This window comes from Vicia villosa, linkage group LG2, assembly GCF_029867415.1.
Source record: "Vicia villosa cultivar HV-30 ecotype Madison, WI linkage group LG2, Vvil1.0, whole genome shotgun sequence".
NCBI classification, from domain to species: Eukaryota; Viridiplantae; Streptophyta; class Magnoliopsida; order Fabales; family Fabaceae; genus Vicia; species Vicia villosa.
In genome coordinates, this window is record NC_081181.1 from 173477220 (window position 1) to 173549308 (window position 72089).

The following is a 72089-nucleotide window of genomic DNA, read 5'->3' on the forward strand; positions in this document are numbered from 1 at the left end:
AGACCCTTTCATCCTGAAAGGCTAAAAGAAACCTCATTTTCAAAACTTCAAGGTAATTGCCCCTAATTGCTTTTCCTTGCTCTAAAACCTTTGTTATATTCTTTCTCATAATTCTTCAAAAGGGCTACGCTCATTTACGAGCTAAAGTCCCTATCTTTTTCATCTACTTTTCTAAAAAAAACAAAGAGCAAAGCAATTAAGAGCCCATGGAAAACCATGGATGCGAAGGATGCCTTACACCTTCCCTTTGCATAATTACCCCCCGAACCCTATTTTATTTCAAAGGTCTTTCCTGTTCTTTTTGCCTTTCCAATTGGATAAAATAAAAGTCGGCGGAGACTCTTGCTTACCGCGACATTTCAAATATAGTCAGTTCACCGTGTTACAGAACTGGCGACTCTGCTGGGGATAAAATTCGATAGAAGAGGGGTTACCTTAAAAGTTTAGGAATCACTTAAATGTTTTCTATTGTTTGCTTTGTTTGCTTTATTTTTGCAGGGATGTTTTGGGTATTCTGCTGTGTGAAAGATTCTAACCTGGATCTGAGCACCTTAGGTAAATGGCATGAGATCAATGAGACTGCACAGCGTATACTGATGTGGTTGATCTGATGGCCATCGTTAGTGTGACACATTGGTTTGTCCTGGTGTTCCTTGGGATCCGACCTGAGGAAATGCTTGGCTGCCGCGTGGTGTCATTAAGCACTAATTCGCCCTTAGAACCTTAGTCGAACTTGACTTTGGCCTTTTAGAAAGTAGCGAGATGGTTGGCTTTAGTTCCGACCGAAGTTGGTTGATACTCGAAGCTACACTCATATGGACTAGACTTTCAGGACCTTTTCGGTTGGCGATTCGATTGCCGAACTGAGATAAGCACCTTCGAGAAAGGTCAATGATATGAGCTCCCTAGAACCCGATCTTTATATAGGACAGGTTTGAACCGACTAAACTTCAGGGGGAGGGTACGCACCTCTGGACTACATACAAGCCTAACCTTAAGGCAAAATTGTGTGACTTGTTTGTGTTTGTTATCTACTTGATATCATGACATCATAAACATCATAAGCATCATAAAATCATGACTAACCGTTCGAGGACCAAAGAATTCATCTTTGTTCTGTTTTGTAGGTCATGGAGACTAGAAACACCATTCGAGTTAGCTTTGTGAAGATACCTTCCGAACTGAAAGAGTTGGTATTAGAAATTCCTGGAGGTTCCCGATTCGCTGAAAGACATGGTCTCTTGCCCAGTTTGGTTACTTCAGGGTTTGACGAAGAAATCATGAGTGTACTATTTCAATTCTTCGATCCCGAGCATATTTCTTTACTTTCCCGGATTATCAATTGGTACCTACTATGGAGGAGTTTGCTGACATACTTGGACTTTCCATCCGAGATCAGATTCCGTTCACTGGTTTGGAAGAAGTTCCAAAATTGGAAGTTATTGCATCCGCATTACATCATAAGAAGTCTGATATTGATGGTCATTGGGAAACCAGAAGCGGAGTTAAGGGATTCCTCGCTAAGTTCTTATTCGGAAAAGCTCGCATGTTTTTGAAGTCCATGAGTTATCAAGCCTTCGAAGACATATTAGCTTTACTCATTTATGGTCTGGTACTATTCCCTAATCCTGATCAATTCATTGATGTGCACGCCATAAAGATATTTCTGACACGCAATCCAGTTCCTACTTTGCTTGGAGATATCCTACACTCTCTTCACACTCGTACTATGAAGAAACGAGGGACTCTCATGTGTTGCATACCTTTGCTATCTAAGTGGTTTATTTTGCACTTTCCTCGCTCAGTAATGAGGAACGACCAAAGGATGAAATGGCATAAGAGAATAATGTCACTTTCACATTCTGATATCCGCCGGCTTTCTTTATCCAAGGAGAGTTTTACCATCATCGACCGCTGTGGACAATATCCTAATGTGCCTTTACTTGGCATACGAGGGGGTATCACTTATAATCCTTGTTTGGCCTTACGTCAGTTTGGTTACGCTCGAAGAGATGGTCCTCATCAGATGCTTATACAAGGGGTTGTGTTTGATTATGAAGACGATACTCAAAGTCACCGCCGAAAGTTTATACGAGCATGGGATATGGTGAACAGAATTGATAGCAAGAGCTTGGGGCAAAGAAACTCCATTCCTTTGGGGCCTTATCTTAGATGGGTTCGCACTCGTGCTCAACGCCTCATCATGCCTTATCCATATGTCCTACCTGTGATAGTGGAACCTGATTGCGAGGAAAAAGTTCCTCAAGTTATTACTCAGCCAGACATGCCAACTGACATCGAAGAATTAAAGAGATCTTGGATTCAATTAAAAGAAGAAAGAGACACCTTTGAAGCTCAGTTTCGCGCTAAAGAAAAGAAAGTATTAGAGCTCACAAAACTACTTTAAGCGGAGCAAGATATCAACAACTTCATTGGTTCAAAAAGGAAGCGTCCATGGGAGACTTGAAGATTTTGTTTTATCATTTTTAGTTTTAGTTTCGTACTTTCATTATTGTAAAAGATATTAATAAAACAATTTGCAATTTCTTTTTCTTAAGTATTATTAATAAAGTTTCTTTTTGCTTGGTTTTAAACGAATTTGAATTCCAAGGTCCTCGAAAACATTGCATATGCATAATCATATCATTCATAAACATCGCATTACAGGTTTCATAAAAACAAATGCCTCATCTCTACGATGTTTATTTCAGTAAGAAAGATGGATCTCGAACAATCTATCAAACATCTTCAGGCTCAGAATAACCAGTTCCGAAAAATAATCTTTCACTTGGCCAAGGGGCAAGAAGAACTAAAGGAACTTCTGATCGAGAAGGAGAAGGATCAACATAAGCATCAAGGTGGTCAAGATAATCAGAAATACAAGCCTAAGCAATCATTTTCTCTGTTACCCATGCCGTTGTCTCAAGTACTGCAACAACTGCTCAATCAGAACTTGATAACTTTATTACCTCCATATTCATTTCCTGCTAATCCTACTCCTGGGTACAAATACCATGCGAGATGTGCTTATCATTCGAATAGTCCTGGTCATGATACAAAGGATTGTTGGCAACTGAAGCACAAGATTCAAGACTTAATGGATGAAAAGATCATTGGTTTCAGTTCACCTGAGAAACCTCCTATGGCTAAAATTGTGCACAACCCGAAAGGTCGTAATGAACACAACCTATCCGCTGGGCCATTTCCACAACAACAAAGACGCAAGCCAGATGCACCTAAGTGTCAGCTCACAAAGATCAACATGTCACTGGCTCAGGCATTACAACAGTTGTTGAAAGCAAACTTGATTACTGTGAGGGATCCTCCTGTAAAGCCCAACACTTCCGCTCCTAGCTATAAGCCCAATGCGAGGTGCGCATATCATTCCAATAGCCCTGGACATGATACAAATGATTGTTGGCCATTGAAGAACAAGATTCAAGACATGATCGATACTGGTGAAATTGAATTCAATCATCCTAAGACTCCTGTAGTGATCACTGCTCCCATTCCTAGTCACGACAAGATTGATTAATGTTTAGAAGGATGAACTTTTTAGATCATTAGTTTTACTTCCATTTGCGATTTCTTTTCCTGTTTGTTTAAACATTGGAATTATGATAGACATTATCTGTTTTAATAATCATCATCAGTGCATTGCATATGTTTGTCTTGAATAAATTATTTCGCTGTCACTCATTTTAAATTATGTCTTTACTTTGCATGTGTTTTGTGATATTCAACTCCTGCTAAGCTGTAAGCCTTTTAAGGGAGGATGACGAAAACGATTCCGCAACCTCATACAGTATGCTTTTGAGCGGACTATGCTGACGATGTACAGGCATTGTTTCAATTCATAAATAGTGGAGATATAAGGATGTTAATCCCTCGTCAACCCCTTTGAGCCTAAGACGTAGAAGTTTCTTTCTTGTACTAATTAAAACCCTTGATCATATCCTGGGGAAGGGTAGTTCTCATTTAATTTGGTTGTGCATTCTATTTTAAGAGAATCATTTAGTACACCTTTCAGCAAAGGTTTCAATCATAAACGTTCAACCAAAGAAGTGTTGGAAATGTCAATCAAAAGACAATGACGGTTCATCAATCATCAAACAAGGCAGTCAACATCTTTCAAAAAGAAAAAAAAATGAAAAAACATATATACAAAGAAAAGCCTGCTAAGTCAAAAAATCAAAAGATGACTTAGGAAAAAATCAAGGCATCCCGCTGACTGTAAGCTCAAAATAGACAGTTCAGGCAAAAGTTAGGGATATCAAAAAGATGGGAAAAAAGGAAGTCAATAAATTCTTGAACAACACAAAGTTGTGACTACCAAAAGGAAGAAGTGACTGCCATCTCAAAAGTTCTCTCTGCTTGTGAACCATCATCATTCTCAAAGGTGCAAATCCAAAAGTCTCTTGGAACCTGAATGCATAAGTCGAATCAACTGAGCTTAGGATTGAAGATCATCACGAAGAGGGGTGGGTACAATCAAATTTTGAGCCTTTATCTTTTGTTTCTTAAACCGTGAACCAAGCCACTTTACAACCCTTGAAAGTCCTAATTGAAGCATGGTTAGTTCGAAAGCATACCGTCACCGAAAGGTATCCCGACTCCTTAAGGTTTACTACAAATGTTAAGTTGATATCCTGTTTTTTACAAACATCATGTTTTTATAAATATCATGATTTTGCATCTCCGGTTTTAATGTTTTCCAAAAAAAAAAAAACTCAAGACAGACGTATGCATTGCATCTCATGAATCCATTATTAAACACATTCTGCTACATAATTTCAAATGTTAGCATCAGAATGAATTTACACAGGGTAAAACTAATGACTGAAAGTTATCCCGACAGACAATATTACTCCAAGAAGCAATGTCTCCTACGTATACAAGGGGCATGGCACGTTTTCCCCAATCAATATGGGGCAATCAAGTCGAGGTTCCAAGAATCTCTCAAATGACCAACAGTCAAAGGCATATATCCCAAGCGGATTTCAAACTATTCCCCCGAGCAATCTGGGGCAATCAAGACAAGATTTCAAGAAGATCTCAAGGATGCCAAAACAATCAGGGGCATGCATCCAAGTAGATATGGAGCTACTTCTCAACCAACATAGGATATTGTCTTGGGCCTATGATTACTAGGGGCATGTCTCCCATAGTGCACATCTCATAAAGTCCTCGCGAGGCGAATCTTTCAAAGTCTCTACTAGCGGGGGCCAATCTATGCAAGTCCAGTTTGACATCTTTATCAATACTCAGTGGCGTGTCCTAATCGAATGGTAGTTACTATAATACTGGGGGCAACGTTCAAGACATCCACGTCTTCCCACAAATCTGATTTCACTAAGATCATATCCCCACAGAGTAATCACTAAGAAGATACCCTCAAATACTCTCGTCCCGACAAAGACATGGCTCCCCAACAGAGTTTACATCTTCAACATTACTGTTTCTCTAACACTTTGCTCTTCTCCAACATGGTTTACTAATATCTTTTATTCTCAATCAGGGTACATCAAGTTACTGATCATCCCCAAGCAAGAATCATAAATTCCCAGCTGAGCATCTTCAAGACAAGATCAAAACATCAAACCCACAATGACATAGCGATTTATCTTCTCAATCAAGAGATTTATCTTCTCAATCAAGAAGCCTCGAGTAATATAAATCATAGCCATACATCATATACATCACATGCATATTCATACATTGCATGCGGTTATAATTCATGCCTAACATACAAAGCGTCCCATTTATTTTTTAACTCCATCTCATTCATCACATACATTGCATAAAACTGACATTGTTACCAAGTGAAAATGTGACAGGTACATTACAAAGATTCGAATCCTATTCAAAGCAAAGCCTAACGCACGGTTTTCCAGACAGCTGAGGATGCAAATTGAGAATAGTCTAACGCATGATTTATTCTTCTACCTAACGCACGGTTTTCCAGACATCTGAGGATGCAAATTGAGAATAGTCTAACGCACGATTTATTCTTCAACCTAACGCACGGTTTTCCAGACATTCGAGGATGCAAATTGAGAATAGTCTAACGCACGATTTATTCTTCGACCTAACGCACGGTTTTCCAGACATCTGAGGATGCAAATTGAGAATAGTCTAACGCACGATTTATTCTTCGACCTAACGCACGGTTTTCCAGACATCTGAGGATTCAAATTGAGAATAGTCTAACACACGATTTATTCTTCGACCTAACGCACAGTTTTCCAGACATCTGAGGATGCAATTGAGAATAGTCTAACGCACGATTTATTCTTCGACCTAACGCACGGTTTCTCCAGACATCTGAGGATGCAATTGAGAATAGTCTAACGCACCATTTGTTCTTCGACCTAACGCACGGTTTCTCCAGACATCTACGGACGCAAATTGGATCTGATCTGACATACGACATATCCTTCAGCCTAACGCACGGTTTTCCAGACATCTGTTGATGCAAACTAGACACAGTCTAACATACGACTCAACCTAAATCTATTCCTCAGAAACAGTCTAACGTACGACACATTCTGACTCTCAAGTATATCAAGTCGGATGGCATCTTCAAGCCCATCTCCATTATACATCTTCTCCAAACACCTGGATGGCATCTCCAAGCCCATCTCCGACAAAAGTCCCTACTGCAGCTAGGGCAAATTTCTTGGTATTCTAGTGTTCAATCACCTTCCACCTTCAGATACCGACTGGCGTACAAACCATTCTACATATTCAGGCTTAAGATAATTGAACAGGGGCAGCTGTCATACCCAAAAATTTGCCCATACATTTTCTCCTATTCCAATTCAAATCAAGATGCAAAGCTCCAAGACACACTCTCCTATACAAGGCTCAAAAACTAGGGTTTGGCTCATTCAAAGGAAAATCAACGAATCGATGGCTCCGAGACATCTCATATGGCTCAATATATATCACATTACCTCTATGACAAGTATCAAGGCCTATCTCAAAGTTCTGGTCACTCAAATGTTTAGAAAGTCAATAGTCGACTACCTTGACCCAAAAGTCAACTGTGGTCAGAATACAGTCAAAACTCCTGATTCTTTTGTCAACATCCTCGTTTGGAAGTATCATTCACCATTTGATCATGGATTGATCATGGTTCATCAAGGAAAGATCAAAAATCAATAAAACCAAAATTCCCAAATCAGGGTTTTCATAGGAGAAAGTCAACTGAACTTTGACCAGCCATAACTCCTACATGGAACATCATAAATTTTCCATCCAAAGCTCATTTAGAAGGAAATTGAATTCTCTATAATTTTGTCTATCACATGCCAAGTCTAAAAATTCTTCATTTGAGAGATGTGGACCAAAACATTTTAGGTCCTTTTCAAAAGTTAACCAAAAGTCATTTTTTTCAAAAGAGCACACAAGGAGAATGGAAAATTATTTTGACATGAGACCAAAAACACTAGTTAGAGGACTCTTCAAGGTTTTTAAAAAGTCTTATAGCTCTTCCATACCTTAAAAATTAAGGGAGTTATGTTTTGTCAAAGTTGGTTAATTTGTGGTGAAGCGCACGAAAGAAATAATGACCAAAACTTGGAAATTTTTTAAATGGGCCCATATTCCTTTAATTCAAACTGGCTCCTAACATGACCAAGAGTCTCTAAGGCCCAAGATCACGCCTTTACTTTGTTTATTTTATTTATTTTGATTTTTAATTCGTTTTAAATTCAATTTAAACAAAAATAAATAATGGAAATAGTCAAAGATTTGATGAGTTTATATTTTCAGCAAGTTTTACACAATATACTCAAATCAAATCAAGTGGTAGTCGTTGGAATTGGATTAGGAAAAATTTGATGCAAAAATATAAGTTTTCAAGGCAATTTGAATCAAATCTTTAATCAAAGATTTAATCTTCCAAAGAGTGATTTTTATGCAAATTGATAACCTAAATTCAACACACGTGTGTGTGTGTGTATATATATATATATATATATATATATATATATATATATATATATATATATATATATATATATATATATATATATATATATATATATATATATATATATATATATATATATATATATATATATATATATATATATATATATATATATATATATATATATATATATATATATATATATATATATATATATATATATATATATATATATATAGGGAGCGTATCCGGTGAGAACTGATATCTTTTATGAGAAACGATAACTATCAATATCAACCATCTGATTTCATTAACGCTTAAGATTTAATAATTCCATATAAAGAGGATTGTATTGAATCTTTTCTATGATATAAAATATCTGAAATTTTCATAAAAATAAAATCTTTCCAAAAATCTTTTTCAATATATATTTAATTTTACCATTAACATATAAATTTTAATTTTTTCATGATATCTATTACAATTTTTTTTATAAACTATCGTCATCCTTTATAATTATTATTATTGCAAAATAAAATCATATTTTTTATTGTTATGAAACTCTGTTATTATTTATTTTACGTAAATATACATGTCTAAAACATATATATTTTTTTCCTATTATTATTTATTGAATTGTTAGGGAGTTCCAAACATTATTATTTATTAAAATATTTTTGCTGTATTGTTAAGAATTTATTTTGATATTTTAATTTGGATTATTTATTTCTTAAAATATTATATTATATTTTTACAATTTTTACCATGCTGACTATTTTAAATAAATTTTATTATTATTATAATATTTAAATAATTGTGGTCTCATTTGGATATTGGCAAACTAGAAATTTTATTTATTTAATTTATTTTATATGAAATTATTATACATATTGAAAAATATTTTCATTCTTGCAAGACTAATAATTTTATACTAAAAAAATTGAATAAATAATAAGATTAAAAATTAAAATTTACTAATAGTTAAGAGGGGTCACAATTGTTAAATTATTATAATAATAGTATAAATTGTGATCCTCTTAGGTTTGTAAAATATTGATAATTATTAAAATATTAACAAATAGTATATATTAGATGAATTATTAATTTAATATATATATATTAACAATGTATGATAATTTCATATAAAAAAATTAAATAAATATTAAGACAAAAATTTCTAGTTTGCCAATATCTAAAAGAGGCCACAATTATTTAAAAATAATAATAATAATAATAATAATAATAATAATAATAATAATAATAATAATAATAATAATAATAAAATTTGTTTAAAATAGTCACCATGGTAAAAATTGTAAAAAGAAAATATAATTTTGCAAGAAATAAATAATCCAAATTAAAATATCAAAATAAATTCTTAACAATACAACAAAAATATTTTAGTAAATAATAATATTTGGAACTCCCTAACAATTCAATAAATAATATTAGCAAAAAAAATTATATATTTTATACATGTATATTTAAGTAAAATAAATAATAATAGAATTTCTTAACAATAAAAAATATAATTTTATTTTGCAATAATAATAATTATAAAGGATGACAATAACTTATAAAAAAATTGTAATAGATATCTTGAAAAAAATTAAAATTTATTTGTTAATGGTAAAATTAAATATATATTGAAAAATATTTTTGGAAAGATTTTATTTTTATGAAAATTTTAAATATTATATATTATAGAAAAGATTCAATACAATCCTCTTTATATGGAATTATTAAATCTTAAGCGTTAATTAAATCAGATGGTTGATATTGATAGTTCTCGTTTCTCATAAAAGATATCAGTTCTCACCGGATACGCTCCCATATATATATATATATATATATATATATATATATATATATATATATATATATATATATATATATATATATATATATATATATATATATATATATATATATATATATATATAACTGGTCAATTTCACCAAAATATGAAATAATATAATATGGATACACACAGGTACTTATATGGTACGCGTATATGGTATTGGTATTAACACATTTAATTAAATATTAAATAATAACAATATTAAATTTACTATTGATTTAAATATTTTTATAGATAATTCCAAAACAAAAATATTTATATATAGGAATAATTATATGATTGATTCAAATATTTTATATATGAAATAATATATTTAATCAATTAATATTAACGGGGACATGAAGTTAGTGATCAAAATATTGAATATTAACGGGAATATTAAATTATTGATCAAAATATTAAATATTAACGGGAACATGAAGTTACGGGTCAAAATATTGAATAATAACGGAAACATGAATTTACTAATAACGGGAACTTGAAGTTACTGATAAAATATTGAATATTAACAGGAACATGACATTAGTGATCAAAATATTAGTTTTAGCGGAAATATGAAGATACTAATCAAAATATTGAATATTAACGGGAACATGAAGTTACTGATAAAAATATTGAATATTAACTGGACCATGAAGTTACTCATCAAAATATTAATATTAACAGAAACATGAAATTACTGATCAAAATATTCAATAATAACAGGAACATGGAGTTACAGATTAAAATATTGAATATTAACGAAAACATCAAGTTATTGATCAAAATATTGAATATTAACAAAAACATTAAGTTACTGATCATGCGTGTTAACACTTAATTACTGATAATGCATATTAACTCTTAGTTACTCTTTTATTTAAAAAACAATAATTTCTTAACCCAATGAGCTTACCCGACCGATACCCGTGTTTGTAAAGAAAGAAACATTGTGATTTCACATAACCATTTTTTTTAATATTGATCAAAATATTAAATGTTAACGAGAACATTAAGTTACTGGACAAAATATTGAATATTAACGAGAACATAAATTACTGGTTAAAATATTGAATATTAACGGGAACATGAAGTTACTGATCAAAATATTGAATATATTAACGAGAACAAATTTTGAATATTAACGGGAATACGAAGTCACTGATCAAGATAATAAATATTAACGGGAACACGGAGTTATTGACAAAATATTGAATATTAAAGAGAACACGGAGTTACTGATAATTTTTTTAAATATTAACACAAACATTAAGTTACGGAATTTTTTTTTCTATTTCAAACATCTTTTCTTATTATATTAACCTCTCCCATAAAAATTAATCTTTCTCTATCCTCTTTCAAACATCTTTTCTTATTATATGTTTAAAAATTAAAATATTGAATATTAACGAGAATATGAAGTTATTGATCAAACTATTGAATATTAACGGAAACATAAAGTTACTAATCAAAATATTGAATATTAACGGGAACATGAAGTTACTGATCAAAATATTTAATGTTAACGGAAATATTAAATTACTGATCAAAATAAACTCAAAGTAAATAACTCAGTCCTATTCACTATTACTTCACGATACCTTTGTCTGTCACTATCCGACGAAATAGTTATGTATGACTGCATATCAACGCTTTCATCAACACCATCAGAAGAAGATCCCACATACTTACTCTTCCCTTTGTCACACCTTCCACCTTCACTATTGTCCTTCGATATATGTGCAACTTCACTAATACCCTCGAACGAATCTTGCCCAACAACAGTTTTTTCATTCCCTTATATTTTACACACACTATTTTTCTTTATGATAACATTTAACTTAACTTATAATCTTTTTCAAATATTTCTGATTTTCCTAAACCCAAATGCGCGGAAACGACGGGTACCCGTGCGTTCGCACGGGTAAGACACTAGTTTTTGACAAAAAATCCATTTTTTTTGAAAAAATTGACTTTTTATATTTTCGATAAAAATTTAGTTTTTTTCAAAAAAATCAACTTTTTATATTTTTGTTAAAAAAATCGGGATTTTGCCGAGAAAGTCAACTTTTGTATTTTTGACGAAAAATATATTTTTGTTTAGAAAAAGTCGATTTTTTATATTTTCAAAAAAATCAGTTTTTTCGAAAAAAACATCTTTTTGTATTTTCGAAAAAAATCGATTTTTTTCCGGAAAAAATCGAGTTTTTTAATTTTGAAAATAAAACGGATATTTTTTCCGAAAAAGTCAATTTTTATGTTTTCGACAAAAAATCCATTTTTTCCCAAAAATATCTATTTCAAACTATTTAGTTTCAAACAAATTATAATTTGGGGCCCTTACTTAGGCCCCATAAAAAATAAAAATATAAAGGGGCTTTGAAATATAGGACCAAAAAATCATTTATATTGTAAAGGGCCTAAAAAGAATGGCCTTATAGGGGCCTATTTGTTAGGGCTTTACAATTTTAGGCTTTTTTGACCCTCTATGAGAATAAAAAATTTATTTTCAACGATGTGGACTAAATAATTTATTAATTAATTTTAAAAAATATATATAAATCAGTAACTTTAATTAAGTTTTTTAAAAAAATTATTTAATACAAATTTAAAAAATATATATATATATTTTGGACTTAAGTCCACATTATTCCAAAATCTCTCGAGTCCACAACTTTGCACAAACCAAATTTGTGTATGCTATATAATCACAAAACTAAGTGTATCCAACACTATGTGGGATTTGATTTTTTTTAAAATGTATCTACTCATTCTTCTTTTGTTTAGAGACACATGGTATACTTGGTGCAAGTGGAATTAGCATCTCAGAAAAATCAGAATGGATATTTGGTATTCTTCTTCTGACATGAAACTATGAAACTGAATAATAATTTAAACATATTATTTTTCTTCTTGCTAAAACTAAGGATCACAAAGCATGAGCTAGTTTGGTGTTACATTAACTCTAGAATCCCACAACAAGTCACCTTTTTCACACTCCAGTTTAAGGATGAGAACTGGTGGTGATTGTGAATCTTTCTCCACCTTTTCTAAAGCAGTAATTATGAGTTTCTTTGAAGAATTAGATTTACCACTTTTTGTTCAAGACATGAAAACTAAGTTACAGTTAAGGCTTTATGCAATAGCAGCTTCGGTATTACAGAGGAGGAAATTGATCATTGAAAAGCATAGCATCATGGATGAGATCATTAGGGAATGCAATAGCATGTCAGGACAACTTCGTGTTTTGAAATTGTTATGATAAGGATCTCAATGCTTACACTTCGTTAAACAATGTGACAAATGATAAATACAAAGTGATTGTTGAATTATGATGTTAATAACTTCACATCTTCATGATTTATGACAATGTGTAACAATCCAGGCACAAATTAATCAAATTTTACACAAACACAGACACCCCGAACACAAAACTGACACGTAAACACTAATGATAATTTGAGAAAATAGAATTATTGAATGTTATCACACACGTCAGTCCTAGGCAGTCTAGACACCAGACACATCTTCAATCTGAAGATGTTAAAGTCGCAATTGCTTATATTTCCACCTTAGGTGGATCGGAGTGCCTTCTTGAACCAGCCGGAGAAGCAGGGAAAGAAAGTCTCTTCCTTGCAGAAACCGAAGATGCTGATGGCGATGTTTTCCGCATTAGTTTGGACTTTGCCTTTGCAGAACTAGTGAGTGCCATGTAACTTGGAAACACCGGCGAGCTTTCAACGCTCGCGTCATCTCTAACCGACGATCCTGCAATGCTACTATATCTTCGATACCTTTCGGATTGAACACTGAACAAGCTTCTTGAGTCATCAATAGTTTCACCCTTTGAACTTGATGGCTTTGTCTTTGAAGTTGAAGGAGAATTCTGAGTGCTTTGTCTTATTAATTTCTTTCCAACCGGAGAAGGTTTGTGATTCATAATAATGCTTTCGACTTCCCATGGTCGAGTCGCCATCCATCGCTCTAACCAACTCCATCCCCAGTGGGGATTGTTTGGATCCATAAATGTTTGGTTTATAGATTTTGAAGAGTTCTTCCAAGTTTGCTGTTAGAGTAACACATTAGTTATTTATTTACACATTCAAAACCACTTATATTGAACCAAAAATCACTTTTTTGGTACCTGATGTGAAAATGAATAGGCCAAAGCCCTCTCTCTTTTGAAAGCAGCTTCTTGTCTTTGCAATAATTTTGCATCAATTTGTTCCTTTGACTTCAAGCTATCATTCCATTCTTCTCCAACCTGCTGTTGATCAAATCAAACATAATCCTTAGTGTTCACAGATCTAATCGAATCCTAATTCCGTATGCACGCTAGTATATATAAAATTGCTTACAGAAGTTTGCAACTTCACAAGTTCTTTTTCGCGCTTCTGTTGTAGTTGGCACTGACGAGCCTGATTCTCCTCGGACATTCGAACACGCCTTTCGCGAACCTGTGACTGCAATCTTGCTAGAGTTTGCATGCATCTTAAGGTGCTGTCTGCTTGCCGTTTAACAGACTGTCCTTGTATCATTGTCTTCAACCTCACCAAACCTCTCAAGGCGCGCAAAGCTCTTCTCGCCTAAAAACCATTACATGTATTTCTTTATCAGCAAGATTCAAACCCGGTATCTAATAGTTTATAACCGACACATGATGAACAAACTTTATTTTAGACTATAAAACCTTGACATAGACACAAACACGACATATCATGAACAAACTTCATTTAGGTTATAAAACCGTGACGCAGACACATACACGGTATATAGGCTATGAAACACTGACATAGACACAAACACAACACTGACAAGAAACACTTTCAACAGTATCAATATTACGAAAACAAGATCATACTAAATATCCGCGAAACACTGTCTGAATCTTGATAGCAGCCAATTCCTCCATAGTCTTGGAAGGGTAATGAGGCATACCCGTGAGACGAACAACCTCGGCAGCAGCCTGAGCAGCAGCAACAGCCGCCCCCGCCGCGGCAGCAGTAGCAAAAGCAAGAGAAATAGCCTGTTTATTTTGTTCATTCTCTAACTCACTTAATTTCACATCTTCTATCTCTGGAACAGAAACTTTTACAACTTCTTCTGATTTCACTTCTGTGTCCTGGGTACTTTTTTTCTTTGATTTCTGACTTTTCTGGTTTTTTTTTCAAATAAACAAACAAAAATTATTTAAATATTTAAATATAGCAATAATCAACTAAAAAAATTATAGTAATTATTATGAAACCTTGTCTTTTCTGGAATCATGACTGAAAACTTTCTTCACTGCAGAAAACCAACTTCCTTTTTTCCCCATTTGTAATTCCTGTTACTTTGAAGGTAAATAAAAAATAAAAAACAAATACAATAAGAACAAATTTAGGTTAAAAGTAATTAAAATTAACCTAAGCAGAATTGAAAACATAAAAAATTTCAATTAATGCACATTCTAATAATTAAAAGAAAACCGTTAAAAAAACATAACGAATGCATGTAAAAGAGAAACTGCAACAAAAACGAGAAATGATAGAAACAGATCTATGAGAAAATTGTTCAGTGAAAAATGAGTAACAGTTATATTAATGAAAAGAATTAGAAACTGACACTAAAAAACAAAAACCTCCACCAAAAAGTAAAAAGTTTAAAGAGAAAAAAGAGATGTAAAAGGTTGGAAAATGGATATACCTTTGCATGAGAATGGTAAGATTTAGATCTCTGAAAATGAGAAGTGTAATGCAAAATGAGAGAGAAAAGAGATCTTGGAATGGTGGAAAGTTGAAGTAAGGAAGAAGAAAAAGGAACAATGTGAGTAAGTGGGGCCCACTGTTAGTTAAATAACAGTCAAACCAAACATGACGGAGACCCGAACGGTTTTGGATAATGTAATGTTTACCAGTACAACACTACACATCAATCAATAACGGTTTTTTTTTGTATAAATAAATTCAAAATGTACTTTTTTTAAAAAAGTTTAGTTATTTAGTTTAAAATTTAAAACAGGAAATCAATTTTTAAAAAAATATTAAACATTCTAGAATAATTATAAAATTTAATTGAAATATACCGACACTGTAAACAAATTTTACAGTGTAAGTTAACCGTGGCCGTTAAATCCTCATTAATATTTGACTTATATTCTTGTAATCTATAAAATAATAATATTGAATGGTTGTGATGCAATGATTCTGTAAAAAAATTTACTCATAATGCATACTATCAATTAATCTCATAATTTAACTATGTGATCTAACAAGAGTTAGTCATACCATATTGAGTCAATTGGTTTTAGTTAGTGGGATACTCGTGTGTTCTCACAAATACCGATATATATATATATATATATATATATATATATATATATATATATATATATATATATATATATATATAGGGGACGACTCAAGTGAGAACACTTGGTTATTATGAGAAATGAAAACAATGAATCACGACCATTAGATTTGATTTTAATGGACTGGATTAGTTTCTCTTTCTGTGTTGATTTAAAATAAATATTAAGGATCATGGAAAGAGAAACTAATCCAGTCCATTAAAATCAAATCTAATGGTCGTGATTCAATGTTCTCATTTCTCATAATAACCAAGTGTTCTCACTTGAGTCGTCCCCTATATATATATATATATATATATATATATATATATATATATATATATATATATATATATATATATATATATATATATATATATATATATATATATATATATATATATATAGCATATCTTATGAGAATGTGAGAATGAATATGAACCATTAGATTTCAAAATAAATGGTGGAGATTATGTGTTATTATTTTTTTCTCTCTCCTCCATCATTTATTTTAATAATGGAAGAGAGAAAAAAAAAATTGACACATAATCTCTACCATTTATTTTAAAATCTAATGGTTCAGATTTATTCTCATGTTCTCATATAAAAATGTCATTCTCATATGATACGGTTACCAATAAATATATAAATATTATTTTATTTTGGAATTATTATCAAAATATTTAAATCAATAGTAAAATTGGTCTATTATTATTCAATATTTTGATCAATAATTTTATGTTTCCGTTAATATTCAATAGTTTGATCAATGACTTCAAGTTCGTTTGGCCCAACATTTTTAAGTCTTAAAAGTTACTTTAAAGTTAAAGTTAAAAATAAGAGCTTTTAAAATAAAGTTAAAGCTGTTTGGTTATGATTATTTTTTTAAACTTTAAAATTATTTTTAATTTAAAATTATTTGTAAAAATTATTTATATATATATATATATATATATATATATATATATATATATATAATGCGTATTTATTAATTGTTGTATTAACATATATAATTTAGTGTATGGTATAAGAAATTAATAATATTATTATTGAAAATCATTATAAAATAAAATATAATATACAAAACAAATAAAAAGTTGGACAATTCTAGTATCTACAAAAATGATGATGTAAACAGAAGAAGAAAAAAAAAAGAATAAATAAAACATAACTCTAGATGTTATGAACCATAAAAAAATTGAAAAATTTACTCCTACTGCACTAGTGCCAGTTTTTAAAGGAACGTGTTTTTATTGGAATTTGAACCGTGACCACATGTTTTAAGCTCCGAAAAAGTTAATTTCAACGGTTTTTTTACAAACTCCTTTTATTCAATTTTTTCTTAAAAAAACTACTTTTTTTCATAAAAGCTTTATAAATATGTGTTTGGCCCTCCATCTTCTTATAAGGAGAAGAAAAGTAGATAAAAAGTTAGGTCAAACTTGTCCTATATACTAAACCATAAATTGTTTGGAGTTTTAATAATGTATGAACAAATTCATTTTGTGGACCGGTATATGGGATGATAATACAAACTCATTAAAGAAATAAGAGAATAATTCAAATCAAGAACACTAGAAGAAAGAAGACGAGAAAAAATTAGCATTAAGTATTCGGGTACGTTTTGTAACTCTTCTGTAAAAAAAATTTATAGAATTGTGCATTATATTTTTCTTATATTAATTGGTATGCATCATAATTATCAGGAAACCATTTAAATATTTATATTAATATCGTGCTGATATTTGTCAAACATGTGTATCAATTAATGATTCTTCATTAGTAATTAATTAGTTAAGACATTTTATGATATTCAGATGATTTTCAATTTAAATGAAAACTGAATTTTTATCATACAAATGTTATGGTAATGAATACCATCATTCGACTGTGTGAAAGTATATATACACGTTAGTAACGTTATTAACAAGAGATTATATAGATAGTTGAAAATGGATATATCTATATGTATTTTATAGTACTTTAAACAGAAATATATATATATATATATATATATATATATATATATATATATATATATATATATATATATATATATATATATATATATATGCTGTATAGTATGGTCATTTAATTTATGATATATGTTGTATATGTTTTCCAATTTCTGCATTATTACGAAAGTTACAGTAAATGTTAACAAGTGGTACTAAGCCGCCATTGTATTGATAATAATATAGAAATTTCAAATTAATAGTAATGTTAAGAAGTAACGATAATTAGACGCATTGGCTGAACAATGCCATTGGACTAATATCCTGTTTTGTTTAAATTCTTTACGGAAAGGTATATGTCATATGTGCCTTTGAATCATTAAACAAAAAATTAAAATCACAGGTTGCACCTGGTCGGGATGGAACCAGGCTTCTGTTGGCTAAAAGGGGCGCCAAGTGAGAAAAATCGTTCCTAAATCAATATAACATTCATATTCAATTTTGAACGAAAAATTAATATTGTTGCTGCGATACCTGCACTTCTATATAGAATGTTAATTTTTATAATTTCACATTTTAAAATTGAATTTTCATTCAGATTTTATGTGAATAACATATTTATGTTTGATAAAACTTATTATTGTAAGGTATATAAAGATCATATAAAGATGGATTATGATTTCTATAGACTTTTGAAAATGGAAGTCTAATGTAATTATTGAATCCAGATATGTGAAATTTGAGAACCTTTCAGGGAGGATAAGGAATTCGGGATTTCAACAAATTAAGAACCTCGTGAGGAAGGTTCTCCGCGGATTGTTGAAACACAAACTGAAAGTTCGTCAATGATTGTTGAAAAACAAATCGAACATAGAATAAGCAGAAAGTCTGAAAGACTGAGGATCTAGAACCGAACAAAATTGATTGTCAACATATTTCTTGTATCTAGTAGAAGAAAATAGTGAGAATTTTGTTTTTAAGATTCCTATAATTCTTCGAGTGGAAGATGATCCTAAGATTTACAATGAAGATGTAATTTCAAAGGACTCCTCTTGGAATGATGTTATCCAAGATGAAATGGATTCAACAATGTCAAACCATACTTGGTTGGATGTGAAGGAGTGAAAAACACTTAGAAAGGGGGGGGATTGAATAAGGGTTGTTTCTAAAAATGGTAGATAAAAAATAATCACACAGTTATTTTTATTCTGGTTCGTTGTTAACCAAACTACTTCAGTCCATCCCTGACAAGGTGATTTACCTCAACTGAGGATTTAATCCAATAATCAATCTTGATTACAATGGTTCTCCACTTAGACAACTTCTAAGTCTTCTAGAGTATACAGATCACAACTTGATCACTCTAGGAAATTTCTTTTACAAAGATGTAAACAAATATTACAAGAGTTTGATTTGCTTCTTAATAAGCTATAATCACCAAGTGATTTTTCTCTCAAGTTTAAGTTCTAAACACTCACTAAGATATTACAAAGTTGTGAGGTTGAAGATGAAGTTCTTCTTTGTTTTCGTGTGATAGCGTTTTGGTACTTAGAGCGAGAGTTGTTAGTTGCTTCAGCATCAGAACTTCTTTATATAGGCACTGAGAAAATGTGATCATTGAGTGCATTTAATACTTTGCGTGAATAGTACACTACTGCATTTAATGTTTCACTCTTTTGTCAACTACCTCGAGCCATGCTTCAACTGCTTTTGCTGACTTTGCCTTTTGTAGCTTCTAACGTTCCTTTTGTCAGTCAGACAGATTTGACGTTGTAGCCTTTTCATCTTGCACTTGCTTCTAGACTCAGACTATTAGAATAACGTTTGAATATCAGAGTCTTCAGCGTTGGTGCATATGCAACTTCAGTCATCAGACTTTGGAAGTACTTTGGAGCGTGATACCATCAGATCTTCAGAGTCTTGCTTCTGACTGCCATCTTCTGATGCTTTCCAGATTATGTTTTGATTTCTTCTAGAACATCTTCTGATGTCTGCCAGACCATGTTCTGATGAAGCCATCCAGATCTTCTGGGTCAGAGCTTCTGAATGCTGATTTTGTGCATACTTTTTTAGACTTTTCCTGAAATGGAAAACATAAAGAATTAGAGTACCACATTGTTTTATACAAAATTCATATATAATATTATCATCAAAACTATAAATATTGATCAGAACTTTCTATGTTCTAACAATCTCCCCCTTTTTTATGATGACAAAAACATACAGAATTGATATGAATTTGTATCCAGAATATCAGATGAAAAAGACAATACACAGATATAGCATAAAAGCATATTAATCAGAGTGTGTGAATATGTCTCCCCCTGAGATTAACAATCTCCCCCTGAAATTAATACTAGAAGAATTTATAAATAAAATACTTCTCTGAGTATTTTCCATTTCAGATGAGACTTTCACGTTGAACTTTAAACTTCAGATGATTCAGAGCATTACTTCAGAACTTCCATTTGACAACTTCAAAGCTTTGAATTTCTCTTTAAGAGCACTTGGCCTTATCAGAGCATCAAAAAGACTTGCTTGTATCAGAGCTTTAACTTCTTGTATCAGAACATTAAGCTTTGATTGCTTCAACTCTTTAAGAGATTTTCTCCAGATACGTTTCTCCCCTTTTTGAGCTTGTTCAGAGTATCACATTCCTGCAAAACTATCAGAGACAAAAAAACTTGCAATTTTTGTTAGGAATGTTGAGACTTAAGCCCAGCAACTGATATTATAAATCAATTCAAATAGCACGTTTCTCCCCCTTTTTGTCATAACATCAAAAAGCATAAAAGATTCAGATGAAAGACACACAGTGAAGAAAGAAATTTTTCACTGATAACAAAGGGAAGAGTACAATCAGATGCAGGAAACAAGAAAATAACTAAGACACAAGACACAGACTAAGACTGGTTAAGCTTAGAGGCTAAGGCTGCCAGAAGATTCTTAATCTCAGTGGTGTCTTCTGCTTGCTTCTTTGAAGATTCTTCAGTTCTCTGCATCCAAGTTCTGAATTCAGCATTGGTGTCATCTTGCTTGTCCAGACGACTGAACACTGAAGCTTGATTCTGTTGAAGTTCCTTCAGAGTTTCCAACAGAATAGATGTTGAAGGACCAGCAGAAGAAGCAATAGGATATTCCTCAGAAGCAGTAAGAACACTAGAAGCTGGAATCATTATATTATCAGCAACAGGTTCCTCTTCAGCAGGAATGGCTTCAGCAGGTTGCTCTTCAACAGGATACTCAATAACAGGATACTCCATATTAGGATACTCCTCAAGAGGATTCTCCCGGAACCAGTTAAATAAAGTCTGAAAATATCTTGGTAGAACTGAAAACGGATAAGGAGTCCAGACAACCAGAGGCAGAGGATTATCCACTTCCATATCATCAATAAAAGGAGCTTCTTCCAGAGGCTTTCAGTCTGAAATTGGGTGATAGTACCAACCACTACCATACTCCAGAGCCAGTCCAGCAGGACCAAGAGCAGCAGCAAGACAATCCTTCTGGAGATCCAGAAACTCTGCTTGTACTTCATCAAGGAAAGCCTTCTAGAGCTTTCCAGCAGCTACATGATCCAGCTTGGAGTCATGAGCAACCTTCAGATACTTTAACCATGTTCGTACCTTATATTTTAACAATTCAAAACGTATATCAACAGGAAGAGGAGGTGGGTTGAGAACGGTTATTGGATCTTCTGGGTTAAGGATGAAATATGGTTCAGGAGTTCTTTCAAACAATAAAGAAGTGTTTTATGAGGACGGTTGAAGGGAGGGTTCAGCTTCATTGTTAGAGTCTAAGACTACGACATCAGGTGGAGATGAAGGATTCTGGGGGGTAGGTTTAAAAGGTCGATAGTTGCGAAATAAAGAATCAGATGATAGTGATGAGGGTGATGAATCAAGATTGAAGTTGCAAAACACAGGAGTGTCAACAACTGGTTTGGGGTCAGAAGGTTGAGGTTGAGTTTCAGAAGGTGGGGGTTGAGGTTGAGCAGAAGTGAAAATGTTTTCATTTGGAAAGATTGTGTTTAGAGGTTTTGGGTCAAGAAAGGGTTCAGAGTCAAGAATAGGTTGTTTGCCTTTTGATTTGGAGGAGGCAGAAGATGGAGATTGAGAGGTTTGATTGGTGGTTTGAGGATGATTTTCTAGTGATTTTTCTGGTGGAGATTCTGTTGATATATGTTCAGAGTTTAAAACAGGAATAGGAACAGACTCAGTTATAGAAATACCTGAAGATTTTTGCTTCTTCTGACTGAGGCTTTGAAGGTCCATCTCCAACAGACTTCCTCTTCTTGTCCTTCTTTTCTTCCTTTTCCTTCTTCTCTTCTTCCTTTTCTTGAATTTCTTCTTTCTGCTCTTCTATCTTTTCCTTCTTGTCTTTCGTCTCCTTCTTCTTCTTTTTCTTCTTCTCTTTCGCTTCCTTCTGCTCTGATGGATCCTGATCAGCTAAAGTGGGAAGCACTCTGTTGCTTACCCATACAGGATCAAACTCAGAGCCTTCCTTTCTACACTTTTCAAGATAAGCGAGGACAATATTAGGATGCTCATTCTTGAAGAACATCTCAAAATCAACCAAGGCAGGAACCCTTCTGGTTAAGACCTCTTTTACTACTCTGGGAGGAGCAACAATATTCTCTATTAAATTCATCTTCTTCAGAGTGTGAGCATTCATTGTGCTCCCACATGTTGCGACCAGATCTTTAACCTTTCCAGCATCCAGCAAATCTTGCACCAAACTTGTCTCAATCAGAATATCAAAAATTAACCTTCCAAAGGGAATGATGTTCCTTCTGATCTTAGGAGTCTTCACTCTGGCTTGTTCTCTAAAGTCCCTCACAAGATTCCACATGTGGTTAAACAGAATAAAAGGGAGATCCACCTTCTCACGGTTACCAATACAATACAGAATATACTGTTGGTCTTGATTGATGTAGTTGGGAGATACAGTTGCCTTTTTGTGGTAGATGCAACCCAGAAGGATCTTGGCCCATATTCTGTAGGGATCCTTCAAATCCTTGATACTAGAAGAGCCTTTTCCAGATTTGAGGATTTCAGCATAGACAGTGTCCCAGTCTGTTCTAACTATTATGACTCTAGAAGCACCTTCACAACCTTCCAGACCTATCAATCTAATGGAGATCTCTTCGCCACAAACGAAAGAGATGATTGCTTTTGGCAAGAGTGTTGCATGAACCCAAAATTCTTTAACCAATTCTGGGTAAACTGGTCCAATCAAACGGTTGAAGAACGGTTCACAACCTTGAAATAACATGTTGTTCTTAAAATGAAGGTTGTGTTCCTGTAGATTATCAAAATCAACCATCATTTCACTAAGAACTTCTAATTCATCCATCGGAATCAGACAAGTCTTCAAAGGAGTGAGAACATCTTGTTGTTGCTGCTGTTGTTGATCTTGTTGTTGAGAAAGACGAAGCATTTTGATGAGTAGATGAAGAAGCCATTGAAGAACACTTGAGATTTTTGGGTTTCTTAGATTTAGGGTTTTTATGAAGGCAAAAGAGGAGACAGAAACGCATAAACTGAATGATGATGAATGAATGAAAAGAGATAAAATGAATATGAAATGTGTCTATATAGACGCGGACTTGAAAAAGAAATGCAATGAGATTCGGAATGCAAGCGCTTACAGAAAATGAATCAATCACATTTAACGTTGAGAGACGTTAATGGAGATAGCGTGAGATTTGAAAGGATTTGCACAGTTACCTAGGGCGGCGTCTCATCAACTGCACACATGCTTGTCCCTTCAGAATGAACACGTGGTCATCATCTGGAATAACTAGTGACAATTGTTTTGCTTTAACAAAAGTTATGTATCATACTTAGACACATGAAACGTTAGTAATAACAGTTTCAGAATATACATATGAACATACATAAACAGAACATCTGATAAGAAAAATAAATGAATTAACATTTTCAAACTAATCCATAATCAGATCATCTCAACACCTTCATTCTGGGCATAAGTCCATACTGATGTTCTTCAGAATGAACTTAAACCTATCTCCAGCAAGGGGTTTTGTAAAGATATCAGCCCATTGATGGTCTGTATCAACAAAGTTTAAAGAAAGAACACCCTTCTGAACATAGTCCCTAATAAAGTGATGTTTAATCTCTATATGTTTAGCCTTAGAATGTAAAATAGGATTCTTAGATAAACAAATAGCAGAAGTATTATCACAGAATATAGGAATGTTACTCTCATATATCTGATAGTCTTCTAGCTGACTTTTCATCCAGAGCATCTGTGTACTACATCCAGCAGCAGCTACATATTCTGCTTCTGTAGTAGAGAGTGCAATTGTTGCTTGCTTCTTGTTGTACCAGGAGATCAGGTTATTACCTAGAAATTGGCAGCTTCCAGAAGTACTTTTCCTTTCAACTCTATCTCCAGCGTAATCAGCATCACAATATCCTACTAAGTTGTATTCTTCAGATCTTCTGTAGACTAAACCAACATTAGCAGTACCTTTTAGATACCTAAGAATTCTCTTAACAGTCGTCAAGTGATATTCTCTAGGATCTGATTGGAATCTAGCACACAAGCATACACTAAATAAAATATTAGGTCTAGAAGCAGTCAGATAAAGAAGAGATCATATCATACCTCTGTAGATCTTCTTATCTACCTTCTTGCTTACCTCATCCTTACCTAATACGCACGTTGGATGCATTGGAGTTTTTGTTTCTTTGCTTTCAGATAGATTAAACTTCTTCAAAAGTTCTTTGACATACTTAGTCTGATGAACATAGGTTCCTTCAGAAGTTTAATTGATCTGAGTGCCTAGGAAATATTTGAGTTCTCCCATCATGCTCATCTCAAATTCTGCCTGCAAAGACTTAGCAAACTCCTTTCCAAGTGTAGCATTAGATGGTCCAAAAATAATATCATCTACATAAATTTGACAAATTAAAATATCCTTTTTATAGGTTTTACAGAAGAGAGTTGTGTCTACTTTTCCTCTTGTGAAACCATTATCCAGAAGGAAAGAACTTAATCTTTCATACCAAGTTCTAGGAGCTTGTTTCAAACCGTATAATGATTTCTTTAGTTTGAAAACATATTCTGGAGACTTAGAGTCTTCAAAACCAGGAGGTTGGTGAACATACACTTCTTCATCTATATAAGCATTTAAAAAGGCACTCTTAACATCCATCTGATACAGAGTGATGTTATTCTGAGTGGCAAAAGAAATTAATAATCTAATAGATTCTAACCTGGCCACTGGTGCAAAGGTTTCAGTATAGTCAATACCTTCTTGCTGACTATAGCCCTGAGCAACCAGTCTGGCTTTGTTTCTGATGACTTCACCTTTCTCACTCAGCTTGTTTCTGAAGACCTATTTTGTTCCAATGATATTGAATACTTTAGGTTTTGGAACCAAATCTCAAACATCATTTCTTGTAAACTGATTTAACTCTTCTTGCATAACAATTATCCAAATTGGCTCAATCAAAGACACGAAATCAAATTGACTCAATCAAAGACACTAAACCAAATTGACATTCTGCATTGTTCTTTAGGAATGCTCTTGTTCTGATGGGATCATCTTTCTTTCCAAGATGAAATGGATTCAACAATGTCAAACCATACTTGGTTGGATGTGAAGGAGTGAAAAACACTTAGAAATGGGGGATTTAATAAGGGTTGTTTCTAAAAATGGTAGATAAAAAATAATCACACAGTTATTTTTATCCTGGTTCGTTGTTAACCAAACTACTCCAGTCCACCCCTGACAAGGTGATTTACCTCAACTGAGGATTTAATCCAATAATCAATCTTGATTACAATGGTTCTCCACTTAGACAACTTTTAAGTCTTCTAGCGTATACAGATCACAACTTGATCACTCTAGGAAATTTCTTTTACAAAGATGTAAACAAATATTACAAGAGTTTGATTTGCTTCTTAATAAGCTATAATCACCAAGTGATTTTTCTCTCAACTTTAAGTTTTAAACACTCACTAAGATATTACAAAGTTGTGAGGTTGAAGATGAAGTTCTTCTTTGTTTTCGTGTGACAGCGTTTTGGAAGCGTTTTGGTACTTAGAGCGAGAGGTGTTAGCTGCTTCAGCATCAGAACTTCTTTATATAGGCACTGATCAGTGCATTTTGATGCACATTCCTCTACGTTTGTACTTATACATTTCCATGGTTTGGTTTGTTTATTTCTCTATTTTATTATGTTTTTATATTTTAATTTATTTTTATAGTTATTTGATTTTCGTATTTAATTTTCAGCATTAACAGCCTGCACGAATAAATTCATAACTGGAGCTTGGAGTATCGGATTAAAGCGTTCTACCAGTCGTTGGAAAGCTAAGAAAAAGATCTACGACTTTTGTTCAGAAGTCAGAAGCAAATTCGGACTCCAACAAGGCCAGAAAACTCGTACAAGCTGCTGCATTATTTTTAGTTAAGTTTCGGGTCAATTGGTTTTGGGCCTGGGTCGTATGTTTGACCCAGTTGGATTGTAAAACGGGTCATTCTCTTTCCTCTTAGGTTAGGCAGCCGCGGACTGTAGCATAGACATTCCATTCACGAATACACTGTTCACGATTTGGATTGAGGGCTTTTACGAACTCATGGAGAACTAATCGCATTTGAGTCGATCTACTGTAATTCAGGTTCCAATACTTGAGATTATTATAATGTTAATTCTAGTTTAATTCCTTTCGATGATGTTTTGTGTTCTTGTTTGCTTAATTCAATTACATGAAATATATTGATTAAATTTGGTTGATTGTATGATCCTAACCTAGGCACGATACGTTTGCTTAATCCGTTTTTGTGCCTGATCAATCATGTTTGCTTAATCCATGAAAATCTATCCCGTTTGCTTAATTCGGACAATAGGATCATACCTCTCACAAACTTAACCGCTTGTCACTGAGTTTGTATCCAAATAGGAATAGACAATCCGCTTAGGGAATTAAAATTATGATAATCGATGATAGTAGGAACTGAGTCAGTAGATTGGCTTATTTCAATAATCATTTTTTCAAAACAGCTTATTTCAGAATCACTTATTTTAAGCGCTTCTTTTTCTGTAATTCGATCACCAAACCACCCCCCCCCCCCAAATTCGACTTTGCTTTTAGTTAATAGAATCAAGAATCCTTGCGATACGACTCGAGCCATTGTCGCTATACTACGTTTTTGAAAACTACTCGTTTTGACCCGCGAGCGACAGCGGATCAAATTGGCGCCGTTGCCGGGGATCGAACCCGGGTCACCCGCGTGACAGGCGGGAATACTTACCACTGAAAAAGAACTGCTTGCTATTGTTTTTGCTCTTGACAAATTCAGATCTTATTTGCTAGGTTCCAAGGTTGTTGTTTTTACTGACCATGCAGCTTTAAAGTACTTGCTGAAGAAGCCGGATGCAAAACCGAGATTGATTCGGTGGATGTTGCTGCTCCAAGAATTTAATGTTGAGATTAAAGACAAAAGTGGAGCTGAGAACTTAGTGGCTGACCACTTGAGCAGGATAGAGAGAGATGAAGATCCTTTTCCTATTAAGGATGACTTTCCTGATGAGCAGCTGTTTCTTTTGCATGAGATTACACCTTGGTTTGTTGACATTGTTAATTTTCTTGCTGCTGGTGTTTTTCCTATAGGTGCATCTAGATCACAGGTTCACAAGCTCAAGAGTGATGCCAAATATTATGTTTGGGATGATCCATATCTATGGAAGTTTGGTAGTGATCAGGTAATCAGGAGATGTGTCCCCGACAATGAGATTGAATCTATTTTGAAATTTTCTCATGCATCTCAAGTCGGCGGACATTTCGGTCCTCAAAGGACTGCGAGAAAAGTCCTTGATTCAGGCTTCTATTGGCCAACTATTTTTAAGGATGCTTTTGAGATCTATCGCACTTGTAAAGAGTGCCAGATAGCAGGTACAAACATCACTCGCAAGAGTGAAATGCCTCAGCAGCCTATGCTTTTCTGTGAGGTATTTGATGTATGGGGAATTGATTTCATGGGTCCCTTTCCTGTATCATTTGGTTTCCTTTACATTTTGCTTGCTGTTGACTATGTTTCAAAGTGGGTGGAAGCTATCCCCACTAGGACTAATGATTCTAAAGTTGTTGCAGAGTTTGTCAGGTCTAATATCTTTTGCAGGTTTGGAATACCGCGAGCTATCATAAGTGACCAAGGCACTCATTTCTGTAACCGCACCATGGAAGCCTTACTCCGAAAGTATGGAGTTGTGCACAGAGTCTCTACTGCATATCACCCACAGACTAATGGGCAAGCTGAGATCTCCAACAGGGAGATCAAACAGGTTTTAGAGAAAATGGTGCAGCCAAACAGGAAAGACTGGAGCCGTCGTCTAGAAGACGCACTTTGGGCTCAAAGGACAGCTTTCAAGACACCCATTGGGATGTCTCCTTATCGACTTGTTTTTGGTAAGGCGTGTCATCTTCCTGTTGAGATAGAACACCGTGCTTTTTGGGCGGTGAAGAGTTGTAATTTGGAGATGCAACAAGCAGGTATTGAAAGAAAACTCCAATTGCAACAGTTGGAAGAGCTTAGATTAGAGGCTTATGAGAGCTCTAGGATTTATAAAGAAAAAACTAAGCACTTCCATGATAAAATGATTTCTAGGAAGGAATTTTCTGTGGGCCAACAGGTTTTACTGTTTAACTCCCGCCTTAAGCTTATGGCTGGGAAACTTCGATCCAAATGGATTGGCCCCTTTGTTGTTACTAATGTTTTCCCTCATGGTGCAGTAGAAATAAAAAGTGTAGGTACTGACAAGGTCTTCAAGGTTAACGGGCAGCGGCTGAAATTATTCCATGAAAGTCCGGTGCCTGAAGATGTCAGCATAGAGGAGCTTTCTTTGGAAGCACCTGACTACACTGCAACTTGATCAGGGAGTCTTTCTTTCCTTCTCTCTACTTTATTAGTAACGTCCTTTCATTGAGGGCAATGCTTAGTTTAAGTGTGGGGGAGGGAATCGTGTGTTTTATTTGTTTTTGTGTGTGTTTTTTTTGTTTTTTTTGTTTGTCAGTATTTTGTTTAAATTCAATAAAAAAATGCATCTTCTTGAAAGTTTTGGGCTACAGACTGATTTGAGTCGAGTTTGCGGAGACTTGGGAAAAATTCACAAGATCGGTATTGTTCTAACACCGTAAGTCTCCTGCATACGGAAATTGATTTGAATTTGTTATTATGTATTAGCCTTAATTTCTCATTCTTTGACAGCTCTTGAGTAGTTTATTTCAGCAGTCAGCACCATCTCTCACACACTTTACGCAGGAGGCCGATGAATATAAGTGAATGTTCCGAAAAGAAAAGAAAAAAAAAAAGAGAAAAGAAAAAGGTAATACACCTTCTAAGTTTGGTGATCCTCACCCGGTCACTTAACCCAACGGTTGTGTAATCTTCAAAAAAAAAAGTTTTCAAAACTCTTTGTTAGTTGGTTCAGCGGTTTCTGGTGCTGAACTTGGTAGGGAGGATTACGGTCCGATCCCCCGCAACTACATCTGAGTAAGCAAAGGGTTATGCCACGCAAGTACCGGAACCCCGTGCAAAAGGATCAGAGTCACTAACCGGTCGTCCTGCTATAAGTGTGTGGAGATAACGGGCTTAATGTGATTGCGCCTGAATGAAAAAGAGCAAAAAGGATGAGTAAGTTAGGCTATGGTATAATAATATGATTTGAATTGGTTTGTGTATTTAGGAGCCTTATGTCTGCATATATGTGGTTAGTGTTCTTACGATGTCCTTAGTGTGCAAGATTAGTACCTGTCAATGCAAACTTACCCGAAGAAGATTTGTAGCCTAGGATGAGTAACTGTTGATGTATTTCTGCTTTCTTTGTTTTGTTTTTCATTTTGCTCGGAGTGCAAAAGTTCAAGTGTGGGGGAATTTGATCAGTGCATTTTGATGCACATTCCTCTACGTTTGTACTTATACATTTCCATGGTTTGGTTTGTTTATTTCTCTATTTTATTATGTTTTTATATTTTAATTTATTTTTATAGTTATTTGATTTTCGTATTTAATTTTCAGCATTAACAGCCTGCACGAATAAATTCATAACTGGAGCTTGGAGTATCGGATTAAAGCGTTCTACCAGTCGTTGGAAAGCTAAGAAAAAGATCTACGACTTTTGTTCAGAAGTCAGAAGCAAATTCGGACTCCAACAAGGCCAGAAAACTCGTACAAGCTGCTGCATTATTTTTAGTTAAGTTTCGGGTCAATTGGTTTTGGGCCTGGGTCGTATGTTTGACCCAGTTGGATTGTAAAACGGGTCATTCTCTTTCCTCTTAGGTTAGGCAGCCGCGGACTGTAGCATAGACATTCCATTCACGAATACACTGTTCACGATTTGGATTGAGGGCTTTTACGAACTCATGGAGAACTAATCGCATTTGAGTCGATCTACTGTAATTCAGGTTCCAATACTTGAGATTATTATAATGTTAATTCTAGTTTAATTCCTTTCGATGATGTTTTGTGTTCTTGTTTGCTTAATTCAATTACATGAAATATATTGATTAAATTTGGTTGATTGTATGATCCTAACCTAGGCACGATACGTTTGCTTAATCCGTTTTTGTGCCTGATCAATCATGTTTGCTTAATCCATGAAAATCTATCCCGTTTGCTTAATTCGGACAATAGGATCATACCTCTCACAAACTTAACCGCTTGTCACTGAGTTTGTATCCAAATAGGAATAGACAATCCGCTTAGGGAATTAAAATTATGATAATCGATGATAGTAGGAACTGAGTCAGTAGATTGGCTTATTTCAATAATCATTTTTTCAAAACAGCTTATTTCAGAATCACTTATTTTAAGCGCTTCTTTTTCTGTAATTCGATCACCAAACCACCCCCCCCCCAATTCGACTTTGCTTTTAGTTAATAGAATCAAGAATCCTTGCGATACGACTCGAGCCATTGTCGCTATACTACGTTTTTGAAAACTACTCGTTTTGACCCGCGAGCGACAGCGGATCAAATTGGCGCTGTTGCCGGGGATCGAACCCGGGTCACCCGCGTGACAGGCGGGAATACTTACCACTGAAAAAGAACTGCTTGCTATTGTTTTTGCTCTTGACAAATTCAGATCTTATTTGCTAGGTTCCAAGGTTGTTGTTTTTACTGACCATGCAGCTTTAAAGTACTTGCTGAAGAAGCCGGATGCAAAACCGAGATTGATTCGGTGGATGTTGCTGCTCCAAGAATTTAATGTTGAGATTAAAGACAAAAGTGGAGCTGAGAACTTAGTGGCTGACCACTTGAGCAGGATAGAGAGAGATGAAGATCCTTTTCCTATTAAGGATGACTTTCCTGATGAGCAGCTGTTTCTTTTGCATGGGATTACACCTTGGTTTGCTGACATTGTTAATTTTCTTGCTGCTGGTGTTTTTCCTACAGGTGCATCTAGATCACAGGTTCACAAGCTCAAGAGTGATGCCAAATATTATGTTTGGGATGATCCATATCTATGGAAGTTTGGTAGTGATCAGGTAATCAGGAGATGTGTCCCCGACAATGAGATTGAATCTATTTTGAAATTTTCTCATGCATCTCAAGTCGGCGGACATTTCGGTCCTCAAAGGACTGCGAGAAAAGTCCTTGATTCAGGCTTCTATTGGCCAACTATTTTTAAGGATGCTTTTGAGATCTATCGCACTTGTAAAGAGTGCCAGATAGCAGGTACAAACATCACTCGCAAGAGTGAAATGCCTCAGCAGCCTATGCTTTTCTGTGAGGTATTTGATGTATGGGGAATTGATTTCATGGGTCCCTTTCCTGTATCATTTGGTTTCCTTTACATTTTGCTTGTTGTTGACTATGTTTCAAAGTGGGTGGAAGCTATCCCCACTAGGACTAATGATTCTAAAGTTGTTGCAGAGTTTGTCAGGTCTAATATCTTTTGCAGGTTTGGAATACCGCGAGCTATCATAAGTGACCAAGGCACTCATTTCTGTAACCGCACCATGGAAGCCTTACTCCGAAAGTATGGAGTTGTGCACAGAGTCTCTACTGCATATCACCCACAGACTAATGGGCAAGCTGAGATCTCCAACAGGGAGATCAAACAGGTTTTAGAGAAAATGGTGCAGCCAAACAGGAAAGACTGGAGCCGTCGTCTAGAAGACGCACTTTGGGCTCAAAGGACAGCTTTCAAGACACCCATTGGGATGTCTCCTTATCGACTTGTTTTTGGTAAGGCATGTCATCTTCCTGTTGAGATAGAACACCGTGCTTTTTGGGCGGTGAAAAGTTGTAATTTGGAGATGCAACAAGCAGGTATTCAAAGAAAACTCCAATTGCAACAGTTGGAAGAGCTTAGATTAGAGGCTTATGAGAGCTCTAGGATTTATAAAGAAAAAACTAAGCACTTCCATGATAAAATGATTTCTAGGAAGGAATTTTCTGTGGGCCAACAGGTTTTACTGTTTAACTCCCGCCTTAAGCTTATGGCTGGGAAACTTCGATCCAAATGGATTGGCCCCTTTGTTGTTACTAATGTTTTCCCTCATGGTGCAGTAGAAATAAAAAGTGTAGGTACTGACAAGGTCTTCAAGGTTAACGGGCAGCGGCTGAAATTATTCCATGAAAGTCCGGTGCCTGAAGATGTCAGCATAGAGGAGCTTTCTTTGGAAGCACCTGACTACACTGCAACTTGATCAGGGAGTCTTTCTTTCCTTCTCTCTACTTTATTAGTAACGTCCTTTCATTGAGGGCAATGCTTAGTTTAAGTGTGGGGGAGGGAATCGTGTGTTTTATTTGTTTTTGTGTGTGTTTTTTTTGTTTTTTTTGTTTGTCAGTATTTTGTTTAAATTCAATAAAAAAATGCATCTTCTTGAAAGTTTTGGGCTACAGACTGATTTGAGTCGAGTTTGCGGAGACTTGGGAAAAATTCACAAGATCGGTATCGTTCTAACACCGTAAGTCTCCTGCATACGGAAATTGATTTGAATTTGTTATTATGTTTTAGCCTTAATTTCTCATTCTTTGACAGCTCTTGAGTAGTTTATTTCAGCAGTCAGCACCATCTCTCACACACTTTACGCAGGAAGCCGATGAATATAAGTGAATGTTCCGAAAAGAAAAAAAAAAAAAGAGAAAAGAAAAAGGTAATACACCTTCTAAGTTTGGTGATCCTCACCCGGTCACTTAACCCAACGGTTGTGTAATCTTCAAAAAAAAAAGTTTTCAAAACTCTTTGTTAGTTGGTTCAGCGGTTTCTGGTGCTGAACTTGGTAGGGAGGATTACGGTCCGATCCCCCGCAACTACATCTGAGTAAGCAAAGGGTTATGCCACGCAAGTACCGGAACCCCGTGCAAAAGGATCAGAGTCACTAACCGGTCGTCCTGCTATAAGTGTGTGGAGATAACGGGCTTAATGTGATTGCGCCTGAATGAAAAAGAGCAAAAAGGATGAGTAAGTTAGGCTATGGTATAATAATATGATTTGAATTGGTTTGTGTATTTAGGAGCCTTATGTCTGCATATATGTGGTTAGTGTTCTTACGATGTCCTTAGTGTGCAAGATTAGTACCTGTCAATGCAAACTTACCCGAAGAAGATTTGTAGCCTAGGATGAGTAACTGTTGATGTATTTCTGCTTTCTTTGTTTTGTTTTTCATTTTGCTCGGAGTGCAAAAGTTCAAGTGTGGGGGAATTTGATCAGTGCATTTTGATGCACATTCCTCTACGTTTGTACTTATACATTTCCATGGTTTGGTTTGTTTATTTCTCTATTTTATTATGTTTTTATATTTTAATTTATTTTTATAGTTATTTGATTTTCGTATTTAATTTTCAGCATTAACAGCCTGCACGAATAAATTCATAACTGGAGCTTGGAGTATCGGATTAAAGCGTTCTACCAGTCGTTGGAAAGCTAAGAAAAAGATCTACGACTTTTGTTCAGAAGTCAGAAGCAAATTCGGACTCCAACAAGGCCAGAAAACTCGTACAAGCTGCTGCATTATTTTTAGTTAAGTTTCGGGTCAATTGGTTTTGGGCCTGGGTCGTATGTTTGACCCAGTTGGATTGTAAAACGGGTCATTCTCTTTCCTCTTAGGTTAGGCAGCCGCGGACTGTAGCATAGACATTCCATTCACGAATACACTGTTCACGATTTGGATTGAGGGCTTTTACGAACTCATGGAGAACTAATCGCATTTGAGTCGATCTACTGTAATTCAGGTTCCAATACTTGAGATTATTATAATGTTAATTCTAGTTTAATTCCTTTCGATGATGTTTTGTGTTCTTGTTTGCTTAATTCAATTACATGAAATATATTGATTAAATTTGGTTGATTGTATGATCCTAACCTAGGCACGATACGTTTGCTTAATCCGTTTTTGTGCCTGATCAATCATGTTTGCTTAATCCATGAAAATCTATCCCGTTTGCTTAATTCGGACAATAGGATCATACCTCTCACAAACTTAACCGCTTGTCACTGAGTTTGTATCCAAATAGGAATAGACAATCCGCTTAGGGAATTAAAATTATGATAATCGATGATAGTAGGAACTGAGTCAGTAGATTGGCTTATTTCAATAATCATTTTTTCAAAACAGCTTATTTCAGAATCACTTATTTTAAGCGCTTCTTTTTCTGTAATTCGATCACCAAACCACCCCCCCCCCCCCCCAATTCGACTTTGCTTTTAGTTAATAGAATCAAGAATCCTTGCGATACGACTCGAGCCATTGTCGCTATACTACGTTTTTGAAAACTACTCGTTTTGACCCGCGAGCGACAGCGGATCAAATTGGCGCCGTTGCCGGGGATCGAACCCGGGTCACCCGCGTGACAGGTGGGAATACTTACCACTGAAAAAGAACTGCTTGCTATTGTTTTTGCTCTTGACAAATTCAGATCTTATTTGCTAGGTTCCAAGGTTGTTGTTTTTACTGACCATGCAGCTTTAAAGTACTTGCTGAAGAAGCCGGATGCAAAACCGAGATTGATTCGGTGGATGTTGCTGCTCCAAGAATTTAATGTTGAGATTAAAGACAAAAGTGGAGCTGAGAACTTAGTGGCTGACCACTTGAGCAGGATAGAGAGAGATGAAGATCCTTTTCCTATTAAGGATGACTTTCCTGATGAGCAGCTGTTTCTTTTGCATGGGATTACACCTTGGTTTGCTGACATTGTTAATTTTCTTGCTGCTGGTGTTTTTCCTACAGGTGCATCTAGATCACAGGTTCACAAGCTCAAGAGTGATGCCAAATATTATGTTTGGGATGATCCATATCTATGGAAGTTTGGTAGTGATCAGGTAATCAGGAGATGTGTCCCCGACAATGAGATTGAATCTATTTTGAAATTTTCTCATGCATCTCAAGTCGGCGGACATTTCGGTCCTCAAAGGACTGCGAGAAAAGTCCTTGATTCAGGCTTCTATTGGCCAACTATTTTTAAGGATGCTTTTGAGATCTATCGCACTTGTAAAGAGTGCCAGATAGCAGGTACAAACATCACTCGCAAGAGTGAAATGCCTCAGCAGCCTATGCTTTTCTGTGAGGTATTTGATGTATGGGGAATTGATTTCATGGGTCCCTTTCCTGTATCATTTGGTTTCCTTTACATTTTGCTTGCTGTTGACTATGTTTCAAAGTGGGTGGAAGCTATCCCCACTAGGACTAATGATTCTAAAGTTGTTGCAGAGTTTGTCAGGTCTAATATCTTTTGCAGGTTTGGAATACCGCGAGCTATCATAAGTGACCAAGGCACTCTGTAACACGGTGAACTGACTTTTTATCGATCGAAATGTCGCGGTTAAGCATGAGTCGCCACCGACTTTTATTTTATCCAAACAATATTCGGAAAGGCAAAAAGAAACAGAAAAAAACCTTTTAAAGAAAATCTGAGTTCGGGGGGGTAATTTATGCAAAGGGAAGGTGTAAGGCACCCTTTGCATCCATGGTTTTCCATGGGCTCTTAATTGCTTTGCTTGCTCGTTTGTTTGGAAAATGTAGATGAAAGAGATAGGGACTTTAGCTTGTGAATAAGCGTAGCCCTTTTGAAAAATTATGAGAAAGAATATAATGAAAGTTTGAGCATTGCAAGGCAATTAGGGGCAATTACCTTAAACTCAGATGATAGGTCTCTTTTTAGCCTTTCAGAATGAAAGGGTCTATCCTTGCCATAAGAGGGCAGGAAGCCTTTCGTTTGGAGGTTGAAGGGTCATCGAAGCATCCTTTGCCATAAGACTGTCCCATGCCATAGAAGGGCAGGTAGTCTAAGGCAAGGATCAGAATAAGCCATTTAGTAGGCAGCCAGAAGATACCTCAGCCTTTCTTCGTAGGCAACTTCCGAGGGTCGAGGTCATATTTGTGTATCGAAGGCAGCATCATTTAGGGTCATATGACCTTTAATGTTCGAGGCAGCATGGCTGAGGTATCTTCGAATTCGAGGGACTGGCTATTCTGCACAAAATACAAGGCAACAAGGCAACAGGCAACAAGGCAACAGGCAACAAGGCAACAGGCAACAAGGCAACAGAGAGGTTACCCAAAGGGTGCGTGTGTGCAACAATCACGTGATTATATTCAGATATTTATCTTTTTAATTAGTTATTCTAATTCAGTTTAAGGCTTGCACTCCCTAAGATTACTAACCACGCAGTATATAATAATATAAAGCAATAAAGGGGGCGGGAAATTGTAACCAGCGGATCCCTTATCAGGGTTTGACACAAGTAATAATAATAAAAGGCACAAAATAAAATGAGGTTTAGGGTTACCAACAACGTAGCTTTGGCAATTGATAAACCCTGAAAAAAAAAAGAGAAAGACAATACAGAAAACATATAGTGAGTGCATTATCAAATTCGAGGGCAAACCTCATTAACTACAAAAGAAAATAGGGTAATAAATTAAAAATAGAATAGGGAGAAGGTACTTAGCTTGGCATTCGCCTGACAGGGTTGAGGGCAAGGGTTTGCCAGAAGCATCGACTCTGACCATTAGGAATGAGCAAAGAAACAAATAAGGCGTGAGTGTATTATCAGATTCGAGGGTAAAGGGATGAACCCTAAAAATAAAGAATAAATAAATATAAAAATAATAGTTAAAAAAGTGAGGGTACTTAGCTTTGTATTTGATCTGATATGCTTAGCGGTCGGGAGGCGTCTGAAAAAGTAACCCTGAAAAGGCGAGGCACGAAAAGAAAATATTTCAGTGTATTGGAATGTTCGTCGTAAACCCTGATTAGGGTATGATATAAATAAGAAGATATAAATGATTTAATTAATTATTGGTCTCGCGACCTAATTAATTAAATCGGGATAACAAAATTAAATCGGGTGTAAATATAAATTTTTTAGAATTTTTTGGAATTAAAATAAAGCATATACGAAATTTCAAAGCATTTAAGTAATTAAATATAAATTAAAAATAATATAATTTAAATAAAATAAACATTATTAAATAGATTAAATAATAATAAAAAAAAGGATAAATATAAAAAAAAAAAAAAATTATTATTATTATATAAAAAATGGTTTTGAAAAATAATATATGAAGAAGTTTTTTTTATTAAAATAAAGAAAAAGAAACAATAAAAACATATATATTATTAATATATAAAATAAAATAGATTTATGTAATTAAATATAAAAAAAATTTGAGAAACTTAGCTTGTAATCGTGTGTGGCTCGCATGCGCTAGTGTATGGTGCACCTGCGAGCAGAGGCCATGGATTTGAGTTTAGTGATGATCCTACGGAAGAGCTCTGAAGGCGTACGATAGGGCATCTTCAAGTCGTACGCGTAGGATCTACAAGTGAATTTTAACAAAGAAAATAGGAAAAATATGTGCAAGAGGTGTGGATCGATCCCACCACCTCCAGCACCAAGACCTTATAGCGATTCCTTTTGCCATCACATCAAGCTCCATTCGCTGATGACAACGCAAACAAAAACCAATATATCAAAACAGTTAATTTCAAAACGAAATTTCGCGCGCCAGCCAGCCTTCATCTTCCTCGCGAAGACGTGAAGTTTCGCCCACGATTTTTTCTGTTTCCATAGGCCTGCAACACTTATAAATCCACCATACATAATATAAATCTAAAATAAAACCATAGACCGAACCAAGATTGCCTCCTGAGCACGGATATAGCCTTGGTTTCATCTAATTTTTCACGGTTTGTAAAGCCCCAATTTAGAACTCAAAAAACCTAACAATGGCGACATTCAAACCTTACACAGAAACTTCAATTAAACAGCCCAGAAACATCATATGCATCATTACCAACATAAATACATGATTAAAACATGTTAAGGATGCGTAAATTGTTGAAATCGAATCAAAAAGAGTTTGGTCAAACCGTGACTTTGGAGGACGCGGCTCTTGAGGTTTCTGCACTGGGAAAGGATTGGAATAGCTTCTGAGAACGCCAAGGGATCGATTGAAGTCTTCAAATCACCTTGAACACGGCTGCAATCTTAATTTCGATTTTGACTTCTTCCTTGAATTTTAAGGATTCGGTTGGGGTTCTCGGTTGCCAATTTCGTCCAATCCTTATGCCTGAAGTGATTGTCCATATATATAGATAGTATTAGGGTGATAATCTTGAGAGAAATCAGATTAAATCTCTTATTTTCATGATGAATCTTTGATTGGACAAAATTGTATGGAAACTTCTAATTTTGCATCAAATCTTAATTTTTTCCAAACAACCACATGAGCCCGAATTTGAATCAAATATATAACTTAAATGATGATTTAATTTGATTGGAACCAAATTAAAATCAATCTTTCTCTATTTTCTTTCAAATATTTGATTAATATTGACTTTTTAATGAATAAAAATTCATATAAAATCAATTAATTATCAATAATTCGTGGTATTGGATATGGACCTCATTGGTGACTTGTGGAACAAGATTGGGCCAAAAGAAATTGGGTTCCTTTACAAAAAAATCCATTTTGAGGCATTTTCTTCACATTTTCCTTCCCAAATTTGTCCAACTTTAACAAGGTCTATCTCCCTCAATTTTTGAGGTATGTAAGTGTTCTAAAACTTTTTGGAAACCTTAGAGAGTCCTCTAACCAATGTCTTTGGTCTCATATCAAAAATGATTTTCCATGCTCATTTTATGTCCTTTTGAAAAAAGTGTCTTTTTGTTGACCTTTGAAAAGGACCTATAATGTTTGAGGCCATAATTCTTAAACCATTGACTTGTGAGCTTTGATTCTTGGACCATTGGATAGAGGAATGAATTCCCTTCAAAATGAGCTTTGGTGGGAATTTTTCTGATGAAGTATGAATATTTGGTGAATTTTCGAAGTTTGGTTGACTTTTTCAGTTCATGCCCAAAATAGTAACTTTTGACTTCTGACTTTTCTGATCTTTCCTTGCATCATCATGATCAACCCTTGATCAAATGATGATTTTAGGGTTATGAGGATGTTGTTGACCCTATGGAACCACCTTGAGTCATTGATTCAATGATTTTCCATTGAATTAGTCAAACCCTAATTTAGAGTTTTTGTATAGGAGAGTGTGTTTTGGAGCTTTTGTATATGGATTTGAAACTTGAATAGGAGAAATAGTGTGGGCAAATTTTGGGGTATGACAGCTGCCCCTGTTCAATTATCTTAGACCTGAAGATGTAGAGTGGTTTGTATGCCAGTCGGTATCTGAAGGTAGAAGGTGATTGGACACTAGAATACCAAGAAATTTGCCCTATTTGCAGTATTTCTTTTGTCGGAGATGGGCTTGTAGATGCCATCTGGATAGTGTGAAGTGAATTAATTGTAGTGACTCTATTGTCATGATTGTTTCTGTGACTTAATCGTTATGACTCCATTGTCGTGACTTCGTTGTGGTGATTCCATCATCGTGACTCAGTTGTCGCGATTCCATCATCGTGACTCGGTTGTCGTGATTCCATCATCGTGACTCAGTTGTCGTGATTCCTTTATCGTGACTCAGTTGTCGTGATTCCTTTGTCGTGACTCAGTTGTCGTGATTCCTTTATCGTGACTCAGTTGTCGTGATTCCTTTATCGTGACTTCGTTGTCGTGGTCTTTTCTGATTTGCGTGTTGTGATTAAGTCTGTTTCTTTCTTTGATTGTGTCAGCACCATTCGTGGTGGCCAAATTAGGTCTTGGAGAGATGATCGTGTCAGTACCATTCATAGTAACTGAATTAGATCGTAGATATTGTTTATCTGCTTGTACTTATGTCCTGAGAAAAGTAGAGTTAGTCTTTATGCAATGTTATGATGCATGTGTTATGAGTTTCTCAAAATAAATGAGAAACTTGTATATGAGACAATGTATGCAATGTATGAACATGTTTATGATATATGATGTCAGAATGTGGTTTGTCCTTGATTGAGAAAATAAATCTCTGCATCATTGTGATTTTGATATATGATCTTTTTTGAAGATGCTCAGCTGGGGATTTATGATTTCTGCTTGGGGACAATCAGTAACTTGATGCACCCTGATTGGGAATAAAAAATGTTAGTAAACCATGTTGGAGAAGAGCGAAGTGTTGAAGAAACCGGTTGTGTTGAAGATGTAAACTCTATTGGGGAGCCATATCTTTGTCGGGACGAGAGCATTTGAAGATATCTTCTTAATGATTGCTCTGTGGGGGAGACATGGGTGTCTTGAAAGTTCCCCCCAGTATTATAGCTGCCATTCATGGATTTGTATTGGGACACACCGCTGAATATTGATCAAGATGTCGGACTGGACTTGCATAGATTTGCCCCAGTTAGCAGGAACTTTAGAAAGATTCGCCTCGCGAGGACTTTGTGAGATGTACACTATGGGCGATATGCCCCTAGTAATCATAGGCCCTATATAATGTCCTATGTTGGTTGAGAAGTAGCTTCGGATTTTCTGGGATGCGTGCCCCTGATTATTTTGGCATCCTTGAGAGATTCTCGGAATCTTGACTTGATTGCCCCAGATTGTTTGGACAAAACACGTTGTGCCCCTTGTATATGCAGGAGACATTGCTTCTGGAGTGATCTTGTCTGTCGGGATAACTATTAGTCATTAGTTGTACCCTGTACAAATTCTTTCTGTTGCTAACATTTGAAATTATGTAGCAGAATTTGTTTAATAATGAATTCATGAGATGCAGTGCATACATTTGTCTTGAGTTTTTGAAAAACATTAAAACAAGAGATGTAAAGGCGTGATATTTGTAAAAACATGATATTCGTAACAAAAACGTGATATCAACTTAGCATTTTGGTAACCTTAAGGAGTCGGGATACCTTTTGATGACAGTATGCTTTCGAACTAACCATGCTTCAATTAGGACTTTTAAGGGTTGTAACGTGGCTTGGTTCATGGTTTAAGAAACAAAGGATAAAGGCTCAAAATTTGATTGTACCCACCCCTCTTCGTGATGATCTTCGATCCTAAGCTCAGTTAATTCAACTTATGCATTCAGTTTCCAGGAAACTTTTGGATTTGCACCTTTGATAATGATGATGGTTCACAAGCAAAGAGAACTTTTGAGATGGCAGTCACTTCTTCCTTTTAGTAGTCACAACATTGTGTTGTTTAGGAATTTATTAACTTCTCTTCTTTCATTTTTTTGATATCCCTAACTTTTGCCTGAACTGTCTCTTTTGAACTTACAATCAGCGGGACGCCTTGATTTTTGCCTAAGTCTTCTTTTTGATTTTTGACTTAGCAGGCCTTTCTTTGTATATATGTTTTTTCACTTTTTTTTTTCTTTTTTGAAAGATATTGACTGCCTCGCTTGACGATTGATGAACCATCATTGGCTTTTGACATCTCCAACATTTCTTTGATGTGTACGGATGATCTCTTGTGATTGAACCCTTTGTTGAAAGGCGTAATGAACGATTTTCTTGAAATAGAATGCACAGCCAAATTAAACTGAGAACTACCCTGCCCCAGGTTATGATCAAGGGTTTTAAATTGTGCAAGAAAGAAAACTTCTACTCCTTAGGCTCAAAAGGGTTGACGAGGGATTAACATCCTTATATCTCCACTGTTTAGGAATTGAAATAATGCCTGTACATCGTCAGCATAGTCCGCTCAAAAGCATACTGTATGAGGCTGCGGTATCGTTTTCGTCATCCTCCCTCAAAAGGCTTACAGTTTTAGCAGGAGTTGAGTATCATAAAAACATATGTAAAGTAAAGACATAACTTTAAAATGAGTGATAACGAAATAAATTATTCAAGACAAACATATGCAATGCACTGATGATGATTATTAAAATAGATAATGTCTATCATAATTCGAATGTTTACACAAACAGAATAGGAATTTGCAAACGAAAGTAAAACTAATGATTAAAAGTTTATCCTTCTAGCCATCCACATTATTAGCAGCTACATTAGGAGTCTCAGGAGGATCAAACTCGACTTCTCCAGCATCGATCATATCTTGGATTTTGTTCCTTAATGTCCAGCAGCTATTCGTATCATGACCAGGACTATCAGAGTGGTATGCACACCTCATATTGGGATTATAGCTTCGAGCAGAAGTACTAGGATTCTTAGGGGGATCCTTTAGAGTGATCAACTTTAACTTCAACAAGTGTTGTAGTGCTTGAGCTAGTGACATATTGATCTTTGTGAATTGACGTCTGGGTGTGACTTGTTTGTCTTGACGACCTTGTTGAGGCGCCGGTGTGGAGCTCAGAACTGCCCCAATAGATTGATCATGGTTTATCCTTTTCTGCCCATACACAGCATTGGAATCTGCCCTCCCATTGAAATGCTTCTTTGTAGTACCTGAGGATGTCGCTATTTGAATCTTACCACTTCGAATGCCACTCTCGACACGTTCCCCAGTCAGTATGAGGTCAGTAAAGCCAGATGAGGAGCTACCCAGTAAGTGACTATAGAACGGCCCAGTTAGCGTGCCCATGAATATGTCCACCAACTCTCTATCATTCAAAGAAGGTCGGACTCTTCCAGCTAGATCTCTCCACTTTTGTGCGTACTCTTTGAAACTTTCTTTAGGTCCCATAGACATGCTTTGTAGTTGCATGCGAGTTGGTACGAGATCGGAATTATATTGGTATTGCTTATAGAAGGCAACAACTAAATCTTCCCAGGTATGGATGTTGGTACTTTCCAGTTGATAGTACCATTCGAGTTGAGTTCCAGATAAGCTTTCCTGAAAGAAATGGATCCAGAGCCTCTTATCAGCAGTGTGAGGTTGAATCTTCCTTACATAAGACCTCAAGTGTAGTTTAGGACAAGAGACTCCATCATACTTAGCAAAGGCGGGAGTTTTGAATTTTGGAGGAATAACGACCCCAGGCACAAGTCCAAGCTCTTCAAAATCCAGCCCAGGTACCTTCTGAATTTCCACACTTCTCAGACGCTCTTCTAACATCTTGTATTTGTCATCGGGATGTTCGCCCTCATGGTAATAGTCCTCTTCTTCTTCAGAGAGTTCGGCAGAGTCGTGGTTACTTTTTGCATCGGTTTTGATACTAGCATCATCATCTTGCTCATCCTCATCACTGTCTTCAGAGGTTTCAGCATCCCTGAGTTGCAAGATTGGTCTAAGCTTTTTCCCTCGAGTCTTCTTACCCTCTTTGGGAGCTTCAGTTTCTTCAACCTTTTTGAGAGGGCCTTTGAACCTTCTTCCCAGATTGAGAACACCTTTAGGTTTCTTGGTCTTCTTTTCCTTCTTAGTCAGAAGGGATTTCAGCTCATCTTGCCCCTTGGACAAATTCAGAATCAAGGCTTGGAACTCGGTGTTTTGAGCTTGGAGATCCTTAACTGATTGTTCGAGATTCATGATGCTGAAATAAACAGCGAGGAAGGATGAGAGACCTATTGTAAGAAACCTGTTATGCGATGTTATGAATGTAAATGCAATGCTTTCGAGGATCTTTAGGAATTTAGTTAGCAACTTTAGAAAATGATTTGGTCGCGTCTTTGTCTGAAGAACTTCGTCTTTCGTTTTTCGTCTTTGAACGTCCTTCTTAGAGAATCAAGCTCACCATACCGAGTGGGTCATCGCCTCTGATTCGGGATACTTCTGAATTTGAAGATACATGGCTAGAGGAAAATAAATCCTCTTGCCCCTTGATAGGTACTGAGTCTCAGAATTGGGAGGTACATGGCTAGAGGAAAATAAATCCTCTTGCCCCTAGATAGGAATTCAGTCCTTGATAAGAGCACCTGAAATTGTGCGCCCTAAATTCCTAAGATCCTTGAAAGGGTTAGTTAATCATGTTATGCTTATGATGTCATGATGTCATGATGTTATGTGAATGCAGTTCATTAGGCATAGTGTGAGATAGTAAGGACAAACAAGTCCTTTTAACAAAACCTGCAAGGAGACGAAGGTTAGTATCAAACACAAACGAGTCACACAAGTCACACAATTTTTGGCTTAAGGCTTGCATGGAGTCTGATCAGGTGTCCTTCCTAAGGGTATTTCTATGGATAAGGAGATTTCAGCAACGGGTTCTACAAGTTATCCAGAATTGTCAGCTCTTCTAAAGCACCCTCGGACATGATGCATTTGCACCATGCAATGATACTTTGAGAAAGAACCTATCTGAATTGTAGCATCGGGTAGCGACTAGTTCTTAACATTTGTCAAGAGTAGTCCCCCCACTACGTTCCTAAAGGCCAGGATGGGTTAAGGGTAACTAAAGGTCCTTGAGCTCCGGCGCACCCACAGACACATACATAGACCCCCCTCATTTGAGAAAGGTGTGCATATGCTATGGAGTCCTAACTCAAGTGTGAACTTCATATTGACTCGTCTCCCACATATGTGAAAGAGGTCGCCATGACTATGCCACTCCTAATCTTAAGTGTACTTGAATCCGGGTGTAGGATTCGTCCTTCAGTTAATTCCCAAAACAACCCTGAAAAATAAAACAAACAAAGCAAACAATAGAAAACATTTAAGTGAATCCTAAACTTTTAAGGTAACCCCTCTTTTATCGGAAAATCCCCAGCAGAGTCGCCAGTTCTGTAACACGGTGAACTGACTTTTTATCGATCGAAATGTCGCGGTTAAGCATGAGTCGCCACCGACTTTTATTTTATCCAAACAATATTCGGAAAGGCAAAAAGAAACAGAAAAAAACCTTTTAAAGAAAATCTGAGTTCGGGGGGGTAATTTATGCAAAGGGAAGGTGTAAGGCACCCTTTGCATCCATGGTTTTCCATGGGCTCTTAATTGCTTTGCTTGCTCGTTTGTTTGGAAAATGTAGATGAAAGAGATAGGGACTTTAGCTTGTGAATAAGCGTAGCCCTTTTGAAAAATTATAAGAAAGAATATAATGAAAGTTTGAGCATTGCAAGGCAATTAGGGGCAATTACCTTAAACTCAGATGATAGGTCTCTTTTTAGCCTTTCAGAATGAAAGGGTCTATCCTTGCCATAAGAGGGCAGGAAGCCTTTCGTTTGGAGGTTGAAGGGTCATCGAAGCATCCTTTGCCATAAGACTGTCCCATGCCATAGAAGGGCAGGTAGTCTAAGGCAAGGATCAGAATAAGCCATTTAGTAGGCAGCCAGAAGATACCTCAGCCTTTCTTCGTAGGCAACTTCCGAGGATCGAGGTCATATTTGTGTATCGAAGGCAGCATCATTTAGGGTCATATGACCTTTAATGTTCGAGGCAGCATGGCTGAGGTATCTTCGAATTCGAGGGACTGGCTATTCTGCACAAAATACAATGCAACAAGGCAACAGGCAACAAGGCAACAGGCAACAAGGCAACAGAGAGGTTACCCAAAGGGTGCGTGTGTGCAACAATCACGTGATTATATTCAGATATTTATCTTTTTAATTAGTTATTCTAATTCAGTTTAAGGCTTGCACTCCCTAAGATTACTAACCACGCAGTATATAATAATATAAAGCAATAAAGGGGGCGGGAAATTGTAACCAGCGGATCCCTTATCAGGGTTTGACACAAGTAATAATAATAAAAGGCACAAAATAAAATGAGGTTTAGGGTTACCAACAACGTAGCTTTGGCAATTGATAAACCCTGAAAAAAAAAGAGAAAGACAATACAGAAAACATATAGTGAGTGCATTATCAAATTCGAGGGCAAACCTCATTAACTACAAAAGAAAATAGGGTAATAAATTAAAAATAGAATAGGGAGAAGGTACTTAGCTTGGCATTCGCCTGACAGGGTTGAGGGCAAGAGTTTGCCAGAAGCATCGACTCTGACCATTAGGAATGAGCAAAGAAACAAATAAGGCGTGAGTGTATTATCAGATTCGAGGGTAAAGGGATGAACCCTAAAAATAAAGAATAAATAAATATAAAAATAATAGTTAAAAAAGTGAGGGTACTTAGCTTTGTATTTGATCTGATATGGTTAGCGGTCGGGAGGCGTCTGAAAAAGTAACCCTGAAAAGGCGAGGCACGAAAAGAAAATATTTCAGTGTATTGGAATGTTCGTCGTAAACCCTGATTAGGGTATGATATAAATAAGAAGATATAAATGATTTAATTAATTATTGGTCTCGCGACCTAATTAATTAAATCGGGATAACAAAATTAAATCGGGTGTAAATATAAATTTTTTAGAATTTTTTGGAATTAAAATAAAGCATATACGAAATTTCAAAGCATTTAAGTAATTAAATATAAATTAAAAATAATATAATTTAAATAAAATAAACATTATTAAATAGATTAAAGAATAATAAAAAAAAGGATAAATATAAAAAAAAAATTATTATTATATAAAAAATGGTTTTGAAAAATAATATATGAAGAAGTTTTTTTTATTAAAATAAAGAAAAAGAAACAATAAAAACATATATATTATTAATATATAAAATAAAATAGATTTATGTAATTAAATATAAAAAAAATTTGAGAAACTTAGCTTGTAATCGTGTGTGGCTCGCATGCGCTAGTGTATGGTGCACCTGCGAGCAGAGGCCATGGATTTGAGTTTAGTGATGATCCTACGGAAGAGCTCTGAAGGCGTACGATAGGGCATCTTCAAGTCGTACGCGTAGGATCTACAAGTGAATTTTAACAAAGAAAATAGGAAAAATATGTGCAAGAGGTGTGGATCGATCCCACCACCTCCAGCACCAAGACCTTATAGCGATTCCTTTTGCCATCACATCAAGCTCCATTCGCTGATGACAACGCAAACAAAAACCAATATATCAAAACAGTTAATTTCAAAACGAAATTTTGCGCGCCAGCCAGCCTTCATCTTCCTCGCGAAGACGTGAAGTTTCGCCCACGATTTTTTCTGTTTCCATAGGCCTGCAACACTTATAAATCCACCATACATAATATAAATCTAAAATAAAACCATAGACCGAACCAAGATTGCCTCCTGAGCACGGATATAGCCTTGGTTTCATCTAATTTTTCACGGTTTGTAAAGCCCCAATTTAGAACTCAAAAAACCTAACAATGGCGACATTCAAACCTTACACAGAAACTTCAATTAAACAGCCCAGAAACATCATATGCATCATTACCAACATAAATACATGATTAAAACATGTTAAGGATGCGTAAATTGTTGAAATCGAATCAAAAAGAGTTTGGTCAAACCGTGACTTTGGAGGACGCGGCTCTTGAGGTTTCTGCACTGGGAAAGGATTGGAATAGCTTCTGAGAACGCCAAGGGATCGATTGAAGTCTTCAAATCACCTTGAACACGGCTGCAATCTTAATTTCGATTTTGACTTCTTCCTTGAATTTTAAGGATTCGGTTGGGGTTCTCGGTTGCCAATTTCGTCCAATCCTTATGCCTGAAGTGATTGTCCATATATATAGATAGTATTAGGGTGATAATCTTGAGAGAAATCAGATTAAATCTCTTATTTTCATGATGAATCTTTGATTGGACAAAATTGTATGGAAACTTCTAATTTTGCATCAAATCTTAATTTTTTCCAAACAACCACATGAGCCCGAATTTGAATCAAATATATAACTTAAATGATGATTTAATTTGATTGGAACCAAATTAAAATCAATCTTTCTCTATTTTCTTTCAAATATTTGATTAATATTGACTTTTTAATGAATAAAAATTCATATAAAATCAATTAATTATCAATAATTCGTGGTATTGGATATGGACCTCATTGGTGACTTGTGGAACAAGATTGGGCCAAAAGAAATTGGGTTCCTTTACAAAAAAATCCATTTTGAGGCATTTTCTTCACATTTTCCTTCCCAAATTTGTCCAACTTTAACAAGGTCTATCTCCCTCAATTTTTGAGGTATGTAAGTGTTCTAAAACTTTTTGGAAACCTTAGAGAGTCCTCTAACCAATGTCTTTGGTCTCATATCAAAAATGATTTTCCATGCTCATTTTATGTCCTTTTGAAAAAAGTGTCTTTTTGTTGACCTTTGAAAAGGACCTATAATGTTTGAGGCCATAATTCTTAAACCATTGACTTGTGAGCTTTGATTCTTGGACCATTGGATAGAGGAATGAATTCCCTTCAAAATGAGCTTTGGTGGGAATTTTTCTGATGAAGTATGAATATTTGGTGAATTTTCGAAGTTTGGTTGACTTTTTCAGTTCATGCCCAAAATAGTAACTTTTGACTTCTGACTTTTCTGATCTTTCCTTGCATCATCATGATCAACCCTTGATCAAATGATGATTTTAGGGTTATGAGGATGTTGTTGACCCTATGGAACCACCTTGAGTCATTGATTCAATGATTTTCCATTGAATTAGTCAAACCCTAATTTAGAGTTTTTGTATAGGAGAGTGTGTTTTGGAGCTTTTGTATATGGATTTGAAACTTGAATAGGAGAAATAGTGTGGGCAAATTTTGGGGTATGACACACTCATTTCTGTAACCGCACCATGGAAGCCTTACTCCGAAAGTATGGAGTTGTGCACAGAGTCTCTACTGCATATCACCCACAGACTAATGGGCAAGCTGAGATCTCAAACAGGGAGATCAAACAGGTTTTAGAGAAAATGGTGCAGCCAAACAGGAAAGACTGGAGCCGTCGTCTAGAAGACGCACTTTGGGCTCAAAGGACAGCTTTCAAGACACCCATTGGGATGTCTCCTTATCGACTTGTTTTTGGTAAGGCGTGTCATCTTCCTGTTGAGATAGAACACCGTGCTTTTTGGGCGGTGAAGAGTTGTAATTTGGAGATGCAACAAGCAGGTATTGAAAGAAAACTCCAATTGCAACAGTTGGAAGAGCTTAGATTAGAGGCTTATGAGAGCTCTAGGATTTATAAAGAAAAAACTAAGCACTTCCATGATAAAATGATTTCTAGGAAGGAATTTTCTGTGGGCCAACAGGTTTTATATGTTTTCATATTCACAAATTAAAAGGAAGACACACAACATAGGGGGGAGAGTTTTGAATCTTATCAAAACATGAATTCAAAGAGTTTGTCATCATCAAAAAGGAGGAGATTGTGAAGAATATGTCTTATATCTAGTTTTGATGAGGACAAATATTTTATCAACGAAGAAAAGGATCAAAAGTGTCATGCACATCAATGTTGAAGTTGATCAAGAAGTTTTAGCAAATAAATTCAAGTGAAGAATTTGAGAGAAGTGAACGTAACTAAGGTACTCATTGCAATTTATATTATATCATTTTAAATTGCTCATAATTTCATCTCTCACTTCATCTAAAAATCTTCTTGCATCATCATGCATGCTTATCTAAAAATCGTTCTTCATCTAATTCTTATGACAAGTGTTTATACACAAAGTTGTGTGAGAATATTGTGATATTCCTTTGTCTCTATGTTGATTACATGTTGATCATCAGCAATGAGATGAATGGAATCTTAGAAACAAAAAGGTTTCTAGCTTCCACATTCAAGATGAAAAATCTTGAATAGTGGACACTCTTTTCGATCAAAGTAAAGCGAAAGAGTGGAGGTTAAAAATAGTGTCAAAAACACTATATTGAGAAAACTTCCACATTCAAGATGAAATATCTTGGACTAGTTGACACTCTTTTGGAGATCAAAGTAATACGAAAATAGTGGGGGTTATGCACTTAGTCAAATACACTTTGTTGAGAAAGTTTTTGATAAGTTCAAACCGACACGTTTCAAGAAAGTGAATATTCAATTTGATCTTGGTGTCTAAATAATGATGGAAGAGTTGTGGATAAATTAGAATATGCAAGTGAAATTGGTTATCTAATGTAATGTACTAGACCCGACATAGCATTTGCAATTAGTAAATGAGTAGATTTACTAGAAATCCAAAGAGTGAGCATTGGAAGGCCATCAGAAGGATTTTTTATTATCTTTTAAAAAAAACCAAAATCTTGACCTCCATTATGGTAGTTTTCCTGCCATATTAGAAGGATATACCAATATGAGTTGGGTATCGAGTGTTGGAGATCGTATATTTACAACTATGTGGATATTTACACTAGTTCGGGGTGAGATTTCTTGGAAGAGCAAGAAACAAAGATGCATCACTCTCCTGACCATGGAGCCATATGATGTGGATCTCACTTCCACTGGTCAAGAAGTTTAATGGTTGAAGGACCTTCTGTTGGAAGTTCCATTGGCTAAAGACAATGTTTCAAAGGTGTTAACACAATGTGATAGTCAAACCTATTTAGCAAGAGAATTCAGATAAGTGTAAAATGAAAAGTTTGGGCACTGAGGCCTTAGACATTCTTTCATGAGAAAATTGATTAAAGATTTAATCATTTCATTCACATATATACGATCGACCTATAATTTGAATGACTTATTTACTAAACTACTGGCCAGGAATTTAGTAAAGACAACCTCTAGAGGCGTGAGGTTGAAACTCCTTGAATAAGTGTTCTGACAATGATAGCAACCCAATCTGAAGTTAATACATCTTAACCTAAGATTCAATGGGTAACAACAAGTCGTTGATTTGGAAGTTGGTGCAACATTTTGTAACAATGTTGACTATTACATTTTATAATTTGGCAGAATCTCTCATGCTGAATCGGCGAAGGAGGCGTGAGATATATGTGTTGTTCACAAGATATGTAACATACAAAATAAACAAGGATAGTCTCTGAATGAAAATAAATATTTCGACTAATGATAAAAATTGAAAAGATATATAAAAAAATCAATTAACCTAACTGACATCAGTGCGTGAAAAAATTACCTTTTGAACGGCTGAGAAGCAATTCAACGATTGAGAGCGATTTGATGATTGAGAGCGATTTTATGATTGAGATCAATTCGAAAGATTAAGAGCGATGGGAACCATTAAGAGTGATTCGAACCATTAAGAGCGATACAAACAATTCAGATCGATTTGATGATCGAGAGCGATTCCAATAATTGAAAGCGATATTGATTCGATAATTGGGATCGAAAGGAGGTGTGGAGTTTTCAGCTATTAGAATATGATTGATTCGACTATTCAAAGGAAAGTGAGGTTTGATGTTCTCAGCTATTAGAATGGGATCGATTTTGAAATTTACTTCAAATAAATCGACGATTGAGAGTAGGAACGACGATTTGAGAGGTTTTAACGTTTTGGTTCAAAATTTTGACTTTTGAGAGTAGGTAGGATCGAAGGAGGAGAACCGATAACTAAAACCTAAAAAAACAAAACGATAACTTCACCAAAGTCTGAGTTTTTTTGTTTTAGAAAAATATTTTAATAAAATATAATAATTAAAAATAATATAAAAGAAAAGAAAACATAATTTTAGGTAAATCCTTGTAAGTAGATGTCGGCATGGGGAAAATTTCTTGTAGTGATCAAAAAAATAGGCATAAATATTGCTATCTTTGTTTGTTTCTTAGTAGAACATGTCAATCCTAAACAAATATCATATTGCTATCTTTGTTTGTTTCTTGCTAGAACATGTCGATCCTTAACATAAACCATGTGTAAATTTATAATTTTTGTGTATATTAATAACAACGTTAAATGAGAAGTAACGTGCACCTTTAAATTCTTTCTTTTTTCCAATGCCCGTTTGTTCGCATTTTTTAATATGCGCAGAGACAACATAAATGTGTGTATAGGAAAAAGAAAGAATTTAAAGGTGCATGCTACTTCTCATTTAACTTATTATTTATATACACCCAAATTCTATATTTTCACATGGTATATGTTTAGGATTGACATGTTCTACCAAGAAACAAAATTGCTATTTTTGTTTGTTTCTTGGTAGAACATGTCGATCTTTAACATAAATCATGTGTAAATATATAATTTTTGGGTATATAAATAACAACGTTAAATGAGAAGTACCGTACACCTTTAAATTCTCTTTTTTCAATGCCCGTTTGTTCGCTTTTTTTAATATGCACAGCAGAGACAACATAAATGTGTATAGGAAAAAGAAAGAATTTAAAGGTGCATGCTACTTCTCATTTAACTTATTATTTATATACACCAAAATTCTATATTTTCACATGGTATATGTTTAGGATTGACATGTTCTACCAGGAAACAAACAAAGATACTAATATGGTGTATGTTTAGGATTGACATGTTCTACCAAGAAGCAAACAAAGATAGCAATATTTATGACTATTTTTTAGGATCACTACAATTAAACTCAACTTAGACTTACTTAAAATTATATTATATTTTATATTTTTTTATTATTATATTTTATTAAAATATTTTTCTAAAACAAAAAAGACTCAGACTTTGGTGAAGTTATCGTTTTTTTTTTAGGTTTTAGTAATCGATTCTCCTCCTTCGATCCTACCTACTCTCAAAAGTCAAAACTTCAACCAAAATGTTAAAACCTCTCAAATCGTCATTCCTACTCTCAATTGTCGATCTATTTGAAGCAAATTTCAAAATCGATCCATTCTAATAGCTTAGAACTTCAAACCTCACTTTTCTTTGAATAGTCGAATCGATCCTATTCTAATAGCTGAAAACTCCACATTTCCTTTTGATCTCAATCATGGAATCAATATCACTCTCAATGGTCAAATCACTCACTCTCAATAGTTGGAATCGCTCTCGACCATCAAATCGCTCTGAATCGTTCGTATCGCTCTTAATGGTTCGGACCGCTCTCAATGGTTCCTATCGCTCTTAATCTTTTGAATTGCTCTCAATCATCAAATCGCTCTAAATCGTTGAATTGCTCCTCAGCTGTTCAAAAGGTAAATTTTTCACTCACTGATGTCAGTTAGGTTAATTGATTTTTTTTATATATCTTTTCAATTTTTATCATTAGTCGAAATATTTATTTTCATTCGGAGATTATCCTTGTTTATTTTGTATGTTCCATATCTTGTGAACAACACATACATCCCATGCCTCCTTCGTCGATTCAGCAAGAGAGATTCTACCGAAATATGCAGAATCAACTGTCGTCTGAATGCAAGAGGCAGCCTTGCAATCCATCTTCTTGACTTCGGTGTGGGTTGTTTTCTGAGCGTTGGATTGCAAAGATTTATATACATATTTTTTTCAAGGCACATATTCTTGAATTTTCAGAAAAGAAAATGATAGATCAAAGCCAATGATCTTTTAGTGGCCAAAAACGTTACTCGTAATATGTCGGTCCTAAAAATAGTCACAATTTACAAAAATAATAGGAGTAATACTTTTTTCCCTAACACTAGCCATAGATCCTCATTTAACACCTTTAGTATAAAAAAATATCAACAAAACATTAGAAGTTGAAGTTCATTTTGAGAGTCATCTATCTTATCACTCATTCTATCTTGTTTGTCATGTCATGTAACTCATACTATGATATAATAATTCTGATACCAAAGCAAAAATGTTATTCATAGGAATGAATACTAACCATGGTAGGGGCATTGAATATGACCCTTGTTTACCGAACTGAGGTGCAGGGGACATGCTCTGTGTGCATAGGTATTCTGGACACGTCCAGGTTCCACAAATCATTCCATTGGAACATGAAATAGAGAAGGAATAACACAGTTATGAGAACTCACATTCAGATTAGGCTAATTTTATAAGTTTAAGTTAGTCCTATATTCATATTGGAATTGTTCCTTGTATGATTAGGATATTTGATTTTAGCCCCTCAAAATAAGGACTAAAATGATTTTTACATAGACCAATTTCAATATGAACAAATTTTGTAGGGACATAAATAAAACATCAAGGACCAATAACAAAAAAAAAATTTACAGGAGTTAAAAGCAAAACGTTGTACATTTGCAAGGACATAAAAAATATTTAAATCTTTTTTTAATAAAAGGCCTTATACTAACTTACCATGGTATCATCCTTTAAGTCATTAGAGCATGCAATAGGATAACATAATTTCTTTAAATTAGAATGATATGACTGAACTGGACCTGATACATTAAAGCTTTTCTTCAGCTTCCTTCCTTCTTCTTTCTATATGTACAAATTTTGCAAAAGTACTCGGAGATGAGAATGCCTCGGCAACATCATTTGTGATTCGGTCTTGCACTTGCACTAGCATCGTATTATATGTGATATATAAGTGACAACATTGAAATTGTACTACCTGCAAAGACAATTTATAACACATTGCTACATTATATCACACTAGCATCTAAACACCGTCTTAATGCAAGAGAAAAAATTTCATACTAATAACCATTTCCATGGACCAGCCGCAGGTGGTAATATGATCAGCTACCTTCTTTATATTTCTTAGTACGAATATATCAAGCTATGAAATCAGGTCTCACCTAGAGACTAAGTTTGTTCTCAGTTTGTGTTTTTGACACAAACAGGGTATTGTTGCAGTTTCCCTGCACCATCAAGATGGGAAAGTATTAGATATTAAGTGAAATAAAGTTTTATCACATCTATTTTAAGATCTATTTTAAGATCTGGATGTGCTCACCAAGTCGATTCCAAACCAATGAAATCAAATAATTAATAAATATAAAAATTAAAGAGTGATGAACAAATTAATTACCGTAACTTTAAGCACTTTTGTTGATGTGAATGAAGAAACATCGTACTCCACTTTCGATGTCTTTATGAACCCTAACACATTTCAATTTCTTTAACAAAGAAAGAGTTTTTGCGTGAGAAACAGAAAGAGAGGATCGAAAGGAGAGGGATAAAAAATGAGACGGTGAAATGCGCAGATGAAAGAGATGAGTTGACGGCGATGGTGGTTTAAGAAATCTCGGATGCGGTGGCGACTCCTTTCAATTTCTTTAACGAAGAAAGGGTTTTCGCGTGAGAAACAGAAAGAGAGGATCAAAAGAGAGAGACGTCTTTTTTTTATATATTAAAAGAAAAACAATTTTTAATAAAGTTTAATCTCTTAAAAGAAAAGAGAATTTAAAAAAATTTGCTTAAACAAATAAAAAAACTAGGTAAAAATAAAGAGAAAAATAAGAGTGATCAGTGCTAGTGAGTTGGACTGGATTACGTAAATAGCGGCGGCTAATGTGAATAGTATTACGTCATTTTATAAAACTGCCATAATTATCGGTAAACTGTGGGGGTTTCAATAACCGACCTAAAAAAAGGCCACATTTTACCCATTTTTTTTAATGATATAATTGTTGCACTGCAGTAGGAATTTCAAGTAGAGCTGCTGAATCAAGAGATGCTACAAAATTTCTTGCAAGAAAAATGATGGAAGTTGGCATTGCAGTTGATAAATTTTTAAGAAGAAGACGTTCTACACCAACAACAAATCTTGATGATGTAAGTAGTCTAACCAATGACGTTACAACATATGAGATTACTATCATATCACAAATCTTAAGTTATGTACAATGGTTTGCATATTCAACCCCCTCTTTTTTTCACTTTTTATTCTCCACATCATCTTCTCTTTCTTCCACATAATAATTCAACACTCATTTAATTTTTACTCACTACAGTGGTTTTGTTTAATAAAATTCAACATTCAATCCCACCATTTTAAACAATCACAACAACCAATAAAATTTTGTAAAGTAATATATGTGGGCCCACACTTCCTCATTCAACATGTTGAATGTTTTCAACACATATTAATCAACATCACTTTACTTTCAACTCTTTATTCAACACCTCATTGCACCTATTCAACTATTGAATAATTTTTTCAACACTCTCATTGTAAATTGTAAATGGTCTTAGGTATAAAAAAGAAGGATGGTATATCACGGATAAAAAGGAGGCCTAAGAGTTGTGTTTGTTGTCTCTAGCAACACCTTTTTATGCAACATGTAAAAATTGTTGCCTAAAACTGTTTTCTCGCAACGATTTGTACTTGTTGTCAACAATATAAAAGCAACAACACATTATCGTCCCCTAAATTCTTTACGGGGACAGTTTTATAATGTTATAAAAAAAATATTTGGCAATATTTGATAAATGTCCCCTTAAACATGTGTAGGAACAATTAAACATTATTTCTAATAAAAAAAACTACATCTGTGAAGCAAAATTTCGTCATATATCTTCCTTTTAAACATATAAATATTTTTTGTGAAATTTTTGGCTTAAATTTAATCTTCAAATATATAAAACAAATATTATAGATTAAATATATATAAAAAAATTTATTAGAGAATAAACATTTTTTTATTATAGAAAACACCCTTCTCTCTTTTAGACGTCACTTACATATTCGGCTAAAAAAACTCAAATTTATTCCACTTAAAAGTGAGAAAATTGAAATTCCCATAATCAAAATTTATCACCTCTTAATCCAAATCTTGTATTCTACCATTACAAATAAAAACCGATTCATCCCATAACTGAATTCCATTTCTCTTAACATTTAAATAGATTTCTGACATAATTAATGTTATAATATTATTTAATAATAATATCAATTATTATATTATAAAATTAAAATAACCTAAATTAAAATAATTTTTTAATAATTTATGTTCTTAAAATAATTTTTATTTTTTTTCTTAAAAGTTTTAAGAAATTAATTAGTTATAGAAATTAAGAAATTATACAAAATGAAATTTTCGTATAGGAGAGAAACAAACTCTCACCCTCATATGGATATAAGATCAACAAACTTATCAACTGAGCTGCAGAGAAACAACATGATCAAAGAATGTTTTCCTTTCTTTTTTCTAACAACAAAGTCCCAGTCTAAATACGATGGAAGACCCCGCGCCGCCATTGCTTCTATTACTATTAAATTATTATTATTATTACTAGCGTTCAGACAGGCACTCCCGTGCCCGTCTGTCCGATTTTTTTAATGTGCACAGCAGGGACAAATAAATGTGTGTATAGGAAAAAGAAAGAGTTTAAAGGTGTGCGCTACTTCTCATTTAACGTTATTATTTATATGCACCAAAATTCTATATTTACAAATGGTCTATGTTTAGGATTGACATGTTCTACCAAGAAACAAACAAAGATAGCAATATGGTCTATGTTTAGGATTGACATGTTCTACCAATAAACAAACAAAGATAGCAATATTTAGGGCTTTTTTTTTAGGATCACTACAAGAAATTTTCCCATGCCGATAGTCACTTACAAGGATTTACCTAAAATTATATTATATTTTTTATTATTATATTTTATTAAAATATTTTTCTAAATCAAAAAAAACTCAGACTTTGGTGAAGTTATCATTTTGTTTTTTTAGGTTCTAGTAATCGATTCTACTCCTTCGATCCTACCTACTCTCAAAAGTCAAAAGTTCAACCAAAACGTTAAAACCTCTCAAATCGTCATTCCTACTCTCAATCGTCATTCCTACTCTCAATCGTCGATCTATTTGAAGCAAACTTCAAAATCGATCCCATTCTTATAGCTTAAAACTTCAAACCTCACTCTTCTTTGAATAGTCGAATCAATCCTTTTCTAATAGCTGAAAATTCCAAACTTCCTTTCGATCTCAATCATCGAATCAATATCACTCTCAATGGTCAAATCACTCTCAATCGTTGGAATAGCTCTCGACCATTAAATCACTCTAAATCGTTTGTATCGCTCTTAATGGTTTGAATCACTCTTAATGGTTCCTATCGCTCTTAATCTTTCGAACGACCCTCAATTATCAAATCGTTCTCAATCGTTGAATTGCTCCTCAGCCGTTCAAAAGGTAATTTTTTCACGCATTGATGTAAGTTAGGATAATTGAATATTTTTATATATCTTTTCAATTTTTATCATTAGTCAAAATATTTATTTTCATTTGGAGATTATCCTTGTTTATTTTGTGTGTTCCAGATCTTGTGAACAACACATATATCCCATGCCTCCTTCATCGATTTAGCATGAGAGATCCTGTCGAAATTTGCATAATCGACCGCCGTCTGAATGCAATAGACAATCTTGCAATCCTTCTTCTTGGTTTCATTGTGGGCTATTTTCTAAGCGTCGGATGCTTTTACAACCAGCGCAGGAACGCCGTCCTTAACCACTTCTAGGGTTTAATGAAAGTCAAACACATATTGCATTTGTTTTCTCCATCGAATCCAACTTTTGCCATCAAGCATTGGAAGCGAATTTGGAATGACATTAGTGTCATTCATCTTTGCGGCGATTGATTCACATTCCCTGAAAGCACAATCTCTGACATGAAGTTCTCAAGAACAATAACCGGAAGCTCTAGATACCAATTTGTTAGTGCGTGAGGCACTTTTAGTGAGGAGAGAAAGAGAGAATATAAACGAAATTAGGATTATATTGAATTGAATTGTACAAATAATGATACAGACTGTGACTATTTTATATACAACCCTAATTGGGTATTAGATTACATTTGATATTATATCAATAATATATCAATTCAAATCCCAATAATATCTCAACAGTCCCCTTTATATATAGTTATAGATTATATAGTTATAGATTATATATATATATATATATATATATATATATATATATATATATATATATAGAAACATCTATATAACATTCAAAACAAGGATAAACAACTATATAATATAATTGTCGAAATGCAATAGGGATTTCAAGTAGAGCTGCTGAATCAGGAGATACTTCAGAATTTATTGCAAGAAAAATGACGGAAGTTGGCATTGGAGTTGATAAAATTTTAAGCAGAAGACCTTTTACACCAACAACAATTCTTGATAATGAAAGTACTCAAACCAATGACATTACGACAAATGAGATTACTATCATATCACCAACCTTAGGTATGACAAAGAAGGATGGTATATCACGGATAAAAGGGAGGCCTAAGAGTTGTGTTTGTTGTCTCTAACAACACCTTTTTATGCAACATGTGAAAATTTGTTGCCTAAAAATGTTTTCTGGCAACGATTTATACTTGTTGCCAACAATATAAAAGCAGCATCACATTATCGTCCCCTAAACTCTCTATGGGGACAGTTTTACAACGTTAGAAAAAAATATTTAGCAATATTTGATAAATGTCCCTTTAAACATTTGTAGGAACAATTAAACATGATATATAACCAAAAAAAAACCTACATTTGTGAAGCGTTGCTTAAATTTTTTACTGATTACTGGAAAATTTTGGCAAAAATCTTCCCTATAAACATATAAATATTTTTTGTGAAATCTTTGGCTAAAATCTAGTCTTCAAATATATAAAACAAATATTATAGATTAAATTTTATATATATATATATAATATTTTATTATAGAATAAAAAAAATTATTATAGAAGAGACCATTCTCTCTCTTGGAACTCGTTTGAAGTCGTCACTCACATATTCAGCTAAAAAAACCCAAGTTTGTTCCACTTAAAAGTGAGAAATTGAAATTCCTATAATCAAAATTTATCTTCTCTTAATCCAAATCTTGTATTCTACCATTACAAATGGAAATCGATTCAACTCATAACTGAATTCCATTTCTTTTAACATTTAAATCGATTTCTGACATAATTAATGATCGTACCTGATCAGAAGAATCGTCGCTGGCTGCTCGGAATTGGATCTTCGAGAAATGAAGAGGGGGTGTACTTGCAAGGTACTCCGATGCCAAAGTGAGAGAGGAGCAAAGGAGCGCAAGTACAAGCTAAAGTGAGTAAGAAGTGAATACCTGACCCTCTAGTGAAAAAGGGTATTTATAGCCCCCAGCGCTGGGCCATGATCTCGCTATTTGGGTTGGATGCCCAGGCCCAATTAGGAGACTGCCAAGTTTCCTGGACGGAAATATCGGAGGTGCGTGAGTGCCCTCTGTCCTGGTTAACCGCTCCGAAGTTTAAGGGAGACGCGGTCTTTTAGGGACTACGTGGACTCCGCATTATTCGGGGGGTTGGATGTGAAAGAGCCCTACGAGGAGCATGGTCCTCGGTAAAGAGTGCTCGCAGAGAGCAGGGTCCTCGGCAGAGAGGATGCTCGCGGGGGCATCCTTTGTCGGGCGTCAGACAGCTCACGAGGAGCATTATGTCGAGCATAGTGGAGACGAGCATTCCAGACCCAATTATGGGGCACAGAGGGATTTAGGCCTCTAAGGTTAACTGGGCCGAAATTAGGTTGGGCCTAGTCTTGGCCCAGTCCAGAACAGGAGCCCCCCAAGTCGGAGTTCCGAGGAAGGAGCTTCGAGTTTTGCTATTGCCCGGCCGGTGTGATGGTGATCCCCGTCTGCTGCTGGTGCACGAGCAGTGTCGCTCGCATGGGAATGTGAGAGACCGCGCGTGAACAACACTCGCTGACGTGGCATGGGGTAATGATTGCCTAGTGGTAGATGGCGGCGCCTAGGAAATCTGTGTCAGCCGACGCGACGTTTCGCATTTCGGGCAAATTCCTTATAAAAAGGGTCAAAGCTCTTCATTAGGGAATTTTTCGCTCCCCGTTCGTGTGCTCGGCGTTTAGGTTAAATTTCCAGATCTTGCTACTCACCAATGTTTTTCCTGAAGAACAGCAATCAAATTCATCAAAGTTATGGCAGGTTCAGGTGCGTTTGAGGTTTCTTTTGATTCCAGATGCCTTTATTTTGTTTCATTGGGGGTTTTGAGGCGTGTTTATGCTGTTTTTGCCGTCTAAATCGGCAGGCAGATTTGAACACCGTGCCATCTGCCCGGGTTATTCAAGCGATGCCCGGGGGAGGTTAGTATAGGAGTTTATTTTTCCCGTCACAGCCCGGCTCCCTCACGATTTAGCTCGTCAAATTCGTGGAATGGTCGGCGTCACCATGTTCTCCGTCGGATTACTTATGGTTGGGCTCGGCGGATTCAAGGTTTCTGCCAACCCTGTTGGGCCGGACCTGTGTGTTTATGTTTTATGTTAAGTTGTTTGGGGGAGGCCTCGGCCAGAGATCAACGAAATCCTCGAAGGGGTTTGGTTGGTGGCTCCGCTGCTCGCCGTTCCACCCTTTCACTTGTACTGCGGTGGAAGGGTTGATTTGATGATCGATCGAATTCATTTTTTCCTTCTGCATGCAGGGGAATCCGGCTCGGGGTCCAGCTCAGGATCTAGCTCGGGGTCGAGCTCCAGTTCTAGCTCGTGGGACACTTCGCAAGATACGAGCGCGAGCAGCTCTGAAGTCGAGGAGGTGGAGGTCGAGAGCTCGCGCCTCACCGCGATAGAGGAGGGTGATGAAGAGGGAGGTCCCTCGGAGATTGATGAGGAGGGCCCTTTGACTCCGCTTTTCGAGTATGACCTTGAGGTCGATCTTGATTGGGTGGCCGAGGAGCCCAAAATCGAGGTGTCCCGATATACCGAATCATTGGTCGGGGCTTTCCGGGAGGTTGAGGATCGAGGGCCGAGCGATGAGCTAAATTTCCAGGTGGTTTGCCCGAGGGCCGAGGAGCGGATCTGTTCTCACTTCCATGGGGACATTTTCGCCATGTATGAGTATGTTTTCAGGGAGCTTGGGTTTTGCCTGCCTTTCTCCAGCTTCCAAGTCTCCCTGTTGGCCGGACTTGCGTTGGCTCCGTCTCAATTGCATCCGAATGCCTTTGCCTTTATGCGGGCTTTCGAGATTGTCTGCGACTACCTGGGCATCGACGCTACTACTGACTTGTTCGGCCGTTGTTTCAGAGTCCAACGGAAGACAGCCGACGGGCGGTTCAGCTGGGTTTCCTTCAAGAATGCTGATCGGAAACTTTTCAAGATGTATGTGGACTCGGTCAAGGATTTTAAGGACCGTTATTATATTGTTCGTTTGCATAGTCGCGCAGCTTATACTTCGTTGTCGAAGATGGTGACGGTGTGTGGTGCGGATGGCATCCCGGAACGGGACGAGGAAGGAAAAGTTAGGACCAAGCTCTGTAGCATGTTCCCCTTCGTCTGGTGGAAAAGTCATTTCAACTTCCCTCCCAAGTACTATGCTCGTGAAGATGGGGATTTGGACGAGCAGGATTCGGCGTCGTATGCTCGGCTCTGTCAGTATGTGGACAGCTTCTCTCTCAGCCCGTGGGTGACGAGGACTGGAGAGCCCGTCTATGATGAGGAGGGAGTGCCGAAGGTCGAAACTCGGGTCATAAACACCAAGGCTCTTCTGATGTGTAGGACGCCCGCAGAAACCAAGGCGTTGCTAGGTGGAATTTTCGTTGTTTATCTTGATTTTTCAGCTAATGTTCATTGCTAACTGTTTGTTTTGATTTTCAGATGCTATGTCGCTGAAGGACGAGAAGGTCCTGAAGGTGACCCAAGATGCGAAGAGGCTCCGGGCGCTAAAGAACAAGCATCGGGTGGCGGCCTCGGGTGAAAACTCTGGGTCTGCTGGATCTCCTTTGGTGATCTCGGAGGAAAGGACGCCGAAGAAGGCGCGCCGGGCAGAAGCACTTCGAGAGGATCCGCCGGTCGTGGGATCCGAGCGTGGATTCTTACTTAAAGCAGCTGGCTAGTGACGGTGCTGCTGTAATGAGGGTCGTCGGGATGGCCCAGGTGCTCGCGCAAGGGGGCACCGTGTCTGCCGAAGCTCTAAAAAAGGCGGAGGACGACAAGAAGACCGTCGAGGACGAGGCCGCTAGGCAAAAAACTCTCCGGGAGAAGGCGAAGAAAAGGATGGAGGAAATTCTGAAGCAGAAGGATGAGGAAGTGGAGGCGGAGAAGAAAAAGGTCGCCGAACTTGAGCAGGCTTGGGAACCGACGGCAGAAGAGTCTTCGGATGTGGTGGTGCTGAAGTCGAGAGCTGAGTTTGTCGAGAAGATCGACGACTTGAAGCTCGAGCTCGCAGACATGGCCGAGGAGGGTTTCAAGTGTGCTGTCCAGCAATTGACGTTTCTGAACCCGGGCATGAAGACGGATGATATCAGGGTTTCGTCTAGGATTGTGGATGGCCAGCTGGTGCCCGGCACGCCCGATGACGAGTGATTTTATTTTGGGCCTGCGTGCCTATGTTTCCTTGGCATGCGCGCCGTTGTTTTAATTTTTGGATTTTTGGGGCTTTTGCCCGGGATATTTGGGGTCTGCGTGCCCGTCATTTTGTTGTAATATTTGGATATCGTCGGCCAGTTTGGTCGGCAGTTAATGCTTCACTATTTTTGCATTTATGTTTTGATCGTCTAAGTGCGTGTTTTAGAATTTTTATCGCTGCATGTTTTAGGGTCTGGGTTATGTTTGCTCCGGGGAGGTGTTCCAACACTTAGGAATATTTTGCTTTGGGTTGTGCTCGGCCGAGGTTGATTGCCCGGGCGTGTGGTGTACGATCTGGGTGCGTAGAGCAGGTGTGCGCCATTAGCGAGCGCGAGACCGCGGTCGGGGCCAAGTGCTCGCGGCGTGAACGGTCCCGTCGCGAGCTGGGGTTCTGCCGTGCAGGTACTGCCACGGAGGGTCTAGGTGTAGAATCCGCCGTGTAGTCGGTCTTCCCTTTGACAGGGAATTTCGACCGTTGCTGTCGTGGAGCACTCGCGTTCGTACCATGATGCGGGTCCATGGCCGGCTTTCGTTTGTGTTCGGTATGAGTAGCCGGGGAGTGTTAGGTTGTGTCTAACTGTAATAGCGTCTGAGCTTTTCAGTGTTCCAAGGTCGAGCAAGTTTTTCGCCGAGAAGATTCTCGAGGTAATAGGCGTCATTCTCGGTTTTATCGTAAACTCTGTATGGGCCTTCCCAGTTTGGGGCTAGTTTGCCCTCGCGCGAGTCTTTCATGTTTCTGCGGAGCACTAGGGCGCCGACTTCGAATTCTCGTTTGATAACTTTGGCGTTATGGCGTAGAGCTATTTGTTGTTTCAATTTAGCTTCTCGGAGGGAAGACCCTGCTCGGATCTCCTCAACCATGTCAAGTTCTTCCCTCATAGCCTCGTCGTTGAGTTCTTCCTCGAGAGGTGATTCGGTTCGCCGAGAAGGTTCTCGGATTTCCACGGGGATCACTGTTAGAACAAGATTTGTTCTGATCAATTATCTTAGTTTTGATGATAACAATAATATGAATTTTGCTTAAGATAATATGGTACTCTAATCCAATGCAATTTCCTTTTCAGGAAATATATATAAAGAGTATGCATAATTCAGCGCTCAGAAGCTTTGTCTCAAAGGGTTCAGCATGCAACATCAGAACATGGTCTGGCAAGACATCAGAAGATGGTCGAAGCAGAATCAGAACATGGGTCTATGGAAGCATCAGAAGAACATGAGATCAGAAGCACTGAAGTTCTGATGGTATCACGCTCAGAAGCACTTCAAGGTCAGAAGATCAGAAGATGCTATGCACCAAGCTGTTTGACTCTGATGATATTCAAACGCCGTATTCACAAACATCAGATCAGAAGGAAGTACAAGTGGCAGGCTACGCTGACTGACAAAAGGAACGTTAAAAGCTATTAAAGGCTACGTCAGTAGACACAGCGTGAACAAGGCTCGAGGTAGTTGACAAAAGCGTATAACATTAAATGCGATGCTGTACGGAACACGCAAAGCATTAAATGCACTCAACGGTCATCTTCTCCAACGCCTATAAATATGAAGTTCTGATGAGAAGCAAGGTTAACGATTCTGCACAAAAACAACTCATATTAACTTGCTGAAACGATGTTCAAATCAAAGCTCAGAATCTTCATCTTCATCAAAGCTCACTACATTGCTGTTGTAATATATTAGTGAGATTAAGCTTAAACGTTAAGAGAAATATCACAGTTTGTGATTATAGCTTTTAAGAAGCAATTGTAATACTCTTAGAATTGATTACATTAAGTTGTAAGGAACTAGAGTGATCGTGTGGATCAGAATACTCTAGGAAGTCTTAGAGGTTATCTAAGCAGGTTGTAACTAGAGTGATCGTGTGGATCAGTATACTCTAAAAAGTCTTAGAGGGTATCTAAGCAGTTGTTCCTGGAGTGATCAGTGTGTGATCAGAAGACTCTGGAAGACTTAGTTGCTGACTAAGTGGAAAACCATTGTAATCCGTGCGATTAGTGGATTAAATCCTCAGTTGAGGTAAATCATCTCTGCGGGGGTGGACTGGAGTAGTTTAGTTAACAACGAACCAGGATAAAAATAACTGTGCAATTTATTTTTATCTGTCAAGTTTTTAAAGCTACACTTATTCAAACCCCCCCTTTCTAAGTGTTTTTCTATCCTTCAATTGGCATCAGAGCGCCGGTTCTAAGGTGCAAGCACTTAACCGTGTTTAGAAAAGATTCAGGAAGAGAAAAACGCTTCAGTAAAAGATGGTTGATGAATCTGCAAAGTCTACACCTGCATCTACATCTGGCTCTGCTGAGCAACACAACGGTAAGAATGGTTATACTAGACCGCCGGTATTTGATGGTAAAAACTTTGAATACTGGAAAGATAAACTGGAAAGTTACTTTCTTGGTCTAGATGGTGATCTATGGGATCTTCTGATGGATGGTTACAAACATCCAGTAAATGCCAGTGGCGTAAAGCTGACAAGGCAAGAAATGAATGATGATCAGAAGAAGCTTTTCAGGAATCATTATAAATGCAGAACTGTTTTGCTGAATGCTATCTCTCATGCTGAGTATCAGAAGATATCTAACAGGGAAACGGCCTATGACATATATGAGTCCTTGAAAATGACTCATGAAGGAAATGCTCAAGTCAAGGAGACTAAAGCTCTCGCTTTAATTCAGAAGTATGAAGCCTTCAAGATGGAGGATGATGAAGACATTGAAAAGATGTTTTCAAGATTTCAAACTCTTACTGCTGGATTGAGAGTTCTTGACAAGGGATACACCAAGGCTGATCACGTAAAGAAGATCATCAGAAGCTTACCCAGAAGATGGGGTCCTATGGTGACTGCATTCAAGATTGCAAAGAATCTGAATGAAGTTTCTCTGGAAGAGCTTATCAGTGCCTTGAGAAGCCATGAAATAGAGCTGGACGCAAATGAGCCTCAAAAGAAAGGTAAGTCTATTGCATTAAAATCCAATATCAAGAAATGCACTAACGCTTTTCAGGCTAGAGAAGAAGATCCTGAAGAATCAGAATCTGAAGAAGAAGATGAACTGTCCTTGATCTCCAGAAGGCTAAATCAACTCTGGAAGACCAAGCAAAGGAAGTTCAGAGGCTTCAGAAGTTCAAAGAAATTTGAACGTGGAGAATCTTCTGATGACAGAAGATTTGACAAGAAGAAGGTCATGTGCTATGAATGCAATGAGCCTGGACACTTCAAGAATGAATGTCCAAAACTTCAGAAGGAAAATCCCAAGAAGAAGTTTCATAAGAAGAAAGGTCTTATGGCAACCTGGGATGAGTCAGAAGATGATTCAGACTCTGAAGATGAGCAGGCTAACTGTGCGCTGATGGCGACAGAAGATGACGGATCAGAATCTACATCAGAATCAGATTCTGAAACTTACTAGAGATGAGTTAGTTTCCGGTCTAACAGAACTTCTGGAATTCAAGTCTCAGATTAGTCTCAAATACAAAAAGCTGAAAAAGCTATTTGAATTTGAAACAAAGAAGCTTGAGTTGGAAAATTCTGAATTAAAAGAAAAACTTTTAAAATTATCCAATAATGTTGGATCTCCTTCTGATTCAGAAAAATCCACTCCTAGTCTAAACCATATTCTGAAAGAATATGATTTAAGTTTCAGGAAGTTCTTATCTAGAAGTATTGGCAGAAGTCAGCTAGCTTCTATGATATATGCTGTGTCTGGAAACAAAAGAGTCGGCATTGGTTTTGAGGGTGAAACCCCATACAAACTTGAACCTGTTGATGAAATGAAATTCACATACAAGCCATTGTATGATCAGTTCAAGTATGGCCATTCTCATGATATTAGGCACACTTCACATGCTCAAAGTTTTCACATAACACACACCAAAAAGCATGTGACACAACCTAGGAAATGTCATGAAACTCACATTAAAAATTATCATGCTGTTCCTCCTATTGCTTACAATGTTAAACCCAAGTTCAATCAGAACTTGAGAAAATCTAACAAGAAAGGACCCAAGAGAATGTGGGTACCTAAGGATAAGATTATTCCTATTGCAGATATCCTTGGCTGCAAAAAGGACAAAGCACAACATGTCATGGTACCTGGACTCTGGATGCTCACGACACATGACAGGAAGAAGGTCTATGTTCCAAGACCTGGTGCTTAAGTCTGGAGGAGAAGTCAAGTTTGGAGGAGATCAGAAGGGCAAGATAATTGGCTCTGGAACTATAAAGTCTGGTAACTCTCCTTCCATTTCTAATGTACTTCTTGTAGAAGGATTAACTCATAACCTCTTATCTATCAGTCAATTAAGTGACAATGGTTATGATATAATCTTTAATCAAAAGTCTTGCAAGGCTGTAAATCAGAAGGATGGCTCAATCCTATTTACAGGCAAGAGGAAGAACAACATTTATAAGACAGATCTGCAAGATCTTATGAGTCAGAAGGTGACTTGTCTTATGTCTGTTTCTGAAGAGCAGTGGGTCTGGCACAGAAGATTAGGTCATGCTAGTTTGAGAAAGATTTCTCAGATTAACAAACTGGATCTTGTCAGAGGACTCCCTAATCTGAAATTCAAATCAGATGCTCTTTGTGAAGCATGTCAGAAGGGCAAGTTTTCTAAACCTGCATTCAAGTCCAAGAATGTTGTTTCTACCTCAAGGCCATTAGAACTCTTGCACATTGATCTATTTGGCCCAGTCAAAACAGCATCTGTTAGAGGAAAGAAATATGGATTAGTCATCGTAGATGATTATAGCCGCTGGACGTGGGTAAAGTTCTTGAAACACAAGGATGAGACTCATTCAGTGTTCTTTGACTTCTGCATTCAGATTCAATCTGAAAAAGAGTGTAAAATCATAAAGGTCAGAAGTGATCATGGTGGTGAATTTGAGAACAGATCCTTTGAAGAATTCTTCAAAGAAAATGGTATTGCCCATGATTTCTCTTGTCCTAGAACCCCACAGCAAAATGGAGTTGTAGAACGAAAGAATAGGACTCTGCAAGAAATGGCCAGAACCATGATCAATGAAACCAATATGGCTAAGCATTTCTGGGCAGAAGCAATAAACACTGCATGCTATATTCAGAATAGAATCTCTATCAGACCTATTCTAAATAAGACTCCTTATGAATTGTGGAAGAATAGAAAGCCCAACATTTCATATTTCCATCCTTTTGGATGTGTATGCTTTATTCTGAACACTAAAGATCATCTTGGTAAGTTTGATTCCAAAGCACAAAAATGTTTCCTTCTTGGATATTCTGAACGCTCAAAAGGCTACAGAGTATACAATACTGAAACATTGATTGTGGAAGAATCAATCAATGTCAGGTTTGATGATAAGCTTGGTTCTGAAAAACCAAAGCAGTTTGATAATTTTGCAGATTGTGATATTGATATATCAGAAGTTGTTGAGCCAAGAAGCAACGCATCAGAAGCAGAGCTTCTCAGAAGCAAAGAATCGGAAGATCAAGTATCAGCTTCTCTGGAGAATCTAAGCATTTCTGAAGAACCATCTGTCAGAAGATCATCCAGACTCACTTCTGGTCATTCAGAAGATGTCATTCTTGGAAAGAAGGATGATCCAATCAGAACAAGAGCATTCCTTAAGAACAATGCAGACTGTCAATTAGGTCTTGTATCTTTGATCGAGCCAACTTCTGTTGATCATGCTCGAGAAGATCCAGACTGGATAATTGCTATGCAAGAAGAATTGAATCAGTTTACAAGGAATGATGTTTGGGATCTTGTTCCTAGACCAGATGGATTCAATATAATCGGTACAAAATGGGTCTTCAGAAACAAGTCCAGAATGAGAAGATGAGAAGTTTTTATGTATGGGTATCTTCTGAAATAAAATTTATTTTAAGAAGTTCTGATTGAAATCAATTAGAAATTTGTGATTCAGTTATTACTAACGTTTCATTGTCTAAGTTGATTCAGAATCTCTTTAAAAGCAAAACAGCTGTAATTGGCTATCCAGATGGTAAACACGTGTTCACTATTCCTGGACAAGCGTGCGTGCAGTTGAGGGGACGTCTACTTAGGTAACTGTGCAAATCACGTTTTTTGTCATTATTATCTCTCCTCACGTCACATAACATTAAATGCTTTTCATCATTTACTCTTTTTCAGTTTTCTTTTTATATTCTTCAAACGTTTCTTTTCCCTCTTATATTTCTCTCACTTTGCATTCAGTTTCGTTTTCGCTCTCTCTCTTTGCACTCATATCATAAACCCTAGCAGTTTCCAATATCTGCAACTTCATCATGAATCAAGCTCTGGAAATCAAGATAATGATCGGAAACAAAAGAGAAAGGCAACTGCTGAACCAGAAACCAAACCAAAAAGAGTAAGGATCACCTCTTCCTCCTCATTCATCCTCTCGGAACCACCTTCCTCACCATCTGATATCTCCTCTCCTTCAACCCATCCATCAGATATTTCTTCATCTCTCTCACACCCTTTTCCCACCAGAACACGTAATCCCTACAGTGTTGTTCTTCCCGACTCCAGGTTCACTCTCAACCCTCCAACCCCTACCACTCAATCATATCTGGAGCTTTTACATTCTGATGTAAATGGCTGGTTGGAGATTCTGGGTGCTGCTCACCTTAACCATCTGGATGAGTATGCTACAAGCAACCTTTGGGATACCTTTCGTCAGGATTTTCTGGATAGGGCTACAGACACTCAGAGAAGGATCATGTCTGAAGCTCCTGGTATTCGTGGTCTTCGGTTGGAAGTTGGTGAAAGCAGCTATCACCATCTCATCAGGAACAGAAGTGTTCTTGAGAAGAAGATACCTGCAGATGAGGTGGAAGAAGAAAATCTCTGCAGAGACATCGTGGTGTGGAAACCATGGTTTCCTGTGCTGACTGGAGATTTTCAGTGGTTGTTTAACTGGTTCAGAATGAACCCCTCTGTCAAAGCACCTCACATGGTCTTTCCAGTAGTGGTTTATCCTGCTGAAGTTGCTGGTCCTACTCCTCCAACAAATCTTGCAGCTATTCTTCAAGCGTTGGAAGATGGAACTTCTGAGCTGCCTGAACCAGAATATGCTAAGGCTAATTCTGAGTCAGACTCAGATGAGGAAATGGAAGATGCACAAGCTGGAGATCTCCCAGAAGATCACCCTGCTGAGATTGCTGTTCCTTTTGGCAGAAATTCAGGTGCCTCTTCTTCTGGTGAAACCTCAGCTCTGATGGAGACCTTGGAAGCTCTTCATCAGAATCAAGCTATGCTGGCTTCTCGTTTGGACGCGCAAGAAGTAGCCAATGCTGAGTTTCGCTCCTTCATGGCAAGGCAAGCTACAAGCACTGACGGGATTCATGATGTTCTGGCGCGGATTTTGCGTAGGCTAGGATCTTAGTCCTTTGGTCTTTGTAGTTTTCTTTCCTTGTTGCATCTGTTTTCCTGCATTCCTCTCTTGTAATCTTTTCTTTTGATTATCAATGAAAAGTTTCTTTGGTTTTACATTCCAGTGATTTTATTTGTCGTTTTAGTCATCTGAATCTTTTGATATATTCTTTTTGATGTTATGACAAAAAGGGGGAGAAAGATAAATGATAAATGATTTGATTAATCTATCAGTTGCTGGGTAAAGCTCCCACACATTTACTAACAAGAACTGCAAGTTCTATATGGTTTAAGTGTTTTGCAGGTATAAAGAAGTGAAGAGAATCCTCAAAGCAAACACAAGAAGCAAAACCATAAGAAGTGTTATTCTGTAAAAAGAATAAACTCATGGGAACTGAAGCAAGCTGAGTGCTGTCAAGCTTCATAAGTCAGAAGCAAGAAAGAAGAATGAATCAGAAGCACAGATAATAGAATTTGATCCATATTTGTCTATTTGCTTTGACAAAATTCTATTTGCTCTGATACATTATTTTAGCCTATATGGCTCTGATACATATCATGTGTTCGAATATACATTTTATGTTCTGACTCATTCATGCTGACTTTTGTCGTTTAGTTTTTGTTCTGTAACATTTCAGGATGTAGAGATGCTCTGATGATGCTCTGGTACATTCAACAATGTTCTGATACAAATCTAGCATGAAGTGATGTTGGTAGAAATTCAAAGCTCTGAAGCTATCCGAGGGAAGCAGAAATCAGAAGCTGGGAATGTTCTAAAGATCCAGAAAACTCAAGTTCTGAAGCTGTCCTAAATGGAAGCAGAAATCAGAAGCTGTGAATATTCTGAAGATCAAAGAAATTCAAGTTCTGAAGCTGTCCTAAATGGAAGCAGAAATCAGAAGCTGTGAATGTTCTGAAGATCAAAGAAATTCAAGTTCTGAAGCTGTCCTAGATGGAAGCAGGAATCAGAAGCTGTGAGTGTTCTAGGGATCTAAAGAAATTCTAGTTCTGAAGCTGTCCAATGGAAGCAGAAGTCAGAAGCTACGAATTCTCTAAAGACAGAAGCTTATGTGATCGTCTCTACCGAAATAATCAGGGAAGTCTTTTATTAAAGTTCTTCGAGTATTTATTTCAGGGGGAGATTATTTATCTCAGGGGGAGATTGTTAATCTCAGGGGGAGACATATTCATATGCTTATGCTATAGCTGTGTAATTTGTCTTTTGCCGTCTGCTCTTTCTGATCGCAAATTCATATCATTTATATATGTTTTTGTCATCATCAAAAAGGGGGAGATTGTTAGAACAAGATTTGTTCTGATCAATTATCTTAGTTTTGATGATAACAATAATATGAATTTTGCTTAAGATAATATGGTACTCTAATCCAATGCAATTTCCTTTTCAGGAAATATATATAAAGAGTATGCATAATTCAGCGCTCAGAAGCTTTGTCTCAAAGGGTTCAGCATGCAACATCAGAACATGGTCTGGCAAGACATCAGAAGATGGT

The 72089-nt window shown here is 36.2% G+C and overlaps 1 protein-coding gene across 15 annotated transcripts; it reads right to left on the bottom strand.

Moving 5' to 3' along the window:
- Positions 1-13019: 13019 nt before the first annotated feature.
- Positions 13020-55246, bottom strand: LOC131652997 (protein IQ-DOMAIN 3-like). Of its 15 annotated transcripts, none has more exons than XM_058923009.1 (9): positions 54918-55237; positions 54685-54747; positions 54322-54497; positions 53799-53874; positions 15025-15108; positions 14638-14931; positions 14135-14362; positions 13921-14043; positions 13020-13842 (listed from the first exon to the last, which is right to left on the bottom strand). In XM_058923009.1, exons 5-9 carry the CDS (start codon positions 15091-15093, stop codon positions 13336-13338), a joined length of 1221 nt encoding a protein of 406 aa, XP_058778992.1. In that variant the 5' UTR covers positions 15094-15108; positions 53799-53874; positions 54322-54497; positions 54685-54747; positions 54918-55237; the 3' UTR covers positions 13020-13335. The 15 variants fall into 15 exon arrangements, 12 of the variants coding, with proteins under 12 accessions (XP_058778992.1, XP_058778991.1, XP_058778996.1 ...); XM_058923008.1 differs by having other exon boundaries at positions 54239-54497; XM_058923013.1 differs by having other exon boundaries at positions 13921-14040; positions 53799-54497; positions 54918-55238.
- Positions 55247-72089: the final 16843 nt, after the last annotated feature.

Bases quoted from the DNA above. Each gene is read 5' to 3' on its own strand.
- LOC131652997 (XM_058923006.1), bottom strand. From the start codon at position 43,849: ATGAATCTCGAACAATCAGTTAAGGATCTCCAAGCTCAAAACACCGAG.